The sequence below is a fragment of the Mesocricetus auratus genome, unplaced genomic scaffold, assembly GCF_017639785.1.
Source record: "Mesocricetus auratus isolate SY011 unplaced genomic scaffold, BCM_Maur_2.0 Super-Scaffold_100004, whole genome shotgun sequence".
NCBI classification, from domain to species: Eukaryota; Metazoa; Chordata; class Mammalia; order Rodentia; family Cricetidae; genus Mesocricetus; species Mesocricetus auratus.
Genome location: NW_024429189.1, coordinates 98,455,618 through 98,526,962, shown reverse-complemented (window position 1 = coordinate 98,526,962; position 71,345 = coordinate 98,455,618). Strand labels below are relative to the sequence as shown.

The 71,345-nt window shown below is 45.1% G+C and overlaps 2 protein-coding genes and 1 long non-coding RNA gene across 7 annotated transcripts in view; 1 reads left to right on the top strand and 2 right to left on the bottom strand.

The window, feature by feature from the left end:
• The window catches only part of Prnd (prion like protein doppel), a 3,939-nt gene extending 111 nt beyond the window's left edge, over positions 1 to 3,828 (bottom strand). The window contains exons 1-2 of the mRNA XM_021226365.2: positions 3,764 to 3,828; positions 1 to 1,559 (exon numbers count right to left, since the gene is read on the bottom strand). The exon at positions 1 to 1,559 is cut by the window's left edge and continues 111 nt beyond it. Of these exons, the coding sequence (XP_021082024.1) occupies positions 1,012 to 1,548 (537 nt within the window). The 5' untranslated portion in view covers positions 1,549 to 1,559; positions 3,764 to 3,828 and the 3' untranslated portion in view covers positions 1 to 1,011. The remainder of the gene's footprint in view (positions 1,560 to 3,763) is intronic.
• A 19,182-nt stretch (positions 3,829 to 23,010) lies between these two features.
• On the bottom strand, positions 23,011 to 35,089 carry LOC101829062 (prion protein). 2 transcript variants are annotated; one of them, XM_005068660.4, is made up of 3 exons: positions 34,948 to 35,056; positions 32,616 to 32,714; positions 23,011 to 25,008 (listed from the first exon to the last, which is right to left on the bottom strand). In XM_005068660.4, exon 3 carries the CDS (start codon positions 24,996 to 24,998, stop codon positions 24,234 to 24,236), a length of 765 nt encoding a protein of 254 aa, XP_005068717.1. In that variant the 5' UTR covers positions 24,999 to 25,008; positions 32,616 to 32,714; positions 34,948 to 35,056; the 3' UTR covers positions 23,011 to 24,233. The 2 variants fall into 2 exon arrangements, with proteins under 2 accessions (XP_005068717.1, XP_012967855.1); XM_013112401.2 differs by lacking the exon at positions 32,616 to 32,714 and having other exon boundaries at positions 34,948 to 35,089.
• A 74-nt stretch (positions 35,090 to 35,163) lies between these two features.
• Positions 35,164 to 65,974, top strand: LOC110340636. Of its 4 annotated transcripts, none has more exons than XR_005877423.1 (5): positions 35,164 to 35,269; positions 56,652 to 56,945; positions 58,677 to 58,745; positions 59,646 to 59,720; positions 65,668 to 65,974. It is a non-coding gene; the product is annotated as an uncharacterized LOC110340636 (long non-coding RNA). The 4 variants fall into 4 exon arrangements; XR_005877424.1 differs by lacking the exon at positions 35,164 to 35,269 and adding an exon at positions 55,431 to 55,448; XR_002382435.2 differs by lacking the exon at positions 56,652 to 56,945 and having other exon boundaries at positions 35,167 to 35,269.
• Positions 65,975 to 71,345: the final 5,371 nt, after the last annotated feature.

Genomic DNA, 71,345 nt, shown 5'->3' with positions numbered 1-71,345 from the left:
CCTTGCCAAAGTGGGTTCGAAAAGCAGTAGTGATTGCGGAGAGCACTGTACAAAGGGAACATATTTAAAGATGCTTACAGGATACACAAGACCACGTGTACAGGTCCGGGGAACATCTGGGCTTGGTGGCATGCCTGCAATCCCAGCATTCAGGAGGCTAAAAGAATGTGAGTTTGAGGCCAACCTGGGCTATATAGATTCCCATCTAGAAAAACAAAACAGATAAATGAAAAACAAAGATGCAAACATGTCATTTACAAGGGGTTTCTTAACTTTGCAGATCGTTGCAGGGACCAGCACAGCAAACACCAGTCCTTGTGGAAGAGAATCTAGACACCACAAACACATCCTGTCCTGATGTTGCTCTCTGGGAAGCAAGTGGCAAATTTCCCTACAATGTCATTTCTGAACCTCTGTCTGGTGGAGTGTCTGCTTGAGTTGAACGTCTTTGTAATGTTTTAGCCTCACTGGAAGGTGTCAAGATGCATAGTCCTTGCTCAGGGATGCCCACTTCCTTCAGGGGGGGACTTCCACTCCACACACAGGCCTGGGCTTGCACCTGGGAATCCTGCCGTGATCATGAGCAGTTCTGGGCTACATGGAACAGGAAACCTGAGGGGAGACAGAACAGGGGAATCCCAGCTCTGCTGCTTCCTGTCTGTACCTGAGGGCGACTTCAGCGATGCGAACCTCAGTTTCCTGGCCACCTCCATTAGCTGGGGGAATCAGGTGCTGTGTACAGCAGTTTGCGAGTTCTTTGGTTGGTCTATCACCTAGAATAGCTGTAAAAGTGGGAACAAGACGGTTCCGCCAGGGAGAGGTATGGGGGCACTGAAACACCTTATTAAACTCATGCTGGGAAGGAGAGTACTTGGAAGGGACTTTTGAAGTGCCATGAATCACTACACCTTGGTACCTTCAGGACACTGGGGGTTAGAGAGGGAGAGCTGGGGTACCTCTGTCCACCTTTGCCGGCTGGCTCACCTCTGTGGCTGCCAACCTTGTTGTTGTTTATTTTACAATGAACCAAATGAAACCCAGCAGGCAGACCATTGCTGGCTGGTCCACAGTGACCCGCAGTGCACCTCCCCTTTCCAACCAGTATTCGCAATGCTTGGTGGAGCAGATCTCTTTGATCAGCCGCCAGAGGACTCGCTGGTGGAGCTTGTTATCCGGCTTCTCCCGGGAGAACTCAGCCTGGTTGGCCGCCTGGGTGGTGTTGATGCAGCTGGCCACCAGCACCTCCTTGGTCACATTGGCGTCAGAGCAGCCTTCGTAGTAGATCCCATCCGGGAACTGCCAGTAGTTGGTGGCGTAGTACCTGTTGCCCTCTGCTCCAAAATCGATGTCCAGCTTCCGGCCTTGCTTGATGAAAGCTCCTGGGCGGTTCTCAGCCATGCGGGCTTCGGTCATCTGGTCGCTGCTGGACATGGCTTTCCGGTTCCACTTGAACCTGTGCTTTATGCCCCTCGCCTTGACCATGGAGAGGTGGCTGGCAAGCAGCATGCAGAGGATGACCAGTCCCCATGTGCCCAGACGGTTCTTCATGGTGTGAGAATCTGCAAGGGAAACACTGGGTCGTCACAGACCTTGGGCTCCCACCCTCCAAGAGTGGACAGATTTTAAAGGAAGCCTCAGTTCATAAGGATGCCTCTCTCGTGCACAGTCCTAGGGCAGCTTCACTACCAGCTTTGTTTTCCCCGGGACTACTCCACTTGGTCTGCTCTCCACTGTGTGGGGTCCGATGGGAAGCTGCAAGCTGTCATTAGAAAGTTGTTGGCCATGATCGGAAACAGACGCACAACGAAGGCAGCTTTCCCTTGCGTTGCCCGCGTCCTTCAGGTGAACACGCCCTGGGAGGTAAGAGTTGGAGCCAAAGGGCCTGATCTAGGCTGTGTTTTTGGTCTTTCTTATTTCCTATTGCCCCGAGTCCGCACTGCCCCAGACACAGTCCGCTGTCCACTCTAAGACACTGACTGCTGAGAGGAGGAGGCCATGCTGGAGGGGAGGGGGAATGGCCACGCAGCCAGGGGTCCCCGTCTCCTGGATCACCATCACAATGTGCTTGTGTTGTTGGTAGCTTTGCCAATGTCACCTAGGGGCCAATGTGTACCCTCTGCTCATCCTAATAGCCTTTAGTCACACACGTATTACATGGCAGCTACTACCTCAAACCCTTCTGTGACACGATCTAATTCGCACAAGGAAAAAGAACTTTTATTGGATTTTTATTAAAAGTTGTTCTGGGGCTGGGTGGTGGCGGCCCATGCCTTTAATCCCAGCACTCGGGAGGCAGAGGCAGGTGGATCTCTGTGAGTTCAAGACCAGCTTGGTCTACAAGAGCTAGCTCAAGGACAGCCTCCAAAGTCACAGAGAAACCCTGTCTTGAAACCCCCCCTCCAAAAAAAGAAGCTGTTCTGGGATTCAGAGATATCAAGTAATTTGCTCTGAGCTGCACTGTAGTAGGTGGACAACTCGAATTCAACATTGATTCTGAGAGCACATACCATTAACGGTCCCACTGCCTATGAGGAGGTCAGGGGTCGGTGCTGCTAATGTTTTGTGTTGCTGGGGCATGACAGGTCCTAAGCTAACAGAAATCAGGGCCCTTGAAGGATTTCATGAGACATTAGAGTAGTGGTTCTCAACCCTCTGGGGTCACATGTCGTATATACTGCATATCATTTATTTACATTACATTTCATAACTGGCAACATTACAGTTATGAAGTCACAACAAAATCATTTGATTGTTGAGGGTCACCACGGCACGAGCAACCGTATTGAAGGGTCACAGCATTAGAAAGTTTGAGAACCACTGCATTAGAGGAAAGGGATGTTAGCAAGCCTTGGGAGACAGCCAAGATTGTCCCAGGGTCCCAAGAGCTGCTGATCTCAGGGAATTTCCCGGCCCTCATCATCACCAGTTGTATCGGCTCTGACATCTTGCTCCTGAAGCTAGCCACTGTGGAAATCCACCCTGAAGGCCAACACCAGAGTGCCCCAGCACCAGGTCCTTTATCTGTGTTGACCAGGGACATAGATTCCTAAAGCACAGTGGGTCAGTGCAGCCACCTAGATGAAGATTTACTGTGGGTCCCTCATAGCAGCATGCCTCCACTGTTCTCCGCAGCATTGCCAGACAGACTCGATGCTCCTGTTACAGTGTGTAACTCTGGGGTAGCACTGGTGCCTATTTTACAAACAAAAACCAAAACAAGACCCAAGTCTATCCCAGCCTAAGAGCACACCCTGTCAATTCTGGGGGATGCAGGGGGACCTCACTGTCCCATCCTCGTGGGCACTGCCTGTCTTTGCCCCTGGGTGGGTAAAGTACCCAGTCCCTGGCACCTCCCACATCAATCACAATGAACTCGAACCAACTTTTCCGCAAAGAGGTCCAAGTATGAAGTAAGTATGCATTGGTCTCTCAAATAGGGGCCATGTCCCCATGTTATCAGGCCGTATCATGGTAGGAGAAATCTTAAATAAGAGTAATATCATGGAAGATGTCCAAGAGTGAGGATTTTTTTTAAATGAAAGCACAGATTTCTTGAGAAAGGACTCAGTATTCACGGATAAGGGCTTAAGATCAGAAACGAAATTCCCGCCAGTTAGTCCTGAACTAGCATTTCCCAGTAGCATCGGAGCATAGGAATGCAGGGGTACCTAGGCAGAGGCAAGCATAGCTTCCCTGCCTGGGACCGGCGGCAGGGAGGGAAGTCACAAGCCACTGCTTGGTCTGGGAAACCCCTGCCACATACCTCGGTTCTCTGCTACTGTGACCTCTGGAGCCTGGAGCCTGCCCTTCTCCGGAACACTTTCCCCAGGCCACCACTCAGCTATATAGGCACTGCGGGGGGGCGGGGGAGGGGCGGGGGAGGGGCGGGGGGGGCACTACCGCCCTCCAAACAGGGCAGCTCGTCCCTCCGTGGCAGGACCAATCAAGGGCTCCCGGGTCACTCCTCCATCCTGGAAGCTTCTCGCTATTCTTCACTGATGAAACCACGTGAAGATCTTGAGGTTAAAAAAGATTTGAGAACAGTATTCAGAACTACAGCTTGGGTGGCTTCCATTGCCCGCAGGCATGGGGGCTTAAGGAAGCCTTGCTGGACACCTCTGTTGCCCTGCCCTTTAGACAAGCCTCCAGCGGCAAGGCTGCCTCTAAGGGAAGGGAGAATTAAGAAGGACTGGCATTTGCCTGTCCCCAACACCCTTTTTCTGGAACCCATAAAGGTGGAAGAGTTGCTAGGCTTCTCCTGGTTAGGTGGGAAAGCAGGACTGAGTGAGTGTGGAGACAAACTTGAGGACTTCCCAGAACTTTGGGCCATTTGGGGTCCCTGGAGATACTTGAGGGCCAAGGTTAGCCCCAAGGCCAATAGGTTACAGACTTGTGAGAACCGGGGAGGTAGAGTTAGATGAAGCAGAAACCAACCATGCACAGATGATTTCCCTGAAAATGCATTCCTTCGAGGTCCTTAACAGAACGTCAGGTAGTGAGGAGGAGGAGGGGCTAGAATCATGCCTGCACCCCATGGGCGGAGGCTCTCAGGTACGGGTGGCTGTCCCAAGGCCTTAAACACTGGGACTTTCCGGCGTGTTCCTGTTATGATCACTACGGAAAAGCAAAATTAAAAGTGAGTTCTGTAGGTGAAGACAGGCAAGATTGCCTGTAAAACAATGCAGTCCCACTGCTGTCCTTACATCTCCAGTTCTCCAACCCGCGGCAAACTAAATTAAGCTGCCTTTCCTGTAATAGCCAGCGGATGGCGCCAGAAGAATGTACAAAGATTTTCAGCTTGGAGTCGAACTCATGCTGCTCCTCACAATTACTGTAGTTGGATTGATGATTTCCAGCTGCATTCCCCCTACCCCTTGCCTTTGTTTGTTTGTTTGACTTTTAAAAATTGTTTTATTTCTTCTTTTAAAAATGTTTTCATTTCTTTGTAGACTTACAAACTTTCTGTGCACGTGAACACACACAACACAACACCCCCATTGTAATTCTTGCATAGATTATTTGTGAAATGCAGAGAAACAGAAACAAACAAACAAAAGACCACTTCTAATATTTTACTATCCAAAGGCAATTATCACTGAGATTTTGTTCATTATATGCATGCGTACGGGCATAATTAGAGTTTGCTGCAGAAGGACCCGGAATCTTCCAGTCTGCCAACTCTGTCTATAACCTCAGATGGGCCCAGAGCCACTAGCCTGGTGACAATGCAGTCTGGTCCTGTGTACTGCCCCGCATCTGCCCACCTCCCTCGGCTCTCTATTCCTTTTCTGAGTAGGGCTTTGGCCGAATATGGTAGGAGGCAACTTCCAAACTGAAGAGACTGCAGATTCCTCTTGATGTGAACAAAGGGCTGTTCTCCCAGGCACAAGACGTGCGGAGGACAGAACATGCTGGAGAAGGAGGAGGAACTCTGGGAGCAGCCAAGGAGACCAGTGTGAGCCAGGCGTGGAGCCTGCAGAGCCAGCCCTGCCTACAGATGGCCTTCCAGCCCTAAAGGATGAGCAAGAGGGAGGATCCCTTACAGGGCAGAGAGACCAGAGCCAAGAGCGTTGTCTCCCCACCGTGATGCGAAGGCCACCAGGGTGTAATGGACCACCCCCATGTCGATGGCACGTATCTTGTGAATGTACAAATATCAGAAATTTAAGTGTGTTGAGAATGTAAGGAGGAAAGGGGGGACTGTAGTATTCATAAATGGGTCTTTATTTGATAAATTCTTCAATTTGATTAAATCTTGAATGAGTTAAGAAGACTTAAAAGTAAATATAGTGACCATCACGACACAACTTTCAATAAACTACTTCAAAAGGCTTCTGTTCCAGAAGATCATTCCTTGCATTCGCACCAAGGAAGAGAATAGAATGGGTTAGTGGAGCCAGGAAGAATGGGAGGGAGGGAGGGAGGGAGGGAGGGAGGCAGAGAGAGAGAGAGAGAGAGAGAGAGAGAGAGAGAGAGAGAGAGCCTCCAAGATGAGATGGGCCTTTAAGAGACCATGAAGGAAGACTCCCTATGAGTGAATTAGTGCCCTTGTAGAGAGGCTGAGAAACCCCTCATTGTTTCTACCATGGGGAACAAGCGAAACATGGCCATCTATGAAGCACGGGGCAGGCGTTTACCTGCTGACACCTCACCTAGAACTTTCTTGTTGTGGTTAACTTTCATTGTCAAATTGATGGGATTGATTAAGCCACCTCTGGGGTGTTTGTGAGAGTATTTCCAGTGCTGATCAGATCCCTAGGGCTCTTACCTCCTGACAGAATTCAGCCTTTGGCAGACTCACAGAAGGTGGAATGATACAAGGCAGACTTAGTTGGAAGAAAAATCCTGGACAGCATCGTCTTGTGTTGGCCACTTCCTGCTTGGCCCTCTTCTCTCTTCCTGTCTACGGTGAGGTGAGGACTCTAGCACCAGAGAATGGAGCTGTGGTATAGCAGCTTCCTCAAACTGAAGCGTCCCCTCCCAGGAATTAGTACTTGGGTACTAAATTGGGTGTGGTGGTGCCTGTCCTTGGGAGGCAGAGGCAAGTGGATCTCTGTGAGTTCGAGGCCATCCTGGTCTACAAAGCGAGTTCCAGGATAGCTAGAGCTGTTACAGAGAAACCCTGTCTTGAAAACCAAAACAAATAAAAAGGCTCAGGAACTAAGCAAAACTTACAAGTCTCAGAAAGCTGAAACCTAAAGGATCCACAAGCTTCTCCCCTCCCACCCTTCTACCCCCAAGGATACACGACTGGCGGGGGACAAGTTACCAGAGGAGCCACCAGCTTTAATCGTGCAGAAACTCCAGGGATGCAGCTACCTGACTGTCACCTTGTCACTGATGCCTCTGGACAGGCTTTGTGGTGACGCAGCTTCCTTGCAGTCAGTCCTGTGTGCTCCTTACTCACATTCCCAGAAGTACCCTCAGTAAACTCTCTGGTGCACTGAGCTAGACTTGAGTGGAGTTGTTTCTTAAGTCTGTCATTCGGGACCTCTGTGTTATGGTAGACACTGGTTTGTGCCACCTCAGGAAAAGTCACACAGCACAATTGGCACATGACCAGGGACTGACAAAACCGCAGATGAGTGGAGAAGTGACTTCGTGACGCTAAGAAGAGGTCGAAGCATGCCTAAAACTCACATTTTCTCATCCTGAGTGTGCCAGGAGTTTGACTGCTCCCTGGCCTTACCCCAGGCAGACCCCAGCAAATAGACTTCCCCAAGTGCAGATGTGCCCGGAGACACATAGCAACTGATAAGCTCATATATCTCCAAGGCTACAGGGACTGCCCGATCAGATAAGAAGTCCTTATAAGGACTGGGCTTACAAGGGCTGGACTTCCTATATGACCTTATAAATTCCTTCTCCTGGCTCCTATTGCCCCTGAGTATGCAAATGAAGCACCAGCCAATCACAGACACCACTTGAACCCAACCAACCATTCTTCCTAGGGTATAAATGTCCCTTGCTCCCTCCAAATAAATGAGCTGTCCTCTGACACAGACTCCCAGGTGTTCTTTCTGGTCCTACTGGAAGTCGTTTGGCATCTACCTTTGGCCCCGCCCATGTTAAGTTTCCCCAGTCTGGCCATGGTAGCCAGAAGAAGCAGGGCTCGAGCCGGGCGGCCCTGTATTGGGAAGGAACAGCTGCATGGTCCTTGCACTGGGAACGAGTGCTTGCATGGTCCTGCTTTGTATGCAGCCAAAGCCAATCTGTATGAGATGGAGCCTCCTTGAAGAGCGACCGTGGGAATGTGGGGATGCTCCTTGAGTGTCTGGTGACCTAGAGAACATGCTGTAATCCCGGTAGTATCACATCTGGGATTGAAAGCAGGTGGTAGCACCGGCTGCATGGCTTGTGTTGTGGGTCATGTAAATAAGTCTTTTTTTTCCAGAAGCACTTGCCTGTGTAAGTGGGGAGGGTTTGCAATGGGGAAAAGATGTGTGGATGTACCTACACATTCTTCTCCAATTTGTCAAGGGAAGTAGAAGAAGGGAGGAAATGGAGATGCTGGCACTGTTTCTTATAACTAGCAGGTGCAGTGGCAAGAGAATGCACAGTAGGTCTATGCTAAGGAGCCCTTCCTGGGATCTAAAAACTTGGAGCCTGTGAGAAGGGTTAGATAACAAGAAGGAAAAGAATGAGGTGAAGACGATAAAAGATACCCGTTGGGACTGACCTTTCGTACAAAGGAAGGGGAATATTAACGTCCAGCCTGTGGGTGGAACCTTAATGATGACCCTGTACCAAGACTATGTAATCAGGGATGCTCAGCATCTGAACTGCTTGGGCTGGAAGGACTTTTAAACAAGCTCTGAAAGCATCACACCTTGTTCTGTGAGCCCGAGGGATGTGGGGGTGAATGGGACCCACTGAGTGTCCTGGAAACAAGAAAAGGGGCTATCATGATGATCCAGCCCTCCGTGAGAGAAAGGCTTCATAGCCTGGATCAAAACCAGGGAAACCAGGATCCAATGGACTGGCTATGAGCAACTGGGGACACTTATTATTGCCTAATGAGGTTCCCATGTGTCAGGGGCTGACAGACAAATTCCAGGGGCTGACAGACCATACAAACAGGACAGGCATTGGGGAACTGAGTATGAGAGGGTAGTGGTTCACTAAGCTGGTTATGCTGGATTCACAGGAGAGTTAAGAGAGACAGGGATTCAGAAGGGACCTGGGGAATGGTATGGGTTCTCAAGTGACTTTGCTGAGATCCATGGTGGATTGTGATCATTCCAAGGGATGAGAAGCTTGGTGAACCCGAATAATTTAGCTCACAAATAGATTCGTTAACTGAACTCAGGAGGGGATGAGAGAAGGACAAAACAGACGGGGTCTGTCAGGGTCACTCAGGGGCAAATGCGAGAATTGAGCCAAGCTGGAGTTTTCAGGAAGGAAATTAAGAGTCCAGTGCTGTGCTGGAAGCATCTGGAAGGCCCTAAAGCCCAAGAAGCAGTTCACAGAATGCACAAACAATAAAGCAATGCCGATGGAAAGGCTTGGGCTGGGTGAGTGTTCTTTCCCCGATCATGCAGTGTGTTTCTCCCTGTTTGCCCAGTTCAGTTGCCCAGTTGCCCAGTTGCCTGTGGGGCCAAAAGAAAAGAAAAGACTTTAGTGCTGGCCGGCAGCATGTCAGAACCAAGGATTCCACTCCAGAGACAGGCATGGTAGCCAGAGTGAAAACTTGGACCAGAGGTGGGCTGAGCTCTGCAGAGACCTCCAACAGTGAGGAGACAGACAGCAGCAGGACCACAGGATGAGGGGTCAAGAGTCATGGAAGGCGGCTGATATGGAGAGCTAGAAAAGGCATTGGCTTTCATCCATGTTGCCATACCCAAGCCTGTCCTTTAGACAAAGCAACGGACAGACACGACCATGTTGTTTTGGACCTTGCTAGCATTTCTTTCTTAGCATCCCCTAGCTAAGGATGGATGAATGGTGGCCTTTAGAGATCTTGCCCATCCCCAATAAGAAGATTTCACTGCAAAATGAGAAATGTTTTATGTCTTACAGGTTTTTTCTTTAAAAATTTTGTTTGTTTGTTTTTTGAGATAAGGTCACACCATATAGCTTTGGCTGGCCTGGAGCTCAGGTTGGCTTGCCTCCTGAGTGCTGGGATTAAAGGCATGCCAGCATGACTGGAAATCCTATAGATTTTTAGTTTTTGTTTTTTTTTTTCCCGAGACAAAGTTTTTCTGTGGCTTTGGAGGCTGTCCTGGAACTAGCTCTTGTAGACCAGGCTGGTCTCGAACTCACAGAGATCTGCCTTCTGCCTCTCGAGTGCTGGGACTAAAGGCATGTACTACTAGTGCCTGGAAAAATCCTATAGGAAAAGAAGTTAAAGAGTTTAAATGAAGGCACTGTGAGTGGGAAAGGACATTCCTATGAGTTGCTGGCCAGGGAGACCCTCAAGGTCTCATAAATTATAAAAACTATTTCCACTGCTGTTGGTTGTGTGCCAGAACTATGGTAAGTACCTAGTGCTAAAGACAATGCACATTTTGGATTTGGGATATGGGAAAATCAAGACGGGGATGAATTGGAAGTTCCCTCCAAGCTGGATGGCTTTGATAATGCCAGAAAGTACCATGTGGGCTGCTGGGGGAACATTGTCACCAAGCAGGCTTGGCTATATAGCCTGTAGGTGTGAAATTATCACATATATGCCAGGCAAGATATGCCCACTGGTACAACAGTGACAACTGTTAGGGTATAACCAACCGCTTTTCAATTGAATTTTAAGGCCCAATCCGCAATATGGGTCATGCGGCTGCTTAGTCACCCACACTCCTGTAGGTAACCCATTACTCACACTCCTCTAACAACCTCAGTAAATTCACTGGTTCACTGAGTTAGACCTTAGCGGACTGCTTTCTTTAGTCTGTCAGTGTGGCCTTTTGGGTGGTGAATAACTATTTGTTCAGATCTCCTTAGGAAAAGTCACACAACAGGAGCCAATAAATAAATCATGGATGGCATCCTCTCAAACTATGAGCAAAATAAATCCTCTTCCCTTATCTGTGCCAGGTATTTGATCATCGTGATAATAAAGTGACTAATACATTCCCACCTACATCCTGTGAGAGATTATAAGCATAAAGACCCTGGCACTTTGTCTTAGAAGCATTGAGATATGCCGCAAGAAGTACTCAAGGCTGCTATGCATCTCATGCAGGAAGGAGTAGGTGATTGTGAGGTAGACTTTGGTCATTGAGAAAACAGTGGCGACTTAGGAAGCAGGACCAGAGTGGTATTATGTTTTGAGGTGACCTCTGGGCTGTCTAGAAATGAGTGGACCAGGAAAGGGTGGAAGATCAGAGGAGGGACAAACAATGCTGTGCTCCCCCATCAGGTTAACATTCTCATTGTCTCTGATAATTTTGAAAGCATGAGTAATCGAGACTGGCCTTGAACTTGAGCTTCTCTTGATCCAGACCTCTTGAGCGATGGGCTGACAACTTGATCTGAAGTTTATGTTGATTAAATTGAGGACATGACTGCTCCTAGGTGTGGTTGAAGAGAAACTTTTTATTGTAGATATGAGGGAGAGCACAGCCAGAGGCATTTGGAAGACTGAATGTGGCCAGCAGAATAGACCTGGCCATGGTGAGTGGGGAGAGGGAGCCAGAGAGGAAGAAAAGAGAGAGGGAGCCAAGCAAGTGGACCAGGAAAGGGAGAAGAACTAAGAGAACAAGAACAAAGTGGCCAAAATGGCTGGATTATATAGGACAGTGAGGCAGGGGGAGTGAAGCCTGGGGAGGTTTAAGGCAGGGGCAGGGTGAGCTGAGCAGAGCCAGAACTCTGTGATTGGTGCTTGTGATGTTGAGAGAGTCTGGTGGCCACGGTCATCATCTTTACTCCCAGGGAGGTCCTCAGGTGCTTGCCATGAGATCTGCATAAAGCCACTCCAGTTACCATACTAGAGGAGAGTATCTGCCTCTGCTCCCTCAAGGGACATTGCTGTGCTGTCCTGTGCCTTCTGGGCATTTCTGGGGGGAGGCCACAGTTAATAATGACAGTTGGTTCCCACATCCATGCAGGAAATGCCACAGGTTCTATCCTCATGGCTGCTATGATGAAAGCTTATCAAATGCTATTGGGCATATAAATTTGGTAGGGCAGAGTTCCATGCACACCTTCCCCTGAAATAGTATAAAACACTCTTAGTTTGCAATGGTTTCTTTGACTGCACAGGCATGTGTTAACTTGTTAATTGTTGACCTATCAGAAGCACTAATGAAGTATTTAGGACTGTAAAGGCAATTGGCAGAGAATAGGGAGTTTGGTGCCAGAGATTGGATCTGTGATAACCCTTGGTCTCAAATCAAAGCTCTCTATGCAGGTTAGCTTTGGTGGAGAAAGCAATTACTAAGTTGCAAGGCCAGACAGGAAATGCCAAGGAGGTCATTTCTTGGGACTAGATCTAGCAAGAAATAGGAATCAGGGACTCAGTATTTCAAGTGCTCCTATTAAAGTATGACATACAGAAAAGTGCACACACACAAATATAAAATTCAGTGATTTTTAACAAACACTATACCTATACCTATATATGCAATAGATTATTCCTAGCACTCAGGTCTTGATGTCTTGACTTCTAATATCAAGCTAACGCCCCTGTCTTTTGTATGGAATATAGATGAAGCCACATGGTAGTCTCTTTTTTATGGCTGGCTTCTTTTGATCTCATGTGTGTGAGATCCACCAGCATTGTTATCTGAGGGACATGATCTTCGTATTCTCATGGCTGGTATTTGGTTATATAAACAGAATACTTGCCTGCTCCATCTTTTGTGAATGAATTTATTGCTATGAAAATCCTTTTGTAAGTCTCTTGGTGAACATAGTTTCAATTTCTGTTGTGCAAATACTCAGGGATGAAATTCCGGCCACTGGTAAGGCATCCTGTATAAAGGATTGACTAAATCCTCATTTTACTCTAACCATCCCAAGAAAAAAATGTCAGATTTTGCATCTGGATACGAACCAACAGTCAGTGGAAGTAACAGGCAGGTGTGAGGGAACACAGGAGAGGAGCAACAGGCATAAGAGAAAGTCAGTGCAGGAAAGGCCAAACCATCCCAGACTCAAGTCAGACCGGAGGACACATTCTTTTTAATATTTAAATTAGAAGCAAGCTTGTTTTACATGTCAACCCCAGTTCCTCTCTCCCCTCCTTCCTTGCCCCCCACTGATCCTCTATCCCATCCCCTTTCTGCTCCCTAGGGTGGGTGAGGCCTTCCGTGGGGGAATCTTCAAAGTCTGTCATATCATTTGGAGCAGGGCCTAAACTCTCCCCCCTGTGTCTAGGCTGAGAGAGTATCCCTCTATGTGGAGTGGGCTCCCAAAGTCCATTCATGTACTAGGGATAAATACTGATCCACTACCAGTGGATCCACTACTAGATTGCCCAGACCTCCAAACTGACATTCACATTCAGGGGGTCTAGGACAGTCCTATGCTGGTTTCCCTGCTGTCAGTCTGGGGTCCATGAGGTCCCCCTTGTTCAGGCCAGCTGTTTCTGTGGGTCTCTCCAGCCTGGTCTTGACCTCTTTACTCATCACTCATCACTCCTCCCTCTTTGCAACTGGATTCCAGGAGTTCAGCTCAGTGTTTAGCTGTGGGTATCTGCTTCTGCTTCCATCAGCTACTGGATGAAGGCTCTAGGATAGCATATAAAGTACTCATCAATCTCATTATCAGAGAAGGGCATTTAAGGTAGCCTCTCCACTATTGCTTAGATGGTTAGTTGGGGTCATTCTTGTAGATCTCTGGACATTTCCCTAGTGCCAGATTTCTCTTTAAACCTATAATGGCTCCCTCTATTATGGTATCTCTTTTCTTTCTCTCCTCTATTCTTCCTCTGACTCAATCTTCCTGCTCCCTCACGTCCTCCTCTCCCCTCCTCTTCTCCCCTTCTCTTTCTGTTAACTACCTCCCCTGCCCCTGCCCCAGTGCTCCCAATTTGCTTGTCCCTTCCCCCTTCTCTGGGGAACCATGTATGTCTCTCTTACGGTCCTCCTTGTTTCCTAGCTTTTCTGGTGGTGTGGACTATAGGCTGGTAATCCTTTTCTCTATGTCTAAAATCCATATATGAGTGAGTACACACCATATTTGTCTTTTTGTTTCCGGGGTAACTCACTCAGGATGGTTTCTTCTAGTGCCATCCATTTGCCTGCAGATTTCAAGATTCCATTGTTTTTGACTGCTGAGTAGTACTCCATTGTGTAAATGTACATTTTCTTTATCCATTCTTCGGTTGAGGGGCATCTAGGATGCTTACAGGTTCTGGCTATTACAAATAATGCTGCTCTGAACATATAAGAAGGCATATTCTTAAGGGATCCAGCAAGGCCAGAGGAGAGGGCGCAGGTGAAGATGAGTGAGGAGGAATACAGTGTGGGCTTCTGAGAAGCTGAGCCCCACGTGGAGCCTCCTCCTGCAACACCTGGCAGTCACACAGCCCAGGCTTGCAAAACATCTTAGCATGTGACAAGGGCACGCCCTCACCACCTGCAGAATTTCCTTGTGGAGGTAGAGAAGCAACATCTGGACAGAGTGAGAAACCAGGAGGGAAAACACCAAGTTCCCACCAGGCGGAAGAGAGGTGTGGGAATAGTCTCTATGGGGGTCACTTGGAATGAGTAGAGAGGGTAGTGTTGGACTTGTCTGGGGCCTGAAGCAACCCCCACAGTCCCAGAGCATGCAGCATCCATTCCTTCATGGCCCAGAGCTCGCCCCCAGAAAGACTTAGCTTGACTCTGAATGAACTTTCGTTCCATGCACATTCAAGAACCTTGCACTATTTCTACTTTCTTCATGACCTCCGTCTTCAGTTATGAACCCTTAAAGGGGTCATTATTCAGTTTAGGAAGCTGGTGTGTGAGAAAGGGTCTTCAGATTGGATTGTGAGAATAGACCAGTGTTCCTGGTCTTCCCTTTCATTGAGTTCTCTGATCCACGAGTCCACAATGGGCCAGGGCAGATGACACACAGCAGAGAGGGCCTGGAGACTTAGGCATCTTCCAAGTGGTTTTCCTTCTACATTAAAGCTGGGGCCTTGGAAAGGTGAGCTTCGTTATGAGGCTGAATGGATGGCTCGAGCATGTAAAGACTAATCCCTTGCCTGAGTCGTGTTGGCGAAGGTATGGTGAACGTGTTGGTGAAGTGTGTGCCCCCAGGGTGGGCTTTGCATCATAAAGACAGAGGAGACAGTTTTCCACACTCCCACTGAATTACAGCCACATTCACTGCTCAGTGTTCACTCATAATTAGTCCAGCTTCACGCCAGAACTGTTGGCCACATTATCTGTGTGGGAGGAACACTATCTGGCTTAGAGCTTTGGCATCTTCACAGGCATGAGCCAAACTGAACACATTTGATTGAACATGAAACTTTTCACTTGATGGCAGACACCGTGGTGCAGTTATATACAGAATGGAAACATTTCTGTTTGTTCTTCGGTGGGCACACGCAGGTGGCACCCTTGGTGACATCCATCTGTGCAAGGGCAAAGTATACCAGATAGCAGTCTCTTCAGTAAGACCTTGGGGAGAGCCCATTTTGAAGATGTCTTAGGACTTTGTACAGAATGACAGGCACGCTACTAGAATGCTTACAAAGATATGGTGTGAACCGAATTGTGTCCTCACAGAATGGATAGGTTGAGATTCTAACCTAGTGCCTCAGAATGCAGAATGGGACTGTATTTGGAGAGCAGATTAGTAAAGGGGAGGTAATGCGGTTACGATGAGGTCATATATGTGAGCCATAATCCAAACACAGCCCAAGTCCTTATAAGGAGAGGTGACTGCAACACGGACATGCACAGAGGGAAGCCTTTTGTAGGGACAAGGTGACCTCTGTGCCAGATTCCTGAGCACTAATGACAAAAGGTTTCCATAGAGTACTTCTGGGACAACTAATGGTGTGCCTTTGGGCAAGTGTCCTTGGATGTCAGCTCTTTAAGTTGGAGACCATTGTGAGGACCTGTTGAGGCCATATGTGACAAGGGACAAGACAGAGACTAGACAGGACCCATGAAAGCAGTGGGCCAGGATGGTGTGTGCTCTGAGGGGATTAGAAGTAATAATCACTAGTCTTTTCTCTATAGGAGCAATGTTTATTCACTGTAAAAAAAAAAAGCAAAACAAACAGACAAACAACAAAACCCCAGAACTCCGGTGAGAAACAGAGCCCCAAAGTAATATATATGTGTGTGTGTGTGTGTGTGTGTGTGTGTGTGTGTGTGTGTGTGTGTGTATGTATGTATGTATGTATGTATGTATGTCTTTGATGAGGTTCATTATAAGGAACTGGCTCATATAATGACAGAGGCTAAGAAGTCCCACGATGTGCTCTCTTCTAGGTGAAGAGCCAGGAAAGCCTGGGTGTGTTTCTGGTCCAAAGGCCCAGGATCAGCAGCACAGTTGTAAACCCAGGCACAGTGCAGGGGAGGTGAGCACCCCAGCCGATGCAGGCCTGTAGGAAGTAAAATGGGCAAATTTCTCCTCCTTCCCACCCTTTCCTTTTAGTCAGGTCCCCAGGGATTGAGTACTGCCCATACACAGTGGCAAGGACACTCTCCTTAACATAGCCTACTGATCTAAATGCTAATTTCACCTGAAAACACCCCCACAGACACTCTCAGATTAATGCTTAATCTGGGAACCTCTTGATGTATAAAATTAGCCATTGTACTATATTTTTTTGAAATATGAAAAAAATTAAAATCACCATCCAGCAGTAACTGAAAGATCAGTATCAGGTCAGGACCCCCAAGACCAAGTTCTCGGCACAAAGATTTATTTGTTCCAGAGGGTCAGAGGGCAGGGAATAAGAGACAAAAACAGGTGGTAGAGGATGAGGGAAAAGGGGAAGGGAACAAGAGAGAGGTGGCAGGGATATTTGTCCTGGAGGACAAAGGACCGCCCCTGGATAGAGAGGAGACAGACATGGCTCATAGGAAAATGGCAGTTTGTAAAGGCAAAGGTGAGAACACCCTGTTAGGGTGAGGTGTTTAATTTTGATTGGGCATGTTAATTAGGTGAATCAAAAGGAGCTTTTGATTGCTGGACTTCAATACTTTGATAGCTAGATCATTGGTAATCAGTCTCATGAGGAGGAATTGACCAAATAAGGGACTAGACCTTGGTGTCAGCTTTAGGAATGTAATCTAACAGCTTTTAGCAAGGCAGAGGGAATGGGAGAGAAGGGCAGGGCCTGACAGAGCCATGCCTACCACACTGGCCAGAGTCCCTTCAGTAACCACCACTGATAATATCATTTCTAGTACTTTCCATGTGCATTTCATTTCTTTGTCGCCTAAAAAAACATATATACCTGCATATGTATATCTACAGATTTGTACTTTGATTTTTATAACATAATATGCAAACATAAAGAGTTAAAAATAGATTTAAAAGTATAAAAACTATATTTTGTATATTTTATTATGTATAGTTCCTTTTTTGCAGAAAACAAATGGGACATTTATTTTTTTTTAACTCAAAAGCAATACTAAGAAGATAGGGTAAGAATTGAATATAAACACAAGTTCTACCCTAGCCCTATTTATTGAAGGCAGCATAACCAGATGGACGTGTGGAGAGACCTCCTGGGCAACAGAGATCTATCAACGACATCTCTAGTCTGGACTCCTGTTTCATCTTTGGCTACCTCTTCTCTTGCCCTTTGGTGAACACAGAACAAACACCAGTCAACACTGGCTGGCTCTTCGATCAAATCTTGACCGTTGAGTCCCGTATGTCTCATACTTGGCTAGAGTGTATCCAAGCATCCTGTACACCTGTCTAAGTTAGGGCGGATGGGTTTCGTTTCCCATATCTGGTGAGTTTGTCATAGATCTCTTCTTCAGTGGCTTCTTTGTGGACTCCAGCGACAAAGAGAACCCAACCTCCAACAGAGCGTTGGGGTCCAGGTTCACTGCCATCCTACTTCGCACTGTCAGACCCTCACATGTCTATGCTGGGAACCAAAAGCTTCGATCCTGCTGCTGCTTCACCTTTTCCTTTAGTTTGTGGAGTTCACTAAGTAACGAGTGGTTTTTGAAGCACAGTTTTTTAGTTACTGTGAAACATTCTATTGCACGAGTATACTGCATATGCATTTTAAAACAAATCGTGTTCACTGTAATGTTAAAATCAAATTGGCTCTGAGGGTCAGAGTTCAGAACCAAGTGCTATCAAATTCTCCAGAGGTATGTATGCTCTGATCAATGGGCTCCTAACAATCTGAGACATGTTGTCACGGTTTATATTATACAAAAGACTCACGTGTTGGAGGCTTGGTCCCTATCCGGTGGATGCAGTCATTGAGAGGTGGCTGAGTTGTGTCAACACCAACCTTATCAATGGGTTCAGCCTTTAATAAGTTCACACTGAATGGACTATCAGGAGGTAGGACTTCCTTGGAGAAGGTGGGTCCCTGGGATGTCTTTGGAGGGGCTATCTTATTCCTGGCCCCTTTCTGTCTGTGCCTCTCTCTACTTTCTAACCATGAGGTGAGCAGCCTGCCACACTACATCCTTCCCATCACAATCTTTGCCATAGGACACCCACAACAATGGTGCCAAGCGACCATGAACTGAAACTTCAGAAACTGTGAGTCAAAGCAAACTTTTCCTCCATTAAGCTATCATGAGGTATTGATGACACTGGAGGAAAGCATAACCAACTAACATGGATGCTGTAAGAAATTTCTGTAGCACTGGCCACCTTCTAGAGGGTCACCAAGAAAGTTCCTGGAGGAGTGACTGTCAATTGTAGTTGAATTGGCTGGAAGTTACCAATGTGAAAATCTACTAATTTCTAGGTCTGAGAGGTTTCTGTGAACATAGCACAACTAGTTCATCCTAAGGGAAAACTTAACATTATTTTCATGATTGGAGGCACTTGTCAGAGTAATGTAAAAATCCTTCACTTTCTTTCCCATGATGCTTTGGGACAAGGTTGCCTGTGGTATTAGCAGGGCTGAGAGAAAGAATTCAAAGGGAGGCCCCCCCCGCCTGTGCCCACCCCTCCTCTCTCTACCTTATGCACCTTGTGTAAGGGTCTGGAATTCACAGACGTAGACACTCAACACTCATGTACCCAAGCTTTCTCTGAATCTCCTTGTCCCTTACAGCCACACTTCAGCTATCTACAGGTCACAGAGTCAAATATTCACATGGTCACCCACCCAGGAGAGAACAAACAGATAAGAGGCTGATGTAAGAGGTGAATATAAGAGGCCTGGTCTTTGAGAAGAGAGTTCCAACATCCTTGGTACCTGGACACGGTTTTGGAAAAAGACAATGGGATCAGAGGAGAGGCCTGCAGGGGACTCTTGCAGCACTCCAACTTGGATCTGAGGAATTTTTGGAGAAGCCAGTGTCTCAGAAGTGTGACCTGGGGCCATGTGGGACAATAATGGACCTCTGAGGCCTAATTCCCTGCCCTGTTGGGTTGTCAAAGTATTATGAAATGTTGGATCCAGAAGCAGCATCTTGAAGAATCAGTCCTGGGCTCTTGGGATGAAGGGCAGAGGTCTCCTTTGGCTGGATGCTGGCTTTGAGGCAGCTACCCCTGGATGTCCTTGTCATATTTCTGAAGAAAATTACTATTTATTTTACATATGCCTCTTGAATCCCCAAGGTCTATCTATATCCATTTTAGAGAAACTACATGGCACCAAATGCCACTTTCCTTGTTCCCTTGCAGGATCTGTGGGCAACTTACACAGAGCAAGTGAAGCTGCAGAAGTCTAAGGAGACTGGGTGGTCTTGGGGTTAAGTTGTAATGCAGAAGAGAGCCTGAGTCTCAGGAGAACTCTCCAGGGAAGTCAGCTGATGGTGTCAGATCTTAAATAAACTACAAGTTTCACTGCCAGAAGGGCACTCATTTTGTTGACCAGGAGAGACTTCTTAGAAATAAGAGAAGGTTTCTGGGCATGCTGAGGTAGGCAGATTTCCAGAGTTAGAGGCCAGCCAGGTTTATATGAGAGCCTATCATAAGCCAACCCCACAAACCAAACAAAGAAACAAAATAACACAAGAAACACTAGGAGGCAATGATGCCTCTGCCATGTTCTGAGACCTCAATGGTTCCACCAAATGCCTGTCTAGCCGCTAGAGGTGTATGAATGACCCCAACTTCCACTCTTTGTTTCTCACGTCTAGTCTTCAGATCAGCAGTTGAAGATCATCTGGGACCTTGCAGACCCCACAGACTGTGGAATTACAGAGCCTGCGGTGGCCTGCAGTCTCAGGGCCTGCATTTAACTAACCTTGAGTGACTAAGACACATGTGTGAGCAGCCTTCTGGGGATGGCTCCCACCCTGATTCAGCTAAACATCTCACTAATAGCAGACCTCAGGACTGGGGCTGAACCTCACGGCGTTCACACAGCGGGACTTACCAATCCCTTTTCACATCCCATTTGTCATTTGCCCAGTTTTCTCCAAAGAGTATTTCCAGGCAGATATCTGGTCTCTGGTGTTGTATGTCAGAGCTGGGTAGCCTTCCATTTCTTGATCTTCCAGAGGGCAGTAGATTTCTTGGCACAATGTCTGCGTCAGCAACATCTTATCACCTGGGAATTTGTTAGAAATGTGAATTTCCAAGCTCCACCCCATTCACAGGAATCAGCAACCCTATAGGTGGGACCCATCACTGTGTGTTACAAGTCTTCCGAAGGTTGCAGATTCAGTTGCCAGTGTGGGAACTTACAAGGCCTTGTGCTGGAGTGGTCTATGGGTCTAGCAGAGCATCATCTAGGAACTTTTTCTAAGACCCAGGAGTTGGGACTGGCAGATTCCTATGTATATTCAACTTCAAGAAGCCCTATTCCAGGTCAAGAGGCATCCAACAAAACATGTGGACCAGGTTGTAGTTTCCCTGGCAAATGTGGTTGAGACTCATAGGTGAAGCAAAGGATAGAAATAGGTTAGTGTATCCAAATCCCAATTGTCAGGTAGAGTTCTGTGGGGCCAGAGAGGTCACCTGGCGTAAGTGGAAATGAATCAGAACATTTGGGTCAGCTGGCCAGGTCAGGCCAGAGGTCTGGAAAAGCTGGGGTTCTGGATTAAGGCTCCTTATGGAGTAGATAGTAGTACACACCTATTTCCCTCCAGAGGCAGAGGACACTTTGAAGTCCTTAAAGGATTAAGGTGGGGGGAGATAAAGGCAGCATCCAGCAGTTCTGTAGAACTGTCTAGTGGACAGACAGGGGTAGACTTAAGGCATTTTTTATTTTTTTAACTCTCTTGTCTCTGTCTATGAGGGTGTGTTTGCATGTTTGAGTGCATGTGGAGGCTGGAGGTCAATCTTGAGTGTCATTCTTTATAAGTCATCCACTTTGTGTGATATGTTCTCTCATTGACCCGGAACTGCCGAGTTGGCTAGCTGGCTAGCCATGGAGCCCACCTCCCCAATGCTGCAATACAAGTGAACGCCATCACCCCTGGCTTTTTAATGTGGGTTCTGGGCATTGAACTCAGTCCCTCATGTTTGCACAGGAAACAGAGCTGTCTCCCCAGCATTAGTTGCTTTCTAGGTAAAATTTCTTCATGCAGAGCTTGTGAAAGACTCACTCTGGACTGGTCTTATCGCTTAGTGGGCCAGTTGAGAAATTACCATTGATAATGAAGTTTATTTCTAAGTAGGAAACTGCCCAAAAGGTAGGGTGAAAATGGTTTGTAAGAACTTCTGTTAAGGATTGGCTCTGAGATGCATTTTCAGTTAAATGCTTTTGAGAGTTTGCGTTGCTTTTATTTTTGTGAATGATGATGTCTCAAGGTGTTATCCTTTCATCTTAGGTACAACATTGACTCTCTGATTACTGCAGGAGATGGGTGTCAGCATCGGGGTTCCTTGATGTCTCAGCATCTTCTACAAATAGACACGTACCCTGCTCAAGACAATGTGTGCACTGTGTGAAGAGAACTGTTCTGGCCAAAGGTGCTGCCTGATGCTGTTGATTATCTATTATCAATGAAACTCATCCACAAGTCCTCCACCACCCCCTGCCTTCTGTGGACTCCTCCCTGAACTCAAGTTACAGGTACTTGATGAGGTCTTTGTCTCTGGGCTTCTCTTCTGCATGGTGGAGTCACTACTGAAGAACTCTCCTATATGGCCTGTGAATGTCATGGTTGCCTTAATCCCACAGGCCTCTTGGAGTAGGATTCCCCGCCCTACTCCAGCAGGTTGGGTGATCCTGAAAGGCCTGCAGTGGCACTATCACAGCAGAAGCATCCTCAGGAAGGAACACTGTGGTTTCCATCAAGGCTTCTTAGGATTTCTTGCCTTTATACATGACAGCTGCGCAGGAAAATTTCTACCAGGTGAGCAAGCACATGGCTGCGCTGATGCCTGCTGTTACAACGAACACCTTTACAGAATGAATTGCCAAGAGTGGCCTTTTGGGCCAACAGGTTGAAGCTGAAATTGCAGGGCATGAGTTATGGGGGTTTAAAATAGGCACTTTGGAACTTAAGTTTCATTTTAATCATGAAAATCTATTTCTAAACTATGCATGATGATGTATACTTTTAATCCCAGCACCTGGGAGGCAGAAGCCGGAGGACCTCTGTGAGTTCAAGGCCAGCCTGTTCTATATTATAGTGAGTTCCAGGGCAGCCAGGGCTATGTAGAAACACCTTGTCTCAGAAGAAAAAGAAAACCAGGCATGGGAACCCACCACTGTAATCTCAACACTTGGGAGAGACTAGGGCAGTGGGACCGATACAAGTCTAAAGCCAGTCAGGATTACCTAGTGAGTTCTAGAGCAGCCTCGGCTGTACAGTGAGAAAAATTAACACGATTTCACCCCCAGGTCCCCCACCCCCAAACTTTTAGGGATGGAGGCATAGATCAGTATGTTAGAGACCTGGGCTCAAACACCATAGTATGGTCCAAACAAACGGGGAGGGAGGGAGAGAAGGGAGAAGAGAAATGAGAGAAACTGAATCTGAATTCAGGAAGACATTTCCACTGGGGCTGGTGCAGTGAATCACTGGTTAAGACCACTAGCTCTTCTTGCAGAGGACCTGGGTTTGAGTTCCAGACTCCACATAATGGCTCACAAACATTTGTAACTTCAATTTCAGGGGATCTGAGCCCCTCTTTTGACTCGAGGGCAAAGCATGTGGTACACAGACAAGTACATGCAGGCAAACTCCTGATACACATTAAAGAAGGGAGGGAGGGAGGAAGGGGGAGGGGGGAGGGAGGGGGTGGGGGAAAACCTCTTTCAGAACATGAGCCCTACCTACATACAACCTCCCCCCAGGGATGCCTTTGTGGTTCAGCAGGGCTGAGTACATATAAGGGAAAAATGAAAAGGCAGTAGAAAAAAAGTAATCTATGACCAGAGGTAAGAACTGAGGCCCATCAGGGGAAGGCATGTGAAATTAGCCATTACCTACCTTGTGTGAGCCCAAGTTACCCTGGCAACAAACACAAGGGCCAGAAGCAGAGAACAGAGAACAAACCCTGCAGGGGTGCTCATCATAGCTCCTATTTAATGTCAGTCAGATAGCAAACATTTATAAACTTTTTATATGACAAAACAAGGACATGCAAAGTTACAAATATAGAAAATGTGAAGTACATGCAGATTTCAGAGACCAGTTAGGGGGTCCACTTTGGATTCATATATGGAACCGAATGCATGTTGAAGGAAAGCTAGGGGCCACACAGAAAACATCTGATACCGGGTGAAATGGTCAGTGCATTACGTACTTCGGATGCATCAGAACAGAAGGTCTAAGCTTGTAGTTACACTTTATATATTCTACAGCAGGGCAATGCTGTTGCAGAGTGGTTATGTCTGCTCAGGGAAACACGGAGCAACTTAAGGAACAAAGTTTGCCTTACATAAGCAACGCTAACAAACTGTCTTTTCACCTTGAATGGAGCCTATTTCATCTACAACCTAGGAGAATTTTTAGATTGTCTCTTGTCGTCCGATTCAAATACAAGTATATTAACTAAGGGCATGACCTAATTGTGACTTTTGACAATTATGAGACAGAAATGAAGAAACGCCAAGCGCCGTGACTTTGTGTCCTAACCATCTCTCCCTTTGCAGGAGGACCACATTTTTACAGTGTTGGCTCTTCAGAGCCAAAATCTCCTGGTTCAATCCAAGCAAGGCTAAAACATCATTCTAGTTCCTAGGAAATGAACACAGGTTTGCTTTCCATGTTAGTAGGGTAATTTTGTTTTTTTCCCGTTGCCTTACTCAGCTAGAGTTTGTTAGTGAAGGAGGAATGCCTCATATGGATGCTTTAAATATCCCAAATGGGAGGCTGTTTCTTAGGGACCATGCCAAACAGTGACTTCTTTGGCTGTAGAACCCTTCGCCTATTTTAACAGTTAGGTGTGTCTGTCACTGCGTACTCTGTGTGGAAGTCAGAGGGTCACATCAGTATTTACTCACTAGACCAAAACAAAGCCCTGACTAGCCAGCCATTACTTGCTGTTATATTCAGATAGGCCTGGTGTTAGTGCTGGCCCGTGATGGACTCAATTCAAAGGCTCTGGATCGAATAGCATCTGGTCTACTGTACATTCCCAGGGCCCACTAGTGCCAAGGGCATTAGCCTATGGGGGACAAAGAGAAGCAGGAATGAGACACCACCTCAATTAAAAGAGCTACGGTGGATAACCCCTCCCCCAGCCTAGACCACAAGAACGAGGAAGTACAAGCAGGGAGGCTTCCTTCATCCCACCATCAGGAAGATGAGAAAGGAAATGAGGAGGATCACAGGAGGGGAGGAGAACAGCACCGCGCTGGACCTTCTTCCATCGTAGTAGGCCTGGGACTCCTTCTGATACTGGGTGGTACACATCTGCTCCACCACGCGCTCCATTATCTTGATGTCGGTCTCCGTGAAGTTCTCCCCCTTGGTGGTGGTGGTGACTGTGTGCTGCTTGATGGTGATGTTGACACAATCGTGCACAAAGTTGTTCTGGTTGTTGTACTGGTCCACTGGCCGGTAATACACTTGGTTAGGGTAGCGGTTCATGTTTTCACGGTAGTAGCGGTCCTCCCAGTCATTGCCAAAATGCATCATGGGCCTGCTCATGGCACTCCCCAGCATGTAGCCACCAAGGCCCCCCACCACGGCCCCTGCCGCAGCAGCGCCGGCCATGTGCTTCATGTTGGTTTTTGGCTTACTGGGCTTGTTCCACTGATTGTGGGTGCCACCTCCTTGACCCCAGCCACCACCATGGGGCTGACCCCAGCCACCACCATGGGGCTGTCCCCAGCCACCACCATGGGGCTGTCCCCAGCCACCACCATGGGGTTGCCCCCATGTGCCGCCACCCTGAGGTGGGTAACGGTTGCCTCCAGGGCTGCCCTGCCCAGGGTATCGGCTTCCGCCAGTGTTCCACCCTCCAGGCTTTGGCCGCTTCTTGCAGAGGCCAACATCAGTCCACATAGCCACAAAGAGTGCCAGCAGCCAGTAGCTAAGGTTCGCCATGATGGCTGATCTGCAAAATGAAGAACAAGGCATCATTGTACTCCAGCAACACGTCATTGTCCAGCACGCAGGCTGAAGCTACTTGACATCTGTTGCAGAACAAATGTGTGACGGTCATGGCATCAGCCACCCCTCCCTCCCAGGCCTATTCCTTGACAGCATTTAGGAGAAAAGTAACTGTAAAGCAAAGATACACAACTCATTCTCATTCTCGTAGGGCAAAATTGACAAATGTCTCTCTCTCTATTCTCTGGAAACAAGAATTGCGCCCAGTCTTGTCTGGGAGAAAAGCAGTGCATGATGGGTGTGCCCTGGCTTTGGGCTTCTGGAGATCAGTGGAATTTGGAACTGGGTATGATCTTGTGGGGATCCTGGCAGCTGTACTCAGAAGGCTGCTATCAAGGACTCTGGGTCCTGTGGGTGTGTGTCTCTATACTAAGGAGAACTGTTATCCACATATGTAGACCACATTCCCCAGAATTCAAAAGGAACCTGCGAGTACACTGATCCCGAGTAACCCCAGAAGGCCTGAGTCAGGGTCCGGTCAGGAAGACTGAGTGGCTGCAGCAGGAGCAAAGACACTGGAGACAGCAGACTCAGTGTTTCCTTGGCATCTCAAAAGCCAGGTAGGGTGTGGGCAGCGGGGATGCGGGGTGGGGGTGGGGGTTGGGTGGGGGCAGTGTGAGCCTATGATCACAGCACTTGGGAGGAAGAGATTGAAATAGGAGGACTGTGAGCTCTAGACAAGTCTGGGCTTTATAACTCATGCCTCAAAAACCAAACCAAGAGTGTCTCGTCTGTTGCTGTTTTCTCTGGGCTATGGCGGCGGCGCCTGGCACAGAGCAGGAGACAATAGACAGCTGCTGAGTGAAGGAATTAACATCCCCTGAGCATATTAAAGCCAAGAATCTCTTTGAAGGAATTCTCAACCCAAGTTTATCAGAGACAGCAAACATCTAGGATTTAGCAGGCTCTCCCTCTTTTTTTCTCTTTTTTTCTTTTTTTTCTTTTTTTTTTTTTTTTACGAGACAGGGGTTCTCTGTTTTGGAGGCTGTCCGTCCAGCCTGGCCTCGAACTCACAGAGATCCGCCTGCCTCTGCCTCCCGAGTGCTGGGATTAAAGGCATGTGCCACCAACGCCCGGCTCTAGTAGGCTTTCTTAAGAATTCCTCATTCTTAGCTGGGCAGTGGTGACACACACCTTTAATCTCAGCACTTGAGAGGCAGAGGCAGGCAGATCTCTGTGAGTTCGAGACCAGCCTGGTCTATAAGAGCTAGTTCCAGGACAGCCTCCAAAGCCACAGAGAAACCCTTGTCTCAAAAAACCAACCAACCAACCAAATAAACAAAAACAAACAAACAAAAAAAGAATTCCTCATTCTCTCCATAGACAAGAGAAACAGACGGGCTGGGCTGCTGAGAGTGGGAAAAAACATCTGTCCGCATTTACAAGTGCAGCAGTCTCATACCAGATGAGTAAGTTTGAGTTCAGTATGAATGCCTTTTTTTTTTTTTTTTTTGAGATAGGGTTTCATTCTGACGCCTCTGGGTTTGCCTTAAGCTCATGACAATCCTCCTGCCTCAGCCTCTTCAGAACTGGGATCACAGACAGCTACCATTACACCTAGCTTTAGTCTTAATATTTACGAGTAGTTTGTTTTCTCCTGGTTTTGGTATAGAAGGGCTAGTACAGTTCAGAGAACAACAAACGCGACAAATAGCCCTGATTCCAACTTAGCGACCCTCCACAGACTGTACCTTCATCAAACATAATCTTTCAGATTCATGCTCTCATCACACTGGGTGCCGAGATGAGACCCAAGAATGGGCTGACGACACAAGAGATCACCAAACTGTATTGCCAAATCTTAGGCCAAACGGCACATCCTGAAACGCCAGTAAGACATAAAGCCTTAAAGGCCCAGTGTCACTCTGGTGAGTCATGCTTCCAAGCTGACATTCTCATCACACTGAAAATATTAGAAAATTAGTTTTCAATTAAACTGATTTCTGTAAGTTTCTTCTTATGAGGTCAGCCGGTAGGACACACTCCCACATTCCAGGTCTGCTCCCTGCCTACCCATTTTCTCACGGCCCAGTCCTTGGCCTACACGCTGCTTACGCTTCAGTGAGTCTAACTCAGGACTGCCCCTCGTTTTCTGACTCAGTCTATGCTGGGTTTGGTGGTAAACCTTATAATTCCAGCAAGTGGGAGGCTGAGACAGGACGATTTACAGTGTGGGGTGAGAGAGAACTTGTTTAGCATGTGCGAGGCCTGGCTTCAAGCCCCAGAACCTCGATCAATGGATCCATCAGTCTCTCAGCCTAAAGTAAACCACTTCTTCCTTCATGCTGCTGAGCCAAGCCTAGCCAGAAGTTCTTGAATTTTCTTTGTCACAGAACACATGAAACTCTATTAGTAGCTCTTTTTTGTTCTATCTTTACCACGAATCCTAAGCCCTTTGGCTTTTTACATCTTTCAACACTATCTTAGTTGATGCCTCCATCCCTGCTCATCTGAGTCCTTCCATAGCTGTCCATCCAGCCTTCTTGTCCGTCCCTGCCCCTGCCCCAGCTCCCGTCTTATGTTTTCCTTTTAAGAAGCAGTCACATTGTTCTGGTTCCCTCAAGAGTCATTCTTCTATATCCAGGTTAAAATACCAAGTCCTGGCCACACTGGCTGGGAATGGCAGACTTGGCCTTACTCCCTTCTCCCCCCAGCCTACATAAACCCGTTAGAAACAAAGACTACTCTTGGTTACACAAAGAAACATATGCACAAAGTAAAAGCAGCGTGGCCAGGCAACTTCTTTTTGAAAAAAAGGTGTGCCAGAACCGAAATGGAGCCACAGCAAGCACATGGCACAAGAAGTTGGCTTGGTTTTTATTCTACCGCAGGTGGTGATTGTATTTTTCCTCACTGGCCGGGGTCCTATCTCACAGCCTTTTTGGGCAAGCCAGTTTTTTTTTTATGTGCATTGGTGTTTTGCTTGCATGTATATCTGTGTGAGGGTGTCAGATCCCCTGGAACTGGAGTTACAGACAGTTGTGAGCTGCCAGCTCCATGGATGTTCATGTCTTTTGTCAATCGTGGAAATTTCCAGCTGCTAGCTCTTCAGATCGTATCTGCCTGAGGTACTCAGGGAGAGACTTGGCCCTCATGTGGTCTCAAGTTCTCCTTGCGGTTTTCAATCTCATTCCTCAGACTGAATTTCCCATTGTGTTCCAGTGGAAGAGCACCCAGTGCTCTCAACTGCTGAGCCATCTCTCCAGGCCCCAGACAGGCTAGTTTTAAATGAGTCAGCACAAAGTTAATGAAGTGAAGGGAGAAAGGTTGGCTGTCAGAGGCCATTAAGGTTTGGGAATGTGGCCTTGGTTCTTAGGAGGCTGGGGCTTTGTGTAAATAACGGCTTTACCAGGTGGGGGAAATTAAAAGATCTGTAAAAACGTTTTACAAGGTGTGCGGGGTGATTTACAGAATCTTGGCTGGCTGCCTTTGACAGGACGCAAACATCCCCCTTGCTGCTTCCTTGGTCTAGATAACTCTTCCCCAGCTGCTCACGTGGCTCTCAAATGGTAGAGGCTCTTCATACCTAGAATGGCGCCCCTTCCCCTGTCTACTCCTCCTGCCTCATTTCTTTCCAGAGTAAGTAATATACTTGACATGTTAGTTACTGTGGACATAGTGTCCATTTTCTCCACCACGGGGCAGGTTCCTCCAGGGCAGAGTCGTGGGTCTGTGTACAGCACCCAGACACAGTGCCTAATGAGTAAACATGCACAGTAATGCTGAAGGGATGACTACAAAGACCTCATTACTGAAATGTCACTAACAAGCAACTAGGACATCGAAGGAGAACTGCATTTCCAAACATTCTTTCCTACAAACAGCTAGCTAACAATTTCACTGAACTAGGCAAACATTTATTTTGTGCACCAGCCACGGTGGGAGACTCAGGTTGGCTGAAGACAGTGTTACACGATACAGATAGGGTGGGAGCCAGAGAAGGCTGCCGGGAATCATGCTGAGTTGGGCTTTGCCTGTGCTTCTTTAAGGTGGCACGGGCGCCAGCTAGGGGTGTGGCTCAGTGGAAGGGCATTTGCCTGGACACGCCCTAGTATCCATCTACTGCAGTGAAAAGAAAAAAAAGGTACAGGCCTGTGATCTGGAGAGACAGGAGTGGGAAATGTCAGCACACAGCAACAAGGACACAGAGGAGAGGAAGTGGCGTGGAAAGAGGTGTAGGAGGGAGAGACAGCAGCCAGGGTGGAGGTGGGCGGGGTAAAGGGGGCACTGGCAGAGCTCAGGACACCTGAGCCTGGGGCAGTAGCATACAGTGGAAAGGCAGGCAGGGGTCAGGTGACAGAGCCATCCATGCACAATGAGCAGGCAGATACACCTGCCATTCTTGGCCTAACATTACGACGTCTCTTTTAGTCTCAAGACTGCCTGTTTTAAAAAGACAACAAAAGGCAGTGTCTTTGCAACCTGCTCCTCCCATTTGGAGGCTGGTTCTAGGGCAGCCCTAATGATCAGGCCTGTGAAGGGCCTGGCCTGGGTCTGGAGGCGCCATGAGCCACCGAAGAGTTTGGGCACGTTTTCAGAAAGAACATTAGTGAAGCAGGGACTGTGTGCGCATGTCTGGGCTTGTACATGTAAACAGAGCATCGAGGCTAGGCCTTAGGCCGCTGCACTAAGGGGGATGAGGTGGAGAGAGAGCCTTGTGATTCAGTGGCAGCCTCTGTGGGGAGCACAGAGTGGATATAAACGGTAAGTGACTGAAAGAATCTATGTGGACTGCAGCTTCGGGGCTAGGCAGTCACACGGCCAGAACATGGAAGGAGGTGGATGAGGGCTTGCTTCTGGTTACACTGTTGTTAAGCAACATGTGGATCAAGAGTTTCGAGTGTCTGGGGGTGAGGAACAACCACCAGCTGGAGACATCAGCCCTGGAACAGTCCCCATACGCACAACGGGACATCATAGCCATGGGCATATGGCTTGGTACCAAAACTGATATTGGATAATGCTGGAGAATTATAAAATACATCAAGATAGGGTCATTCAAAATTAGCTGAGAACAAGAAAAGCAACATTTAATCATGAAATTCCTTTACAGAGTCATTTCTAACGAGGGACTGAAACCTTACACAAGACCTAGGCAAGCTTGGATATTGAATTCAAAGCCTTCACTCTACAAACAGGCCCCCAAGTGAGTACTTCCGGGGTCGTGGATGCAGCAAGCAGCAGAGCATTTGCCTAAGTTCCAGCTCCAGCACTACAAAAGATTGCTCATTAGGTAGCTGGAACCCGAGATTAGGTTTCTGAGTTCATGGCTAGCTGTGATGTCACTTAAGAATTTTAGTAAGGTAATTATCTATTTTTTTTTTTACTAAGAACAACACTCCTAGAACAATAGCAACAGGAGTTTCCTTAACTTGACAAACATTACAATAAAACCAGGAAACATAATGAATTATCTTTGAATACTTTTTTTTTTTTTTTTGGATTTTTATGAGACAGGGTTTCTTTGTATTGTTTTGGAGGCTGTCGGTCCAGCCCGGCCTCAAACTCACAGAAGATTCTTCTGCCTCTGCCTCCTGAGGGCTGGGATTAAAGGCGTGTGCCACCACCGCCCGGCTGAATACTTTAAGATCAGAAGCAGATAAAAAAGAAAACCCCAAAACAAACTTCCATTGTTTAAAGTCTGCCAATGTGTAAAGAAGAAGAAATAGTAGGTGCAGGAACCATGAAGAAAGAGGTCAAACTGACGTCATTGCCATTAACAGGATCACAAATGAAAACACAGCAGAGGTAGATAAGGTTAGGGTAAGATAAGGGTGTTGCAAGTCTTTAGTTATAGCACTCAGGAGACAGAGGCAGGCAGATCTCTGAGTTTGAAGCCAGCCTGGTCTATCGACTGAGTTCCAGGACAGCCAGGGCTATACTGAGAAACAAAAAGTAAACCAAACCAAACCAACCAACCAACCAACCAAAAACCCAATACCAGAATTTAGCAAGATTGCAGGATATAGGATGCAAGTCTTACTTTTCTATTGCTGTGATAAAACACTATGGCCAAGGTGGCTTATAAAAAGGAGGGTTCATTTGGTGTTAACACTTCCAGAGGGGTAGGCGGCTATCACTATAATGGAGGGGGGTGGGGTGGGGAGCAAGGCAGCAGGTGGGAGGGAAGGAGGGAGGGAGGGGGTGGAGAGGGAGAGGGAGGGAGGGAAAGGAGGGAAGGAGGGAGGGAGGGGGTGGAGAGGGAGAGGGAGGGAGGGGGTGGAGAGGGAGAGGGAGGGAGGGAAAGGAGGGAAGGAGGGAGGGAGAGGGTGGAGAGGGAGGGAGGGGTGGAGAGGGAGAGAGGGAAAGAGAAGGAGGGAGGGAGGGAGCGAGAGAGCACACTAATTTGAAATGGCAGGAGTCTTTTGAAGCCACACAGTCCATCCTGCAGTGACATACTTCTCCAGCAAGGCCACACCTCCTAATCCTTCCCAAATAGTCACCAACTTGGGACCAAATAGTCAAATGCCTGAGACTTACAGAAACATCTCATCAAACCACCACAATGACTACACAGAAACCAACATCATTTCTATACCGGCCATAATTAACTAGAAAAAAAAGATATCCACAAACAAGTAAACTATAAAACATCTGGAAATGGCAAAACTAAATAAAAAAGAGGTTTATATGGCAGAAATTCAAAACTTTAATTCCACGTCCATTTTTTTTGGAAAGCTTAATAAACTCACATGGAAAAAAGACATGTCTATTAATCACAAAGCCAACCTTAAAGGAAGATTGAGGGGAGAATGAGGCACACCAGACATAAATCATATAAAGTCACTAAAAATACCATAAAGTCATTGAGATTCAGAAACAGACCAGCAGGCTAAAGTCCAAATATGGAAGCATGCATACATTCTGTAACAAGGGCCCGGCACATCAGTGGGTACCACAAACCACGAGGAAGGGAAGTTTGATGCTTCTGGGAAACTGAAGATTTGGCATAGAAATTTTATCTGTTATTATTACTTTTAAAATACTTGCACGGGGCAAGAGAGATGGCTAGGTGGTTAAGAGCACCAGCTGCTCTTCCAGAGGACCCACATGGCACACTTGCACAGACATGCAGGCAAAAATGTCAATGCACATAAACATAAATAAATTGCCGGGAGATGGTGGTACACGCCTTTATCCCAGCACTCAGGAGGCAGAGGCAGGCGGATCTCTGTGAGTTCAGCCTCTCTACAGAGTGAGTTCCAGGACAGCCTCCAAAGCCACAGAGACACCCTGTCTCGAAAAACCTAATAAATAAATAAAGAGAGAGAGAGAGAGAGAGAGAGAGAGAGAGAGAGAGAGAGAGAGAGAGAGAGAGAGAGAGAGAGAGAAATGCTTGCAGTTCCCTAAACCGGCACAGTCCTAGAGAAAGCTCTGGCCTTTGTCCCCTGGACAAAGCTGACTTTACAGGACATTAGTGCACAGCAAGGCTTATGTCCCACGTTACTAGGAGCCTCTGGAGCAAGTGTGGAGCTTAGTCTTTTCTGGTCCCCATCTCCCCAGACAGTTGGAGATTTTCAAGCCCTCTACCAAGATTGACAGGGCACTTACGATCTGCTGTGACTCTCCTAAACTGAACTGGTACCTCTAGAAAAACAGAGTACTTCAGCTCAGTTGAAATTGTTCAGTTTTGGAATATATTCAGGAGTCCTTCAAAACATGAAAAAGAAAAATTAGAATTGATGAATAAATCTAAGTACTGAAATACCATCTAATATACAAATTACCAAACCACTAATAAATACAGGCACATAAAAATGGGGCAGTATTTGAAAACGGAAATAAGAACAGCTCAGATAGATTCCCAAAAGCAAACATGGCACGTTCTATGTCATTTTAGAAACTAAACACTATCTCTGGGTTCAATTGCCAGTATTTTAAGAAGCCTGGGGACTGTTGTGTTTTTTTCCAGACAAGTTAGTGGGAAATAGTACATTCACAAGCATGAAGTTAAGATCAGAGGTGTTTTCTGAGCCCTTTCATTTCTGCTTTTCTTCTGGGTTTTCACATGCATAGGGTACTGAGTCCAGGAGAGGCGACATCTCCCAACCCATACTCTGACTCTCAGTCTTCCCCAGTCGTACATGGAGACCAAAATGAAGAGTGTTCAGGATCCCTAAGGTTCCTTTCACAAACCTGTCATAGTTTTCTTAGCTGCTCAGCTGTTAAACATTTAGACTGATTCTCAGTTGGCTCTAAATTTAAGTCACCACTTGGCATATGGCTCCCATAGCCCTTTGTTCTATCGCAGGTAAATTGCCAGAAGTAGCGTTTCTGGGTCACAGTTCACAACTAATAATACCTCACCAGATTGTTCCACTGTGGAGCACAGTGGCTCGTGCCTGTAACCCGGCATTCTGGGGAGTACCAGGGAGGGCTGCCACAAATTTGAGGCCTGCCTGATCTACACAGCAAATTCCAGGTCAGCCAGAGCTACATATTGAGAGCCTGTTATGAACTCACAAAGATGCAAACACTCCAAACTAACCAATGAACCAAACAAAAGAGCCCCCAACTGACTGACAATATCCTCAGTCAAATGTGAATGAAAAATAGAACAGTAGACATTCAGCGTCAACTTTTACACAGACCGTCTTTGCAATAGATGCCAGACATAGGTAGCATTTTCTCCTTTCTAAGAATGAATGAAAGGGGCTGGAGAGCTGGCTCAGCAGTTAAGAGCACTGGTTGCTCTTCCAGAGGACATGGATTTGGTTCCTAATTCCCACGTGGTACTAGCTCATGACCATCCATAACTCCAGTTTCAGGGCCTCCAGCACCGTCTTCAGACCTCCTCGGAACCAGGCACATACATGCATATGAGGATGCAAAACACCCATACACATAAAATACATACTTAAGTCTTAAAAAAAGAGAAAGAACAAAAGGAACCTCAGGAAATGTGACGTCATAAAGTTGGATGTAACGCCATCGTTTTAGCCCTTAAGTAGGGCCACCTGCCCCCAAACCTGAATATGGTGGTTTGGGCAACCTCTCAGTTTAGGTTGCTGTTGCCATTGTTTTTGTCCATTTATTAGATGTAAAAACAACAAACAAACTTGCTTTAATTTGCATTTTATTCAGAAAAATGACTCATCATTTAGTCCCTGTTTAAAATAATATGGAAAGCTTGTGTCAGATAAAAATAAAACACAAATCACCTCTTAGTTTTCTACGTCCTTGCCCTCTTTAAGGCTCTCAGATGTGTGTGTAGGTAAAGTAGTTCCTTTTCTTCATTGAATAATTTTTCCAGGTGTCTGATATTTAAATTAGAAAATTTGGCTTCTGTTTATTATATAATTAGATTTGCACAAGTCTTTAACCCCATCCTGCCAGGAGTTTCTCTTAATGAAATGGGGAATTCAGCACATGGGCAACTGTTATTACAAGCCACGATAATCAAAGCACAAGAAAATAAGACAGCCGTGAAAACGCCAAGGTAGGGCAGTGAAATCCCCAGGCAGGGCAGTGAAACCGCAGGGCCTTGGGTATGTACTGGACTGAGAGATGCCGAGGACGGACGAGACCACGGTGGAACCCTGGGTAAAATTATGTTCGCTGTAGCTATTACAAAGAGAGAAGAAAACAGCAAACGACAGTCAAAAGATGCCACCCCATCCCCCATCCCCCATCCCCGAGCGACTCTGGGGGTGAGCCGGGCTCGGGAGGAAGGGATGGCTCCTGGCCTCTCCTGGGGTTCGGTCCCTCAAGGAGACGCGCGGCTGCGGGTGCGCGGTCACCTCCCAGCCAGACTCAACCTCAGCCCCGCGGCCTCAGCGCCCCGAGAGCCGGAGTAAGCCGGGCTTGGCTCTGGGAAGGCCGAAGGCTTACCGAGGCCTGGCTCCAGCACCCTTCCCGGGGCCAGGCTTCAGAAGCCGCTTACCTGCCACCGACGCGACGAGTGGACTCGATGTGCCTTCTCGGTCTGCTGCTCGGACGCCGCGGGGGAGCGGGCGGGGCAGTGAGTCAGGAGGGGTAGCAGGGCGGGGCCGGGCTGGGTGGGGCGGGGCTTGCGTCGTGCTCACCAATGGCCGCGCCACTTCTCCCTGGGGAAATGAGTCACCGCTCCAGACTGGTTTAAGGGATTGTACGGTTTAAACCGCCCCCAGGTGTCATCACTCCCTGACGGCGCTCACCGACTATAAAAATCATCTTTAATGGAAGACTGGTCCAGAACCCATTGCTCCCGTTACATAATGGGGAAGGTGAGAAAATGAAAGGTTGCCTAATGGAGCGAGAAAGCAATTGCTGAAACTCTAGGAGCAAGAAATTGCTAAAGAGGGAGATTTTCGAGCTCAATATTTAGACATTTCCCCATAAACTATAACAGGGGTCTAGAAAGTGCATTGGTCATTGCCTGTTGGTTTATTCTCTCTTCTTCTTTCCTTTCTTCTTTTTCTTTTCTCTCCCGCCTTCTTTTTATGTCTTTGGAGACAGTCTATGTAGCCCAAGTTGACTCGGACTGCCCACTAATTAGTTCAAGCTGACCTCAAACTCAAAGCAGCGTTCCCCACCCCCCAGCCTCCCGAGTGCAAGGATTATAGACATACACCACTCTGCCCAGCTCATCTGGTCACTTTTGTCCAAAGAGAAACATTTAGCAGCTCTTTCTGCTCTTGTCCTGAAGCAGCATAGAGGAAACAATACTTTTGTTTAAGATGCCTGCTGAGTTGGACAGATGAAGCCTGTAACCCCAGATATTCAGGAAATCGAATCAGAAGACTCTCAAGTTCAAGGCTGAGCTGGCAACTTAATGAGATCTTAATAAGAAGGCACAGGGGGTAGGAAGCTGGGGAGGACCCAAGTTTGGAACCCAAGAACTCCTGGAGAGTCATTGGGGAAGACCTCTGACATTGACCTCTGACCTCCACACACAGGATCACTCGCACCCTCCTGTACATGGGCACACAGCCCCATTTATATGTTACACACTCCCGCAGCATGCACACAAATTGCTGCTAATACTGGGAGAGAAGGAGCCACAAACCCCAGGGAAAACTGGATTTCCCGTCTGCTTGCTGAGGAAGAGATGTGGAACACCATTGATAAACACAAAACTGGACTGGGATTAAATATTTGTGTCCAGTATCAGGATCCAGGGAGTCATGGTGGTAAAGAAGTGTTGGAGCCGGGAGAGTTACAGTTGGTATAAAGTAGTTGTGTCAGTCCACATGTGTGCGTGTGTGCGTGTGTGTGTGCGCGCGCGCACGTGCGTGGGTGGGCTCTTAACAGCTGAGGAAATGAGAGGGCTAGCAAACACAGCCTTTGGCTGAGATGATTCAATTACAGTGAAACTAGATCTGAGCCAGTTAGAAGCAAGCAGTGCCTGTGGCTGCTTGACATTTAGTCTGTCTTAATGAATACCATCTCTCAGGGCCTTCTTGCCTCACAGACCACTTACTGTGAAGACACCCGCTTGCCTGCTCTGGATCAGGGTGAACACTTCTTTGAACTTCTCAAAGGCCTTCCACTTGCGTCAGGAGGGCAAGGGAGGAGTGGGAGAGGGTGACCAGATTAGGTTAGGTAAGGGACCAGCACCCTCCCACCCCCCAAAGGATTCCAAAAGGCTTGGCTAGAAGACATCAAACCTCAGATTTTTTATTAAATCAATCAAATATCTATTGGCTGACTGTTCTCTACCCATCAGGAAGTGGTCTAAAAGGCTTTCTGGACGGGGGATTAGAAATGAAAGGGGATTGGCTGCTAGGCAGTCTGCCTGGTTATTATTGCTGGGCATGGTGGTGTAAGCCTGTCAACCTAGCGTTTGAGAAGTCACTGTTGGAAGAAGGGACATTTTTTTAAAACCAGCATGTGGCTGGTGAGTTTATCGCAAAGCTGACAGGAGTCGGGCATCTTTCTGCTGTTTGGTGGCTGTCCTGGGTTACAGTACAGGGAGGGAGTGTCATGGGTTTGTTGTTGTTTGCTTGTTGTTGTTATAATTGGCAGAATGAAAATGGGAACATGAAAATGGTTTGGGGTATCGCCAAAGCTAATTTGTAATGGTGGTTTATTTTTCTTTCATAAAATAAAATGAGACAAACTAGGCTTAACAAATATGGTCATTTGAGGCAATCACAAGACTTCCTGGGAAAACTCCAGCTTCCTCTTGTCAGTGCTTTTTGCTTCTAGTTTTTCTGCTGAGGGGAGGCACCTTGAGAGGGAAAGGTAAAGAGTGAGCACCTGGTGGAGGGATACCTCAAGTTTGCCCTAAGGTAGAAGCCCACACCAGTGCTAAACACATTCCAGGCACCCGGCCTGTTGGGATGGAATTTTGGGGAAAGTGGGTTGTCACACCTGTGACTCAAACCATGCATTTGAAACCTTCTGCCTTCATAGAAATGACAAGATGAGACTATTTGTCCTAATGAACAGATGACATAAGATGGTGTTACAGTTTGAATGTGTCCCTTTCAAATGTCACCAGTGGGATAGGAGTCTCCTTCCCCTCACAAATCCCCATCTTCCCCTTGTAGCTTTATGGTTTGGATGTAAAATGTCCCACAGGCTCTTGTGTACAGGTACCTGTATACAGGGGGTAGTGCTGTTCTAGGGGTTATAGAGCCTTTGGTATATGACCCCTTACTGGTGGATGTAGGTCACTTGGGTAGACCTTGAAGACTTCTCCTCTGGTGCTGGTCTGAGTTCTCTGCCTCCTGATCGATTGCACATCCTTGCTGTTATGAGCACAATCATGCCTTCTTTGCTGTGGTGATGACCTGAGAACTCCCTGTAACCTGAGTTTCCTCTTTTAAGTGTTTCTTGCTGTGGAACAATCCTTTTCTATGATATGAATATGCATTACTCTCATTGGTTGATAAAGAGCTGATAGGCAGGCAGCTGGGCAGGAAGTTAAGAAATTCAAGTTAGTAGTCTCCTATTATAATCAAACTTGTAGTCATGTTAGGTATGTTTTCAAGGTCAAGGAGAGATATATTTTAGATGGACAGGTGGTCTACACTTCAGAGATCTACAGAATATGGCATTTAAGATGTTTTAATAACATAAGATTTTTAAAATCACAGTGAGACATGTCTACTCCTGGCAGCACCAATCTACTTCAGAGAAAATGATGAACACCAAAGAAACTCCATGTGGAGTTTGTCTCCTTTATGGCAAAGAAACTGCCCTTGCCTTAATTACTGACAGTTACTGTCCAAACTGGACCAGCAGGACACAAGAAAGGTGACTGCTAAACTTTGCCAAGACAGGGTAGGACAATCCTTCAAACTTTTCTGCTTCTGAAAAAATCTATAGGTGGATGCCCCAGTGTTGCAGAGGAACAGGCAGCCAGCTGTTTCTGTCATTTCTCACATTTTTGGAAGTCCCTTGCTTGTACTTCCTCCTTACCAGGGTCTTTGATGGAGTTGAAGACTAAATAGTTATAATTATAGTTTTCCTTAGTTATAATAGAAAGTAAGTTAGATATAAAACTTCAGACACTATATAGCTAATTAAGCATTTTCTCTAATTTTGTCAAGTACAAATGGATTGGATATTGTTACTACAATTCTTACTTAATAACTCTTGTATATAGTTTTACTATATTAAGGTGAAAACCTCATTTTTAATTAAATTAAAAAGCGGAAATGCTGTGGAACAATTATTTTGTACACTATGACTATGTATTGCTTTCATTGGTTGATAAAAAGCTCACAGGCTTTTTATCAACCAATGGGCATCAAAGTAGGTGGGAAAGTCAAACTGAGAATGATGGGAAGAAGGATGGTGGAGTCAGAGGAGATGTCAGCCAGCCACCCAGGAAGGAAGACGTGCTAAAGGACAGGTAAAGCCATGAGCCACATGGCAATGCATAGGTGAATAGAAATGGGTTAATTTAAGTTGTAAGAGCTAGTTAGTAATAAGCCTGAGCTATTGGCCAAGCATTTATAATTCATATTCAGCCTCTGAGTTGGTTATTTGGAACTGGGCAGTCGGTACAGGAAACATCCGTTTATAGTTTCTGGCAGGAACCACATTGGAACAAGGGGTAACACACGTGGCTTGTTCCATTTTTTGCCTTGGTATGATACCCAGTTTTATTGCTGCCCCCCAGAGGATACAGCAGTAAATCACCACCTTGAAAGGAGATAGCAGGTGTTACCAAACAAGAACCCTGCTGGTGTCTTGACCTTGGACCCTCTACCCTCCTTAACTGTCAACATAAATGCCTGGTCTTTATAGATTATCAAGCCTATGATGCTCTGCAATAGAATTAGAAGTGGACTAAGACAGAGGGTTTCCACAACTCCTGATACTTAGAATTTGGTGTTATTTCCACAAAGTCTGAAAGCTTTGGATGGGGGAGGTAGAGATGTAATCCAATATGTGGTTTAATTCTTTGGTTAGGATGTTCAGACTGAATTTGGGGTTAGAACATTGCCTGGCACAAAAGAAAACACAACTTATTATGAAGCACTAGATGACAATTGATGCCCAGGGACAGCCAAGCCTTCCCAGGTGACATTTGAATAGCTGCCACTCTTGCCTCTTTTCTTCAGTCATTTGGTATGTATAACAAAAGTTATGCATGTCTGATAAGGACATTAGAAAATATAGACAGGAGTAAAGAAAAACATTCACCGACTTCTCTTCCAGACATCGTGGGGTCGATTTCCAGCATCCATGTGGCAGCTCACAAACCTCTGAAACTCCAATTCTAGGGGATCCAATGCTCTCTTTTGGCCTCTGCAGGAACCAGGCATGCATATGGCACACACACACACTTTTGGGCAAGCACCCATACTCATGAAATCAATAAAAATATTTTTATTTAAAAATATTTCTGGTTTTATTTCTCTCATCTTTTCTGCACTTAACCAGGTATACTTCTGAGTTTTGAACTTGTCTCTCCCTGGATGACAGTATCTTCTGTTCCAGTAGGTGCCTGGAACACATATCCCTGCAGCTAGACACATTGTCAGGAGTCAACAGCATGGGAAGGCTGGACAGGTTTCTTGGCTTTGAGATCAAGGAGCCAACATGGTCAAATCAGTATGTTTCTACAAAATGGCTCTTGGAATCTCCTGATGCAGGCTTACAGCTGTTTTCTAATCACTGTCAATTCGATACTTGAAGATGGTGTTTGTGCAAAGATGCTTGAAGGTCTTTCACTTGGTATAAGATTAATTGTGAAACCCTTGCACTTTCAAGAACTTCAAGAGGCAGAGTGCTGAGGAGGCATTCTGACTTCAAGAGGCAGGGTGTGGAGATTGTTTATCAATCTTCCGGTCACTCGGTCTTGGTTTCCTGTTTCTTTTTTCCTACTCAGATACTCATCCAAGATACTATCAGGGTTGAGTTTACACCATGTGTTTCATTGGTGTTGCAATATCTACAACAAATAAGCTGGAGGTTGTGTAATTCTCCCCCTCTTCCTGGTGTGTGTGTGTGTGTGTGTGTGTGTGTGTGTGTGTGTACATGCATGCATATGTGGAGGCCACAGGTTGACATTGGGGATGTCTTTCTCAATCACTTCTCACCTTATTTTTTGAGACAGGGTCTCTCGTTGAACAGGAGCCCACTGTTGCAGCTAGGCTTGCTGGCCAGTGGGTCTTCAGGACTCACCTGTCTCTACCCACAGTGCTAGTGTGCACAGATCAGGACACCTGGCTTTCATATGGGTGCTGGGGACCTGAACTCAGGTCCTCATGCTTGCTCAGCAAGGACTCTACCCACTGAGAAGCCCAGCTCCAATATGTGGAATTTTGATAGGAAAGCAGAAAAAGTGGAAATTTTGTCTTTGAGTAAACTGCTATGAGAAATTATAGTTCCTCCTCCTTATCATACCATCCCCCAATTTTCCCAATTCTGAGGCTGTGTTTTCTCTCTCCATGCTTTTTTTCTGTGGAAACTGTGTTAATTGCAGCAATCCTGGTGGACAGTTTTTAAAATGCCTTGCCTCTTTTTTTTTTAAAGAGTGCTACTTGGTACTCCAAGCCGTCAAAATTCTGGTATAGGTTGGCCTTGATGGTGAACAGTTTTCCTGTTTCAGCCTCAGGAGTGCTGAAATAAGAGGTGTGACTCACCAGGCCTGGCCTCCTCCCCAAGAACAGTTAGAAATTTGAGAGGGAACAGCTGTTTATCGTATTGATGTTTGTTAACTTGATTGTGAGTCAAAAGTGAGTGAGAACCCTGGGAGCACGGGGCCAGGCTGTCCTGAGTAACATGTCCTGTAAAGGCAGAAGTTACAGGAGTGTTTGCTTGTCCTTGCCCTCTCGCTCGGTAGAGCAAGAGATGGAATCCTGCGAGGCAAGTGCCGTACCCTCAGTCTTCTCCTTACTTTCCATTTGGGACACAGTCTCCCTGAGTTGCTGAGGAAGCCCTTGTGATCCTAAGCAGCAGAGACCACAGACTTAGGGCGTGGCCAGCAGCACACTTAGGCCCAATATGAATTCTTATAGAAAAAATCCTGAATGGACAAGTTTGATTACTGCTAGGTGGGCTGTCTTAGGGTTTCTTTTGCTGTGAAGAGACACCATGACCACAACAACTCTTACAAAGGAAAACATTTAATTCAGGCTAACTTACAGTATTAGAGGTTTAGCCCATTATCTTCATGTTGGCATGTAGGCAGACATGGTGCTGGAGAAGGAACTGAGAGTTCCACATCTTGGTCCACAGGCAGCAGAAGCAACTGAGTGCCATACTGAGCGCAGCTTGAGCATAGGAGACTTCAAAGGCCACAATGATACACTTCTCCAACAAAGCCCCACCTGACAGTGCTACTCCCTTTGGGGGCCATTTTCTTTCAAACCACCACATGGGGGAATCTGTGGGGTTTCTATGCATCCTTGTCATGGTCTTAGCTTTAGGGTTCAAAGAAGTTAGGTGAATAACGTACTCACATAACACATACACACACACACATACCCTTCTGAACTCTCCACCATAATCCATAAAGATAGATTGTAATTTTATGTAGCTCTTGTATTTAAGTTGGCATGGTCTGAAAATGCTACCCATGACTGTGCCACGCAGGAGGTTATGATTTAGTTCCTCTCCTACCTAACTTTTTGTTTCTCTGAAGTTAATAGTTACTGAGTTCTTGTTTTCTGTTTAAAAATATTTTCATACTTAATTAATTTCATTTTTATTTATGTGTATATACCATGTGTGTGCAGGAACCCCTGAAGACCAAAAGATGTGTGCTGGATCTTTTGGAGCTACAGGTGGTTGTGCACCCCCCTGCCCCTGCAGAGGTCCATATTCTAAAATCTGACAGTGCTAAATCATACATTCTCTTCTGAAGCATAAACCCCAAGGAGAGATGGCTCCTTACCCCCAGTGTCTGGGAGACAGAAGCCTGGCTTTGATGGACAATGTTCTCTAAGGAGCAGGACTGCCTCCTGTCCTGAGCCTAGGTAAGCTTGTCTTCATTTTGGACAAAGCTAACCAGGAAGTATGTGGCAGCCCCATTTGCCAGATGAGTTTAGGTTTAACTATGTGATACCCTTCTTCATTTGTAGGACATTGACGGCTCTGAACCTTGTGTGAGGTTCCATTTAAGTTAGCATGAGAGTCAGTAGCAATGCTGCCTGGACCCCTCTTGTGGAACACAGGAAGGTTGGAAGATCTTCTAGGTTGGGAGAAGGCTCTGTAGTTTTAATTGAATCTCCCAACAACATCCACTAGCTGCTTCCTGAGATAAAGTTTTAAATTACATTTTGCACATCTTTTTGGGGGGAGGGGCAGCACTACCTAAGGCCTATAGCATGCTAGGCAAGCACTCAAGCACTAAGCCACATCCTTAGACCACCATCCCCCTCCCCCTTTAGATAGAAAATGTAAACCAGGCTGGCCTTGAACTCACAACAGTCCTGCTGACTAAGCCTTCCACACATTAGGATTAAGGTACATGTCACCACACCCTGGTGAATAGAACCTTGATGTAATTAAAGGTTCTGGGCTGAGGCACAGAGGATAAAGACTGTGAAGGAGAGAACATGTCTTTTTGTGTAGCAGCAACTTTCCCCTTCTATAGCAAATGTGTTTTCTCTTTCAATATACAAGGCTTTGCTGCCTGGGTACCTGTGAAACACCAGGGAAAGGGACCCAGAAAGGGCAGAGGAAGTGGATTAAATGCCACGTAATTTCCTCTGACGTGTAAGCGGTCAGGAAAGTACTGGCAAAGAAACTTTTTGAGAACAGTCTGTTCTCCACCCTCTCGGAGTTGTGACTCAGTCTGTAGTCAAGGCACATGGACCTGCCCGGGAGACACTTGCTGGGCCTCACCTCGGGAACTGTCCGCAGCCTGAGTGGAGGGGAATCCTAGGGCTCCTGGCTTCCATTCCTATGAGGCAACCTCCCGTGGTAACAGTGTCCAGAAATAGCAGCAACCCTCTTGAGCCTTGTATCCTTCTGCATCCTGGCAGTCTTCCGCCCCACCCTCCTCTGTTCCCTCGGCTGTGAATCTGGGGAGGACATGAGGGATTTGTCTCTTCGTCTGAGGGTCTCCCTGGATTCTCTTTCCTTTTTCCCTAGGCCCCTTGATAAAAGTCTCTCACTTACAGGACTTCTTCCTGATCCTAAGCATTCTGGGAGGGAAGCCATCTGCCATGAAGGAAGCAAGAGAGGACTCGTTTACATTCCTGACATTCATATCCACTAGTGCCTACACGAAAGCCTTGGAATTGTTTGTACATTTGTCAGGGAAATCCTACAGGGTCCAGATGTATTCAAATGACCAAAGGGTGAGAGGGGGTTGGGAGAAGAAGAGGGGAAGCAGGGAGACAGCATGGCCTGGGAACGTAGGAATAATCTTTGAGTAGCATTACAGATCTAGCTTCATCTAGATTCCTAGATGAAAAAAGAAGTGTTTGCCAAACGTGAATTGCAGTCCAGGACATATGCCACCAAGACATCAAGTTTTTCTGCTTTGGGCTGAGATTAGGGGAACCACTCCGAACTTACACCTCAGGATGCAGGTTGGTTGTGTAACGGTGATTGGGTGGGAGGATGTACAAGGTCAGTGCAAAGAGAATGCACTGGAGTGACTGAATCAAGAGAGTGATGCAAGTTCGATGGAGGAGCCATGTCTGCAAATAACCAGACCAATGGCAGCATACATTGCAGGAAATGGCAAAGGCTGGACTAGTCCACAAAGATAAATGGACTGCTTCGGTTCACAGTTCTGAAGGTAAATGGTATGCACTGGCTTCCTCTCATTCCTGAGGAAGATGTCTTGGTGGTAGGAATTTATGCAAAAGGAGAGATCCACAGTAAGACAAGAAGCCAGAAAAGGTACATTGAGGGTTGCAAAAGGAGAGATCCACAGTAAGACAAGAAGCCAGAAAAGGTACATTGGGGGTTAACCTCCCTCTTGTTCCTGCGAGAACTCTGAGACTCACAGGTCTGGGAGAAAGACCTCAAACCCTCCTGAGGACAGGGCTCCTCCTAATGACCTAGTTATCAGGACTCTCTTCTTAAAGGTCCATGCCACTTGCTAAGATTGTCTCCTTATGGAGTAAGTTCCCAATGCATGAGCCAATGCATGTGGGCGGGGAGGCAAAACACATATAAACTACGGAAAGTTGAAAAATGGAGTTCATTATGGCCTTGCTCCTCAATAGGACTTGCAGCATCAGCACCTGTAGTTGCTGGTAGCAAATGCAGAATTCACATGGAATCAGCATTTTCACATAATTCTCAGGGTGCCAGTTTAAGTGCGAGACATTGTCCAGTGTTCCAGATGAAGGGCTCTTGAGAGTGAGTGTCAGATGCTTACACACACTTCTGGACGTTCTACCCAAGGCTCCAGTGTTTGCTACAACGCAGTAACTGACTGTGGAGGCCCAAGGGCGTTAGGGATGCTTCACTGAGAATCCCTGTATGTGGACTAAATACCCGTTTCCTCCCCAGATCAAAAGTTGGCATTTATATGGAATAGTCCTCCTTGGTCATCTGTATTTTCTTCTTGTATGAATAGTAGTCAGCAGATTAGTTTCTACAAGTGAGTACAAAAGATTTTGATATTGTGACATTTCCTAGCAAAAAGTACACCCATTTGCATTTCTGCTGACAGTCTTGAGAACACATGTTTTCATGCCTTTGCCATTGCTTCTTAGTTTTAAAAACTTTGGCATTTGAGTGCACACAAAAATTATATGTATTAATTCAAATTTACGTTATTGAAAGATTGTTCTGGGCATGGTGGCTTATACCTTTAATTATAGCACCTAGGAGACATCAGCCTAATGAAGATTGGTGTGAATTGGAGACTATCTTGAGTTTGTAGGGATTTTCTACTATTAAAAAATTGACCCTGTTTCAAAAAAATTACAAGAAAGAAAGTTGGATTTTTCATTTTAGCTCCATTTGTTATTTTTTCCTATAATTTAATCACACACTTTACTTTTTCAACAAGATGGTTGGGTTTTTATTGCTGATAAAATACCACGAGCAAAAGCAACTCAGAGAGGAAAGGATTTTTTTTTTAGAGTTTTTTTTTTAATTTTATTTTCCAGTTTAAATTTAGATAAGAATCAAGGTTGCTTCACAAGTCAGTTCCAGGTCCCTCTCCCATTCCCTCCCTTCCTCCCGTGCCCTTCCCCCCTCCCCGTTATCCCCTCATTTCTCCAGGGAGGGTGAGGCCCTCCATGGGGGTGTCCATAGTGTGTCATTTCATATAGGGCAGGGCCTAGACCCTTTCCCAAGAGTTCAGGGTGAGAGTGCACCTCACATTGTTCTATGGGAGTCCGAAGTCCGTGTGTATACTTGGGATGGGTACTGATCTGCTGCCCAAGGCTCAATAGAATCCCTAGGCCTCTTCACTGACACCCAGATTCAGGGGGTCTTGATCAGTCCCATGCTGGCTTCCCAGGCTAATGCCTGGGATTCAAGAGTTAACCTTTGTCTGGTCAGCTGTTTCTGGGGGTTAGACCAGCCCAGTCTTAATCCCCAGTAACAGAGAGGGAGAGGAAAGGATTTATTTTAGTTTCTAGCATATAGGAAGTCCATCATCCGGGGAAGTCAGGCCAGGAACCTGGAGGCAGGAATGGAAGTAGAGACCACGGAAGAAGGCTGCTTACTGGCTTGCCACCCATGGTTTGCTCAACTTGCTTTCTTATACCGCCAAGCACCACTTGTCCAGGAGTGACCCTGTCCACAGTCAATCACTAATCAAGAAAACTCACCACAGGATTTCCCACAGACATTTTCCTAAGTAAGATTCTTCCCAGATGATCCTATCTTGTGTCAACTTGACATAAAAACTAGCCAGCACAATCAAACTCTTGTCAATTTGACACATACACACTTCACTTACTAAGCCATAACCTTTCCTTTTTTTTCTTGTCCCCAAGATCCACGTTAATATTAATATAAAAATGTCAACTTTTAAGAGTCCCACAGTCTTTAAAAATCCAGGCTTTTAAAAAATTACCCAAAGTCTTGAAAGTATTCGAAATCTCTCTAAAACTCTAAAGTCTCTCCAAAACTCTGAAATCTCTTTAAAATTTCAGTCTCTCAAATGTGGGAAAATAAGTTACATACATACTTTCTTATTCCAAGAGGGAAGAACCAGAGTGTAGGCAAAACCAAAGTCCACCAGTGTCAAATTTCTGGAACTCACGATCTTCTGGGCTCCGAAGGGCTTGGCAGCAGCACTTCGCTGGCTCTGCCTGCTGCAGCACACACAGCTGTCTTCTAGGCTAAGGCAGGCTCCACTCCATGGCTGCTTCTGTTCTTGGTGGCCGTCCCAAGGTACTGGCATCTCCAGAATGCTGGAGTCTTGGTTACAACTGAACTACACCTGAGACAAAAAGTCACATGGTACCAACTCTCGGTTTCTCTCCACAACCCCTTCAATCCTGGGTTTTTCAGGGTTGCTGAGGCTGTACCTTCACCAATGCCCTCTTCTGGTCTCTCAAAGCGTTGAGTCTCAGCTGCTCTCCACGAAAACTCTTACACATTACTAAGTTTCACTGTCAGAATAATGCATAATCCTTCCCCAGGGGAGCCTATCTTGCAGCAACTTACATCCTCCTGTGATGATGGCATCAAAACCCTCATCAGAAGGCTGCCCTGGTGTCCTGATCACCTCTAAAAGGTTAACAGCTTGCCACTGTCACACATGAGCAGTGAGGCACATTTGAGGCAGAGGAGGCCATCACACAGATTTATCAGACCCCTTGCAGCTTCCAGGCTCCAGGTTCTCCTATTTGTTTAAAAGATTCACTGTGAAAGCAGTCTCTTAATTTACATTAAAAAATTAAATCTGTGTTTCAAGAAGGCCAAATTTGATTAAAAGAAGAAGCCACACTACTTGTTTCCCCCCAAGTGGTTGACAGATCGTCCCCACAGATGGCCCCATCTGACACAGATTTTCCTCCACTGCTTTGAAATGTCATCTTTAAAATAATATATGGAATTTTCATATGTACTTGGGTTTATTATGTATTTTAATTTCTTTTGTCTGTCTGCCAATTTTCAAGTTTCTTTTAAATAATTATTATTGTAGTTTCACCATTTGTTTCAATGTTTCTTAGTCTTAACTTACCTACTCTGTTTTTCTCTTTTCTTCAAGAAGTTTCTTTGGCTGTTTGGAATATTCTTTTAGGAAATAAAAATAGCCCTAACACTCATGTCTGTGCTCTGTGCCAGGTGCTGTCAGAAACACTTTCATGTGTTAATTAATTCAGTCTTTTATTACAAGAGCTTTTATTAATTCTGCTACACATCTGAGGAAATTGGTAGTGATGTTTGTAAGGTTATTGAAAAAGAAGGGCTGGAGAAATGGCTCAGCAGTTAGGAGGACCTGGGTTTGAACCCCAGCACCCACAGCCAACTAACTCCAGTTCCAAGGGGCCCAATTCTTATGGTCTTTGGGGACACTGAGTACACATATACTGATACTGCACAGATAAACATGCAGGCAAAATACCCATGTACCTAAAATACAATTAAACAAAACAGAAAGTAAAATGAAATAAAGACAGACAGACAAGGGTGTCAGCAACCAGCAGCTTTATTGTGGAAGAGGTCTGCAAAGGGGCACCATAGTGCCCACCGTCTATTTCCAAGTGGACAGAGAGGGGGAAGGGGACTGGAAAACCAGGGAAGTAAGATGAGTAGTCAATTTATGAGTATGTCAGGTACTCATAAAAACTCATTACCGGGAGGGAAGATTCCAGAAAAGCAAGTTACTGTAGTTGTGGGAGCCAGATTACTTTAGTGTGAGGAACTGTCATTGTATGAGGGAAATGGAGCTCTCCACAGCGTGTGACCGTGGTTCCCCAGGGCAAAGCAGCCACCTACGTGTGCCCAGCAGAACTCACTGACTTTCTTGGTTTGTTTTTTCTTTTTGTTCTCCATCAGCAGTACTGGAGACTGAGGCTATGACCTTATGCATGTGAAGTGAGGGCTGTGTCACTAAACTATGGCTTTATCCCTCTTTCTATTTCGAGTAGGACTGTACCATGTGGGTGCTGGGTCCTCCTTCTGCAAGAGCAGCATCTGCTCTAAGTCACCAAACCACCTCTCTTGCTGCCATTCAAATCTTTGTATCTCCTATAGTTTTGTTTTGGTTTGTTTTACATTATTATGAGAGATCTTGCCATTGTCCTCTAGGCTTCTTAGTGGGTCATGTACACTTCTTGTCATGAACCACAATATTGCTATTGTGAGTGAAATATTTTCTTTCATCATCATTATTTTTTAACTGTAGTTTCCATTTAATTAGAGAAAAACCTCTTTTATGCTAATTTCATAATTAGCCAACTCACTAAAGTCTCAAATTGTTTCTAAGGACATTTGTAGTCTGTCTTTCCAATAGCAGGGCATGCTCACAGTAGCCACAAACTCTGATGACAAGGCCTCCTTTGTGTTGGATTTGCCATTCTGTCCTCCTTGTTGCTTGGGCTAGGGAAGGCATTTACAACTGTGGCAGATTACTTTAGTGTGAGTAGTAATGGCTGCCCTTGCTTGCTCCTTCCTGTAAAGGCAGCCCCATTCAGCATGGTACTGTGGGTGATAATGAGGCAATATCTTTGTTTACCCTCTTACTACACACTAAGTAAACCAAGGAATGGATTTTGCCAAATATCATTTCCTTGTTTATCCCTTCAAATATATGAGTTACAACACATTTCTTAATATTGAACCATTTAGTTAAATAACATGATTTTAATGAAGGTAGGTCTATTCTAATATTTAACTTAGAAGTGCATTTTTATATTCTCAAGAGTGGCTGGGTTGCAGAATATTTTCCCCTCTGCCCTATTAGCAGTTTCAGAACAGAGATTTTTGCCAAGAGACTCATTAGTATGAGCCAGTGAATGGTTTGCTCTGGCAGCGGACAGAGCCAGCCTTTGACAGTGTTCAGGGCTTCTTCAAGGGGCCAAGCTCCAGGACAGCAAAAAGATCAACAGGTTGGAAAGTACAAGATGGGAGAAAGTATTCAAAAAGTATATGCCTGACAACTCAATGGAAGAAGCAACACAAACCAGCTGCATTTAAATGGACTTGTCTTTAGCTCTGACCAAATCCTTGATACAAACAACTAAAAGAAAGAAAGGTTTAGTGAGCTCCTGGTGCCAGAGTCATCGAGGCAGCTCAGTGTGCTTCGTGCTGGCTCAGGAATCAGAACAAGGCAGATGCTGGCTCTCAGCTCTTCCCATTTTCCTCTCTTATTCTGCCTGGACCCTGTAGTCAGTCTTCCTATTTCCTGCCAGCTAACTCCCAAATCACAACACAGAGACATATTATTAATAATGAAAGCTTGACCGACAGTTTGGGATTGTTCCTAACTAGCTCTTATAACTTAAATTAATCCATATCTTTTAACCTACATTCTTTTACATGGCTCGGTTATCTTTGCTTTGTAATGCTTGCTCTGGGTCCCTGATGTCTCCACACTTTCTTCTTCCCAGCATCCTCTGTGCCTGGAAATCCTGCCTAGCCACTGGCTGTTCAGCTTTTTACTAAACCAATCATAGTGACATATCTTTACACAATGCAATCAAATATCCTGCAACAGGACCCTGAGCCAATAGGATAATGCTGCCCACACTTGCACATACTCAGAATGTGTCTTCCCCTACTCCTCAGTTAATCCTATCTGAAAACACCCTCACAGACACACCAAGAGTAAGCCTCACCAATGTCCTAGGTGATTTAAAATCTAGTCAAGTTATCCATAAAGACCAACTGTTTAACAAAACTTAATTAACATTTCCCAAAAGAAGACACACAGTGGCCAACAGGGCATATGAAACAGTGCCAACATCACTATCCATCCAGGAAATGGAAATCAAAACCATAGTGAGGCTGAATGCATATTATAAGAAATTCCCTAAAGATAAATATTGATGAGGATATCAAGAAAAGGAAACTTGAAAACTTTGTTGATAGAAACATAAATTAGTATAGCTGTTGTGGAAAAGTGTGAAAGTTCCACAAAAAGGCAAAGTTAGACCAGACCTCTGATCAGCAACCACCCCCGGCCACTACGTATACATCCTAAGGTGAACATAGCAGTCCAAGATATCTCTGAATTCCTGTGCAATATCATTCACAATGGCCAAGCCACAGCACACTTGAGTGTCTTTCAGTGAACAGGGGGGAAAACGAGTATGGTATGCATCTATAGCAGGATACTATTCAGCCAAAAAATGAAGCCCTGCTGTTTGTTGTGACATGGGTGAACCCAGAAGATACTATATCAACTAAAATAAGGCAGACACAGAAATAAAATATAATACATGCTGTCACTCACAGAGTCTCATTAAAACTTGAACTGTAGAAGCAAAGCAGGAAATGGAGGTTACTAGAGGGTGAGATATTGGGGTAGAGAAGAAAGATGAGATGTTGGCTGAAGACACACATGGGTGGGAGGAAAAAACTTCAAGGACAGACTGTTCTGCAGGACAGCCAGAGTTAATGACACCATACTTCAAAAGGGTAGACTACTTCAGGGCCACCATAGTTAATGATACCATGTTGAAGTCTTGAAAAAATGTAAAGAGAGTAGATAATATTTGTTTTACAAAAAAATCTACACAGTACAATGTATTTGTTAATTAGCAATATTACCATCCCACAATGAACTTCAAAATACCATGTTTCATATGATAAAATCACATGGTTATCCATACATTCCCCAGAGTGTTACTCTGTAGACTGTTATATAACATTTAAGTTGCCATTGTTGAGCTGGGAATGGTGGAACACACCTTAATCCCAGTACTTGACGGGCAGAGACAGGAAGATCTCTGTGAATTGAAGGCCAGCCTGGTCTACACAGTGAATTCCATGAGAACCAGGATGAGAAAGAAGTCTTTTTTATTTTTTAAATCGGGGCACTATATAATTGAAACTCACCACTACAAGACACACTTACACAGTTCATTTGTGTAGCTTATTGAGCTTTGATAACTGTGTCTATGAAAACCAGGACTGAGAACAGTTCCCACTATGTACTCAGCTCCAGGCCACCACTGTCTTCTTCCCATCACTAAATAATTGATGTGTGCAGGTTGTAAAACTTTCTTACTTTCCCAGCCATGTTTCTGAGATTTATCCATATTATGATGTTATTTCATATCTTTGCTAAATTGCACAGGAAACTAAGACATTTGGCAATCCAACAAGGTTGGAGAGTAAGAAGAGAGATCTAATAGGAAGTTCATGAGGTTAGTAGCTCCCATTTCCCCAGAAAATCTTGTTTCTCATCTGTGACTCTGTGCTCCTCAGAGAATGCCTGATTTTTCTGGGATTCAAGAAAACAATGAGTCTTGCTAGGGAGTGGGTGTGAGGTGGTGCAGATTCAGCGCCCACGGGCAGCAGTCTGGCTCCTTTCTGTGGGTTCCGCATCCTCTCCAGGGTCCGTGCTTTCTTTGTTTTCTTCTTTGTCTCACCCTCCTTTGTGAGTCTGGTTTACAGAAGTCTGATTTTGGCTTTGCTGATGAGGGTGTGTATGTTTTAAAATAATATCTTAAGTCTCTTTCAGTTTCCCAGGCTTAGAGACGAAAATATATAGAGACACCCTGAATAACAAATAATGACATGAACAATTGCTGTATCCCTTCACAAGCCTCTTCTACCTTACAGCTCTTGCTGCTGAACCGTTAGAATTTAGCCATAGACTGTGGCTTTGTAGAGATTGGAGAATGGTCTACAACAGCCATACTTTTCAGTTCTGAATGAGAGAGCATATGGCAAACCAAAGTAAAAGAATAAATAACAACAAGCAGGTGATAACTAAATTAATGGGTGCTCAAAACATCCAGTAGCAATTCACTGGAGAAGATGAGGCAGGCACCCTCGACAGAGGTTTGCAAGTAAACATCATCAAATTGGGTGCGCACAACATCCCCCAGACACCACCCGAGGAAGCTGAGGCTCACACCAGACCTTCCACTGAGTCTTTCTCCATGCTGAGCTCTCCATGGCCGAACTCACAGCTTCTGTCTTCCACTACAGACACGGTCATCTATTTTTTTTTCTCTTGAACTGTTTTGCATTTCTCTTCCTTCCCCACCACAGAGCTGGAATGGTAACCCTTCCCCAGGCAAGAGGATTTGGAGGACACCCTGAGACATGCATGCTTGGGTCTGAAGTGGGAGGGAGAGCGCAGGCCAGCTTCCACAGCCAGCTTCTCAGGGAACTCCAAAGCACATGGTCATTTAATCACATAATGTATAACTATTATCAATGACTTGTTGTTTGACATTTAAAACAAAAGTGTGACAGTTGCACTGTTTTCAGAGAAAACCAAGAGACTTTTAAAGACTTTATTGTTTAATGGCCAAGCTTCCTCCTCTCCTGAACTATTCAATCCACCATCTTGTCTTTGGGGGGCCATTTCCATGGGTCTGAGGCATTGGCATCTTGATGTGGTCATGCTCATGTCAACAACACGCATTCACTCAGGATTTCAGGGGTCCCCACAGTCTGTTTATTCTTTGCATAACATATATATAACATCGTCAGCTGTGGGGATGGAACCTGTGGTCTTGAGCTCAGCAGGCCAGCACTGCCACTGAGCTATACCTCGTACTCATTTTACTTTTGATTTTGAAACAACCAGGCCTTGATCTTACTCTGAAGTCCACATAGGGCTTAAACTTGAGGTCCTCTGTCTCACTCACCAGAATGTAGTCCAGGCTTAACTGGTGTGTGTGTGTGTGTGTGTGTGTGTGTGTGTGTGTGTGTGTGTGTGTGTGCGCGCGCGCGCGCGCGAGCGTGGGTGCACGCGTGCGCACACGCACATGCACATACATGCAATATGTTATATGGAGTCAAGGAATGATTTTCAGAAGGAAGTTATTTCTCATTTTCCACCTTGTCGAGGGAGGGTCTCTCTTACTGTGTGTGCTGCTGTGTTGAGTATTCTAGGCTAGCTGGCCTCCAGTGTCTGGGCCAGTCTCCTGTCTCTGCCTTCCATCTTGCATAGATGTTGCTGGGATCACAGATGGGTACCCCCCGCTCCCCGGGCTCAGTTGTCTGTGAGTTCCAGCATCACAGCCAGGTTACTGGGTTTGTATGGCTGGCCCCTCTCCCTGCTGCGAATCTCTCCAGCCCTCAATTTTCTTTTGAATAAAGTAGAATTCTTCCAGGATATCTGAGGCATGGACCTCCTTTTTCCCAGTGATGTTTTTAGAGTGAGACATAGCGACTTTTTATTGTTCTTTTTGAGGACGAATTTTTCTATGTTGTCCCAGTAGGCCTTGGTCTCCTAAGTGCCAGGATTACAGGTATGCACCGCACCCATCCATACCCAGCTGTAACTTTTAAAAATACAACATTGAAACATACAGTTAATGGCTCATTTTTGGCACAGATTTGCTCTGTTATGTCTTTGATCATAGGGTCTAGCCTGGCTATCTTTCTAGGGAAGAGCCTTGCTCTCTGGTGCTCTCAGGTCCCAGATTTTTATCTCTTGGGTCTCCTCTCTCTCATGTTTTCATCTCTATTGTCTTCTCTGCATTTGAGAATCAAGATGTGAATTCGGCCCAGTGTCAGGGTGTGAGATAAGTGAGGGCCTTCATGACACCCAGATCCTGATGGGTGTCTGGAACCACAAGTTTGACTTGTCAGGGTGGCATACCGGGCAGGTCCAAACAAGTGCCCGTCCTTGTGCAAGGCCCTGGAGCTTCCCGGAGCAGTCCACCTACCTCCTTTTCCACAGGAAGAAGGCCTCAGAGGCCAGGTTTGCTGGGCCAGTGAAGACGCACGCACGCACGCACATGTGCTTCATCCCAAACTCCAGCTTCGCTGCCGCTTCCCCCTTCTCGGGAGCTGCCTCACCTGCCTTTCTGTTCTCCTGGCTGTTGGGAATCCCACTGTCCTTTTGTCATATCCCCTTCAGAATGGGGTTCCATGAGGCCAAAATGGCACTTGTTGGATTTGCTCAGCCAGCTTTCTGGGACTGCATGAGGCTATCTGTCTTAGGGTTACTGTGAAAAGACACCATGACTACGACAACTCTCACAAAGAAAACATTTAATTGGGGTGGCTGGCTTACAGTTTCAGAGGGTCAGTCCATTCTCATCATGACTGGGAGTGTGGTGGCTTGCAGGCAGACGTGGTACTGGAGCTGAAAGTGATTCATCTTGCAGGAAGTGGACTGACAGTCACACTGGGGGAATCTTGAACAAAAGATACCTCAAAGCTGGTGTCCCCACAGTGACACACTTCCTACGACAAGGCCACACCTAGTAGTGTCACTCCCTTTGGGGGCCATTTTCTTTCAAACCACCGCACTAAGCTTAGGAACTGTGACTGCGTGAGATTTCCCCAGGGTGTGTGCTGCCCCTTGGGGCTGGAGTTGCTGTGAGGCTCACACAGCCACGGACACTCAAACAGGCCTGTCTGCTTAGTCTACTCCTGCCAGGCACGCCTGGTGAGCAATCACTGAGACTCCTGTGGCTCCTCCGCCAAGCCTAGGCCCCAGTGGGGATCTCGGCACTCTCTCTAGGTGGGGGAATCTACAAGTTCACCACACACTGCAGTGTGGCCACGGAAATGTCTGTTTTGCAGGCAGTTTTGCTCTTCAGAAGGGGTTGTTTTACTGACTACTTTTATGCATTATAAGTTTGATTAATTTGCTTTATTACTCCCCTCAAAGACTCTGGCAACCTGTGTTCCCACCAAGAATGTGTGGGTTGTGTCTTTGACATTATATCTAAAAATCATCATCAGACCCAGGGGTATATAGATTTGTTTGTTTGCTTGTTTCTGTTTTCCTCAAAAAGATTAAAGATTTTGGGGGATTTAAAATTTTAATTATTTGAATAAATGTATATCTGTTTACATGCAGGTTCCCTTGGAGGCCAGAAGAGGGTGTCACATATCCTAGGGCTGGAGTTCCAGGCAGTTGTGGGTGCTGGGAGCGGAACTCAGGGCCTCTGAAGGGCAACGGATGCTCTTAACCAGGAAGTCATCTTGGTAGTTAGAATTTTGACTTTCTATTTAGGTCTACAGTCCATTTGGGTTAACTTCTGTGTACTGTGGACATCTGGGCTACATTCTTTTCTGATGTGGCAAAGGTTAGCAGTTCTGCTGACGGCCTCTCCACCTTTCTCAAATGTCAGTTCACTGTGGTGGTCTGTCCGCAATACCCTGTTTCTCAGTGTGTCAGTTCTTCCTCTGGCATTGGTTATACATGCCAGGCTCACTAGACCACCAGCTCCAGAGAGTTTCCTCTGAACCTCCTATCTGAGTGTAGGGGCACTGGGATTATATAATCATGGGCTGCCCTATCTGTCATCCCATGGGTTCTGGGGATTTGAACTCAGGCCCTCATGCTTGCCTGGCAAGTGCTTTACCCCTGATTTCTAGGCTTTCATAACAGAGGAGTTGAAAATCGTTGAATGCTTTCTGCCTTTATGGGAATGATCTTATGGATTTCCCTATCCAGTTGGTAATATGATAAATAGCATGATTTGCATATATTGAATTAATTTTATATTATTAGAAAAGACCTCCTTTGACTATGAAGTATTTTGTTAGATTTATTTTTATTATCTTAAGTGTGTGTGTGTGTGTGTGTGTGTGTGTGTGTGTGTGTGTGTATGTGTGTGTGTATACACATGAATGAATGAAAGTGCCTAGAGGTTGGAGGTATCAGATCTGCCTGGAGCTGGAGTTACAGACAGTTGTAAGCTGCCTAATGTGGGTGTTAGGAACTGAACTCAGGTCCTCTGGAAGATCAGTGTGCGCTTTTAACCACTGAGCCATCTTCTCCTCAATCACCAACTTACAGTATTTCTAGTTCCAGCTTACATCCATGTTTTGATCTTTATCTGTATTTATGTTCATTTTTAATACTTTTTGAAACAGGCCTTACTTTGTAGTAAGGCTGCCTAGAACATACTAAGTAGCTGAGGCTAACATTGGTCCTGTCCTGTCATACTTGACCACACCCAGTTTATTTTTAATGTTTTAAGTATTTACTTATTTGGTGTGAGGGGGTTTGGAGAACGACTTGGGGGTGTTGATGGGGTCTGTGGTGTGAAGCCACACAAGCTCTCCACCTGCCTTCATAGCTGTGGCCCTTCCAGGCAGAGTGAGGCGTGTCACTCCCACCCTAGTTTGTACGCAAACTTCCTCAGCTCACCAAAACAGTAATGGAAGTGCTCTTGCCCACAGATCCATCCTAATGGCTTGCATTCTGGTTAAGAAAACCCTGAGAGCTCCATCTCCGAGGTCCTGGTGTCTTTGCAAAAGAGATCAGGAAACCACTCATCCCGTGACCCCAGCTGTCTGGTGGCTCTGAGAAGTCAGTTGTCTTCCATCTGGACAGCTTTTTCCCTCAAGTACCTTCCTTCATTAAGAGCTCCCGGTATTTAGAGTTCGTAAGAAGCTGCTGGAATGGATGAAAAACTGTTCACCATCAGATCAGAGAACTGTGTATACATGCTTTTTGGCTGAACCCCAGTGATGGTGAGGAGCTAGCACCTTCTTTAGCCACTAAGCAATGAGCTCTGTGTTCTACCACTTTTCTTAAAATCATTAAGATATTAACAAGTGAGTGTTAGTTAAGTAAGCACCCGGGTTTTGCTTGGTGAATGAGGGCAGGGTTGAGGACACATGAATGGCAGTAATTATGACGGTGAATAAACAAAACAGGACAAGACACCCAAGCTCAGTAAGCCAGGGTCTGAGGTGGTGGCAGGAGGTAAACAGGTAAAAGGTAAACCAGATGTGGCATGACCTGTAATCCCAGTATGATTGCTGTGGGCTGTGAGTTTGAGGTTATCCTTGGCTAAATAGTGAGTGTCAAGCTAGGGCTCCAGGTGCCCTGCCCCCTTGTCCCACAAAGCAAAGAAAGAAAAAAAAAGCAAAAGAGATATGCTTGTGATGCTAGCTGCCCAGGAGGCTGAGGTAGCTGGGTCATGAGTTCAAGGCCTGCCTGGGCTACACACTGTCTCAAAATAAAAAGTAAAGGCCTTTGAGAATATAGCTCAGTGGTAGAGTGCTTGCCTGGCAAGGTCCCAGGTTCCACAAAACCCCAGACAGCAAACAAGCCAGCCTTCTGACGTCCATAGAACCACAGAATGCACACACGCTTGCACTCCTCCCTTTCTCCGCTCACGTACACACTCATACCCACACATTAACTTGGATTGTGCTGAACATTCAGACCTGTTTCTTGCCTGTATCTCCTTAACATCAGAGTATAGCAACTACTTTCATTGTATTAGGTATTAAATAATGATTTGAACTGATACACTTTGCCATTTACATAAGGGACTTGAGCACATGTGCTTGTGATGTCTGTGTGGGACCCAGAAATGAAGTTGCCCAGGAATGAGTGTACTGTCCTGCAAAAGCTTTGACAAAAATCCTCACTCTTCAGCTGATGTCCCCAAGTTTCCACAATGAGACTGATTTCCTGTTTTGTTGTTGTATTGTTTGTTTACTTTGTGTTTCGAAATGGGGTTTCTCCGTGTAGTCCTGGGGCTCCCAGAACTCAGTCCATAGGTCCCTGTTTTTGTTCTTACCTCTCCCTCTCCCCCAGGCAAACCCAGCGTGAATCCATCACCAACCCACAGCCTGCTTTCCCCTTTTCCCTCCTTGACATCTGTGTGTCTGGTGACCCTGGAATGCTCAACAGTGTGACCTCCTCTAACTAAAGCAACTACCCACCCTGAGGGCGGAGCTCCTGTGACAAATAATCAGTTTAGTGTTAAGGGTGAGGACTCCAAGTCCCTTTCTGGTATCTTTAATGGGAAGTTATTCCTCTCCTGTCAATAAGGCACATAGCAGCTACCACATAGAAATCATTGTGTCACCCATTCCAGCTGACAGTGGGACATTTCCTGTCTGCCTGTCTGCTTGTCTGCTGCAGTGTGTGTCTGCTTGTTTCACACAGCAGCTGGCAAAAGTCTATGAGGAATAAGATGAAATGGTTAAAACAAGCCACTGCCTTGGGTTTTCCGGTTGCCATAGACACCAAATTTTCTATTGTTAGTAACTCTGGTTTCTATGGTGAGCTGACACTTAGAGGGATAACCTTAGAAAGGCAAGAAAGATAATTGGATGTTGAGTGAAGGGGGGTAGGGAAGATTTGGGGAAGGCAGACAAATGGGAAATGGCTAAAAGAAAGACATTCCAATCTCCCCCTTCCCCCAGAAGACATTATATTTCACATTAGTTTGAATCTTGTTTTAGATCCGTTCCGTCTGTTCATGTCGAGGAGCAGATCATATGCAAGATCACAGTACCTTTACAAACGACCAGGTGAGTGTTAAGGTGAGGGGGGCGTCTCAGTAAGAAGTGTGTGAGAGCCTGCACTGGATGGCGATGTACCTTGAGTCCTGTCTAGGTGAGTGGGTGACACTCAGAATCAGTTGATGAAGGATAAGATAGGGTTGTTGGCGGCACGTGGGGAACTTGCTATGCCCTTTGTCGGGCATCCACAGGGCCGTCCTTTGCCAACACAAGGCTGCGGCCTTAGGAAAGGAGTGGTATATGGCTGGAACTTGGAATAGCCAAACCTGGGCTTAGCTGACTGTGATGTTTGAGGGCACAGTTTCCATACAAAAACCACATCTAATGCTTATTAAGTTTAGAGGATCAGTTTGGGTAAGCCATTAGAAGCCTCAGAGGACTCACTGGAAGCTATTGAATACATAGGGCAGGCGTGGCGGAGTTCCAAATGTGGAAGCTCTGTTGCTCTCTCCCAGGGAATCAGGGTCTGACACACTTCCAGCTCTAACATAAGACTGTTTGCAGAGTATTGCTAACCAAAGAAGCTCACAAGAGTGTCAGGGTCTAGATAGTCCTCACTGGGTTTTATTATGTCAGCTTGAACTCAGTCTCCAGGTCACTGACAATGCCACCAACAACACCCTTGCCTCCTCCCAACACCACATGGTTGGTCTTTCTGGTATGGCCACCCCAGAAGACTTAACCTTGAGCAGTTAGTCCATCTTAGACAAAAACAGACTACCACCATATTTGGCACAGATTGCCTCTCTGAAGCCCACCCAAAGGCCAGACCTCCTTTTGTGCAGGGCCAAACTCACTACATAGTCACACAGGAAGCTAGAAACAGAAAGTTAATTCACCTAGGGAAGAAGAAAGGTCCCTTGTCAGGAAGAACATGTGACTATGATTTCTCTCTCTCTTGCCTGACAGATCAGTCAAGTTTATGTCAACTGGCCCTCAAGCCTAGGAACTGAGACACAGAGATACATTGCCGAAAGTCTCACTGTAAGTCACCGTGTGGTTGCTGGGAATTGAACTCAGGACCTCTGAAAGACCAGCTAGTGTTCTTAACCACTGAACTATCTTTCCAGCCCTCCTCCCCATGAGAATCTCACTGTAAGGAAAGTTGTTCCTTACTGGTAATCCAAACAGCAGGGATAGCTGGATCCTTCTTTGTAAAAATTAATAAAACAAAAAGGATGAAGAAGCCAAATGTGATAACTAATAACTAATACCAGCTCTTAGAAGGGTGATGCAGGGAGATTGCTGTGAGTTTGAGGCCAGTTTTGGTAACATACTGTATTCTAGACCAGCCTAGACTACAGATTGAGACTGTGAATTGAAAAAAAATTGTAACACCCACTCTGAGTCTGGAAGCTAAGAAAGTATTTGATAACTAAGAGATGGGAAATTGAGATATACAGAAGGAAAGTCTTTTTGTTGGGGAAAAACAGGTAAAGAAGATGGAACAAGTTTCAAAAGTACCTACTAAGTATCCTCAGTATAACTAGGTACAGTCTTGAAGAATGCATGGTGGATGCTGTCCTAGTTGGCTCCTCTATTTCTGAGATAAACAGTCCAACCAAAAGCAACTTGAGGAGGAGGGGAAATCAGGACAGGAACACGAGCAGGAACTTGGGGGCAGGCATGGAGGCAGAGAGCACGGGGAGCACTGCTCTCATGCTTGCTCTCCATGGCTTGCTCAGCCTGCTTTCTTATACAACCCATGGTCACCAGCCCAAGGGGGTGCTTCCTGCAGTGGACTGAACCCTTCCACATCAATCATTTGTGAAAAAGTGCCCCACGACTAGTCTGCGAGCCAGCATGATGGATCCAATTCCTCAACCAGGTTACCTCTTCCCAAGTGATTCTTGTTTGTGTCTAGTTGACAAGAATTAACTGGCAAGGATTAAAATAAAGTAGGAATCATAAGGTAGATGGGGAATACATTCTCAAAACTAGAGGTGAAAGATAAATAAAGGTGTATTAGGGTTCTCCAGAGGAACAGAGCTTATAGAATGAATGAATATATAAAGGATATTTATTAGAATGGCTTACAGGCTGTGATCTAACTAGTTCAACAATGGCTATCTATTAATGGAAGGTCCAAGAATCCAGTGTTGTTCAGTCCTTGAGGTGTGGCTTCCACTCCACAAGCATGTCTAATATATCGGGCAAAAGCCTGGAGATTGAACTGAAAGACAAGATGTCTGGTCATTTGTGCTAAGAGAATGCACATGCACATCCTTATTGCAAGAGAATGCATGTGTGTGTCTTTATTACAAGTGCTGAGAGGTCTCTCTTTTATTGTAGAGAGGGAGCAGCCACATATACAGACTTACAGCACAATGGAAAAACCCCAGGTGGAAGAGATCATGTTTCGTGCTAGATGTTGATATTAGTGGGTAAAGGCCAGAGCAGTAAGCCAGGACTAGAAAACAGGATGCATTTGGACTGGAAGACAGGATGCACTTGTTGGCTGACAAGTGACTCACAGAGACCCTGTCGGGCCTGGGGCCCAACACTGAGGCTGGATGTCTTAGCTGGTCTTCAGTATACATCAGAATTCTGATGAAGTAGGTTCTAATGCTAGTGAATGGAATTTCCAGTGAGAGCAAGAACAAGCAGGCAAAGAGAAAGTTTCCTTCTTCCACATCTGTATATAGGCAGCCAGTGGAAGGTGTGGCCCAGGTTAAAGATGGATCTTCCCTGGGGCTGGAGAGATGGCTCAGCACTTAAAAGCACTGGTTGATCTTCCAGAGGACCTGGGTTCAATTCCCAGCACCCACATGGCAACTCACAGCTTTCTATAGCTCCAATTCCAGAGGATCTGACAACTTCACAGATATTCATGTAGGCAAAACACATAAATTTAAAATAAATAAATCTTTAAAAATATGACTCTTCCTACCTCAAAAGATCCAGATTAAAAGTGATTTTTTTCCCACTTCAAATGATTTAATCTATTTTGGTTGCTCTCTCTCCCCCCCCCTCTGTTTGGAGAACTCAAGCTTCCATGTTGCAAGTGACTTGCAGATAAGTCCATATGGGGAGGAGCTGACCAACTGCTGTATGAGAATCCAGAGTCACTAAAATTCTAATAATGGCACTCTAGTTAATGTCAAGAGAGCCTCTGACCAAGATCTATCCTGCTAAGCCACTCCTAGGTTCCTAGAGTGATGGGGAATATCCTTATATGTTTCTCTTACTGGCTGATGAATAAAGTTATTTTTGCCAATGGACAAGCAGGATGTATCCAGGCAGGAAGTATAGGCAGGGCTACCAGACTAGGAGAATTCTGGGAAGAGGAATGGAGAGCGAGTCACATGGGAGACACCATATAGATGTTGAGAGAGCAAGAGGTCCGGGCATTACTGGTAAGCTAAGACGATGTGGGGATACACAGATGAATAGAAATGGGTTAATAATTAAGAGAGAGCTAGATAATAAGAAGCCTGAGCCATTGGCCAAACATTTATAATTAACATAAGCCTCTGTGTGTTTATTTGGGACTAAATGACTGCGGGACCAGGCAGGACAGAAACTTCCATCCATACCAGAGAGATATTAAGTGTTCAGTTCTGTTTTAATTTGCTAAATTTGGAGATGATTTGTTATGGAGCAATAGATAACCAATACAGTGATGGGATGGAGGGTTGCAGAGGGAAGATTAGGAGAAAATTGGAGACTTTCAAGAGACTAGACCATGTGTCAGCACCCATGGAGGAATTCAACAGACAAAGAGGAAGGCTGCAGGTGCAGTATGGGGAAAGAACATGTAAGAGTGGGGTAGATCCTGGGAATGAGGGTGGAGGTGAAGTCCAGGGGCCAGGGGTGGGGCCTGACTTTTAGCAGGAGGAAGGGAGCTTTTTAAAGGTCTCAAGTTCTCATTTGTTTGATAGTGTATTTGAGTTTGAGATACCATGGAAGAGGCGATCTTAGTCAAAGAAACAAGTAATACAAGTACCAATGGGGTATTACAGGGTGTTACTGTGTTTTCTTGTCCCACCAGGTCCTGATGCCCTGGAACCCCAAGTAAACACACAGATGATACATTAATTATAAAACTGTTGACTGATGGCTAGGGCTTCTTATAGGCTATCTCTGTCTTAATTATGAACCCATTTCTATTAATCTATGTATTTCCACATGGTCTTGGCTTACTGGAGAAGGGTCCGGGCTTCCTACTCCTTTGTGGTTGACATCTCATCTCCTACCAGTGCCTCTCTGCCTACTTTTCCCAGAATCCTCCTAGTCTCCTAGTCCCACCTATCTTCCTGCCTCTATTGGCCACAGTGTTTTATCCATCAACCAATCAGAGACACATATATACAGAAGGACATTCCCCCATCAACAGGGAGGATAGATAAGATTAAAAGTGGTATGAGAATTAATATGGCTAACAAAAAGCAATTGTAGGAATATGATACAAAACTTTAAGCTTAAACACTGGAAAATTTAGTTAAATATGTTACCCAACATTTGGGAGGCGAGGGTCATCCTTACATAGTACATTCCAGGTTAGTCTGGGCTAACATGAGACTCTGGCTCAAAACAAACAAGCAAAATTGAGACTCCATATAAGAGTTTCTTTCTAAGATCAATTTTCCTCTAATGATCAATTTCTAGAACTTCTTTGTAGATAGAAAACTGAGAATAATAGTGGAAATAGGCATAGGGGTGGGATGTGTGTGTTTCATTAATTATTCCATTCAAACTCTAAAATTGCATTGTCTGTTCCAATAATAAACAATAGAATGATTAAGTGTGGCTATTTAAACCTAAATTGATTAAAGTAAGACTCAAAATTCAGAGCTGATTTCAAGTGCCTAGAAGTTGCATGTGACAAGTAGTTACCATGTTGGAGAGTATAGAATAGAATGTACAGAAGCATCCATGGCCTAGTGATATAGGATCAGAAGAGATCATTTTTATTCTGAGTCACATGTTTTCCAATGCATGACAAAGGCTGAGAATGCACCAGCTTGCTCTATTAAACTATGATCACTTTGATGCCAGAACACAGGGTTATGGTAGGTTTTAATGTCAACTTGCCACAAATAACATGAATAGGGAGCCTCATCTGAAGATGTGTCTTGATTACTTTGATTGATAGTGGGAAGGCCCACCCTGAATTGGGGGACCATACTATTGAGTCACTTAGCCTCAAGGACCAATGAACTTCTGGGTTCTCAGTTTCTCAGGTGTGAATTAGCTGTTGTTACTAGTTGAATGCTGACCAATAAATCCATAATCTCCCATTGGTTCTGTTCCTCAAGAGAATGATGATTAATGCATACAACGACATCGTGATAGTTCTAAGTCAGATTCTCTTATGAATAGATGTAGACATTCTGGAGCAACTCCAAGTGTTACAAATTCAGATGCTCATTCAGGAATGAGCCTAGAAGTCCAATGAAACTAACAACAGGATGCTAAACAGTAAAATGTATCATATCATCAGAGATGAGTAGAAAAATACGGCTGTCTTCATGCACAAGTAAATAAATTTGATAAAATTAGAGGCTAATATAAGTCAGTTGGTTTGCTAAATAAATAGGCTTATCAGAATGATGCTCCCAAATAGCCAAGTCATATTTAATGATGAATATTGCACACCTCCCAACTGAAATGTGGAATAAGGCAAGCCTAAGGCCTGAAGCCATTCCTATAATTTAATGCCACTCTAGAATGTCCAGCATCAGTAACCATTAAGAAGGACAAGGTAAGGAACAGAGTCAGAATATTAAGATTTGAGACTTGAGGGTGGGACAACAGTGGCCCATGCTTGGAACCCAAACATTCAGGATCAGAAGCAAGTCAAGAACCTCAAGTTTGAGGCTAGCCTTGGCAACATTACGCCAGATTTATGTGTCTCATTTCTCTGCTTTTTGTCATTGTCTCTGTTTGGCAGATTGAGGACCTGCTGCTGAGTGTAATTAGATTGGGGTACCTTTGATGCAAATAGCTGTAGTAATATTAAGGAGCACTATTGAAAGATTCCATTTCATCCAAACTTGTCTAGCTCTCAGTTCACAGCTGCCCTCAAATGGCATGAGCTGAGAAAGATACAGAGAAGGGCACCAGGAAACCTTACTCTTATGTCAAAGCATGTGATTTCTGCTTCTGGGACATCAAAGCATTACACAGTGTGCTGGCTTCTTGAAGCCAGGCTTTGGCAATAGCCATTGATAATAAAGTTCCCAGAAAGGAACCACATCATCAAATGGAACCTTCTACAAGTCTGATTGTGGCGATATATTATTTATTATTCATTAAAGCTTGCCTGAGGATCCAGAAAGTAAAGTCAGCCACAAGTCATAGGAACCAGCAGACACTGGATCAGTTGCTCTGTGCAGTGGAGAATGTCTTCCTCAGAGCAGACATGGGGACAGCTGCTTTTCTACTTTTTCTTCCTCTGAAGTCTAATGGGAAATGTCATTCTGTAAATATGCCTCTCTTATTGGTTGATGAATAAAGCACTGTTGGCCAATAGGGATGCAAAATAGGTGGGACTAGGAGTTGAGGATTCTGGGAAATGTAGTGAAGAGTAAAGGGTTGCCATGTGATCTCAGGATGAGAGGACACATGAGGCTGTGTCCTTGGTAAGATAAGTCCTTGTAAAAATATTATTAATTATGGGTTAATAATTAAATCAGAGCTAGCCAATGAGAAACCATAGCAAACGGCCAACAGCTTCATGATTAATATAGTGTCTCGTGTGTTATTTGGGGGCTGAGAAAGCGATCCTCCCCCCCGCAGCTGGTGGGGAGAATGCACGTTACAGAAGTCTTAAAAGCTCTTTGCTTCCTTCTTTCCTGCAAAACCCTGTTGCCTCCTCCCTTATGATGGGATTTTTGAGGTCTAAATAGATGAATTTAAACCATATATTCTTGCTTTGTGAAAAGCTGAAAACCAGATATTAAGTTTATCTTTGCTTTACACTTTGCAGTAGACAGAGCTCTTCTGATCCAAAGACCTCTGGGGATGGCCAGAGGGGAAAACAACCAGCTGAATCAACTGGTAGTGACAAGTTCCTGGTAAACAGCTGTATGGGACAAGCCAGCATTGCCTGATCTAGGGAGGAATCCCAGACTGACACCGGACCAACACAGGATGCCTGATCTAAGAATCTCTATTTATTTTATTTTTCATATCCTTGTAGACATAGAGCAAGCATATGACATATAATTTAGCTTCAATAAATTAAAAGAATAAAAGTTTTGGCTTAAAGTAACATTAAAAAAACATTTTCATTGGTAAAGACATCTTCTTTCTGCTAACTATATTCTTTTATTTTTGTTTTGTTTTGTTTTCTCAAGAAACAAGAGTTTCTCTGTGTAGTGTTGGCTGCCCTGGAAGTTGCTGTACAGTAGGCTGGCCTCACACTAAGAGATCTTTGGGTCTCAGGGATTAAAGTTATGCATCATTATACCTGCTGCTAATCATTTCTTAGCAGAAAGAAATCCCTAAGTCTGCATGACAAACCCCACTTTCTGATTCCTTGTGTTGCCTTTCTCACATCTTACAGAGATAGTGGCATAAATGCACAAAGTTCACGTAACTGCATCTTGTCTATGAAAATTGCATATTCTTTTTTTTTTTTTTTGGTTTTTACGAGACAGGGTTTCTCTGTATTGTTTTGGAGGCTATCGGTGAAAATTGCATATTCTGTGTGAAAATGCAGCCATTTTGCTTTTTCCAATAATTTTTATTGTATGCTAAATTATTTTTTCTAATTATTTTTGCATACCTAATTAAATACACATACGCATATTTATAAACCTGAGTATTTTGGTGATGTATTAAAGTCCTGATAAGCCGAGCAGTGGTGGAGCACGCCTTTAATCCCAGCACTCGGGAGGCAGAGTCAGGCGGATCTCTGTGAGTTTGAGGCGGGCTGGACCAAAAGCCTCCAAAACAATACAGAGAAACCCTGTCTCGTGAAAACCAATAAATAAATAAATAAATAAAGTCCTGATAAATGTTCACTGCCTTATAAACTTAAGTCCTCAGAACTTCTTAAAACCTAATAAATTGTTAGCCAGGTTGTGGTGGTGCACATCTTTAATCCCAGGACTCGGAAGCAGAGGCAGGTGGATCTCTGTGAGTCTGAAGACATCCTGGTCTATAGATTGAGTTCCAGAACAGCCAGAGCCACACAGAGGAACCCTGTCTTGAAAAACAAAGCAAAATAGTAAAGTGTTATCTTGGTTCTATTAGACATTTCTTAAAAACCTTAAAATGTTAATTATTTACATAATACAACATTCATTAGGGTAGTAAAGATAAAGATTTCACTTAGATGATAATTTGATGTTATAGTCATAGATTTTGATAAGGATTTCCTTCTAGAACAGGTTCTAAATTTAAAAATTAATTCAAATTGTATTTCATTTGCATAATAGTCATAAGTAATATAAAAATAATGTTTTCTTCTTCAAAATATGTCTAATGTAAAAAAGTTGTAAGGTTTTTACTAAGGCTGGGCTACATGTAAAATAATGGATACACATGTTTACTAAAGAAATTCATGTTGTCTCTTTTCACAGTGAGGACTATAGGAAATAGAATCCTAACCAACAACAACATTCAAAATGTTAGCTTTTAAAAATCTATTTTAGGTATGACTATATGTGTGTACACTGTAAGTGTTCATGTTTAAAATGTCATTTACTTGGTCCAAAATTGGCTTGTAAATAAGTGCTCATGTAAACTACAGCTTCCTTTTGGCTCCGAGTAAAACTAAACTTTTAAGGGAAAAGTCTCAGTTCCAGTGGCCCCACCATGCTGAGTGTAGCCTGATGTCCCTGTGCCAGTTAAAGGGCCAGTGGCTGAAGGTCCTAGACCTTTCTTTGCAGAAGGTAACACCTGTTTTTGGAATTGTCATTTAAGGGATATTTTGAAAAGACAGTGTGTACTGATTGAGCTGTTTTCTTCCTGATCCCTGTCTTGATTCTGGGTCTATAGCATGGTCCCAATGGCTTGAGGGGAGAAACTAATTTCAAGAGATGACTGCTTCTGCTCCAGGTGCAGTTTTTCCTATTGTTGATAATTGCCCTTCTCTAAGATGCTCAGCCCTTCATCCTGAGGATTAAAAGGGTCACGTGTCTCTGTGCTTTTAGATATGTTTTGTATATGTGTATATAATTATAAGCATATAACGATTTTAAAGTTTTTTTAAACAACTACTGCCTCTACTGTCAGCTCTCTCCTTTTGTCTTGTGGGTCCTGGAGCTTGAACTCAGGTCATAGGCTTGGTGGCAGTATCTTTACATTCTGATCCATCTTATCAGTTCTGTATTAGTCAGGGTTTTCTAGCATCATTGAAATTATGGAATGAGTCCTCTATCTATCTATCTATCTATCTATCTATCTATCTATCTATCTATCTATCTATGGAATTTATTAGAATAACCTATTTGCTCTAGTCCAGCAAATACAACAATGGCTAGCTGTGAATGAAAAGTCTAAGAATCGAGTAGTGGCTGAGTCCCACAAGATTGGATATCTCAACTTTGTCATCTGTATATGCTGGAGTCCTGAAGAAGTAGGCTCCAATGCCAGTGAAGGAATAGATGTGTTAGTAAAGCAAGAGCAAACAGGCAAAGTGAAAGAACTTCCTTCTTCTATGTCCTTATATAGACTTCAGCAGAAAGCATGGCTCATATTAAAGGTATGTCTTCCCGCCTCAGGATTTGGATTAAAGGCCTATGTCTTGCAGTCTTAGGATCTGGATTAAAGGTGTGTGTCTTCCTACCTCAAAGGTCCAGCCTAGGAGTGGATTCACACACTTCAAATCAATCAGAAAATCTCTCACAGGTCTGCCCTTCATTTCCGGCTTTTAGTTCATTCCAAATATAGCCAAGGTGACCACCAAGAATAGCCATAACAAGTCCCAAGTGCTGACATTTATTGATTAATATTTAAGGTGTTCTATACCTCAATTAGCTGATGAAAGAATTAATTAAACAGTATTTATATTTTGTTAATGAGAAAGAAAAGGGCAACACTACAGTGATTCCTAGAATCCATTTTCATTTATAACCATTGAAGTAAGAAGTAAGATTTGATTATGCTTATAGCCCCATAAAATTTTGATTTCTGACTGGTATAACCTTGTTTTAATCACTCTTAATAAGATTTGGTATATATAAAAGACAATCTTACTAAAAGAAAATTTAAAGGAATACTATATTGTTACCTATTTTTTTTTCTCTAATCTGGCTTTTCATTTACCTTTCTGTAGGGAGGGAAGGAAGCTGTGAGTGAGTAAGTCCTTTGACATGCGCATTGTCTATTGAGGACTCCAAGACAGATTGGCCCAAGCCAGGCTCAAGAGGTGTCATTGAGTATGAATGATTAGTATGTGTAAACACCAGCAACTATGGCTTCCTCCTTCCATGTTTGCAGTCTAAGACTGCTCATCTGTCTACAGAGACCTCCTACCAAGACTAGCCAACCCCTTCCCCTGTGCTGACGATCAGGTTACAGCAAATGGAGAACCCCATCTGATCTTAGCATCATTGTCTGTGTCTGTCCTTTCTTCATTCCTTTGCCATCCCTGGTTAGGGTTCTGGGACCCAAGCCTTGAGGGTTGTGGCTCCTTTCCAAACTAAAATCTGGTATAATACCAATATAATACAACTGATCAAGTCAGTGCCTGCAGATAAGAGGTATGCTAATTTAAATACTGAAGGACAATTATTCCTGGAATTAGTCAGCTACTGCACATGAGGTTATGACAATGGAATCAAACCAACAAGAAAAAATTAATAGATATTAGATTTATTTAAATATAACACATATAAAAATCATCCATAGAATACAAATCATTGTAAATATAGGGGGATCTAAGTTTTTTTAAATGTGTAAATTTTGTTTACAATGTCTGTTTCCTTTGTATCTCTATAAGCCAGAAGATGTCCTTGATTATTTTAATTTTAATAGATTACTCTTCATATATGTCACATGTTATGTCAAAGACAGCAAATTAAAGCATCAGATCTTGATCAGAGTGTCTAGTAGTGTTTAGTACTATGACCCAGGAGTGTGTGCCTTTATGGCTTTACTAATTATTCCTCTCTCCTGAAGACTACTGTCTGCCTACTACTTGGCCTTATCTACTTCATATCTTAGGGATGAGCCTTCCCAGGACAATAGACCTTACACTAATGTGTGGCTCCTACATGCACAGAATGTGACTCTTGGTCAACATGAGGAACTGTGGCACAGGTCTCAGAGAGAAGCTGAGTGTTCTGCTAGGCTGGTTGATTGCAGTTTGAGTGATGTGGAGAGGTTGGAATGCTGCAGGTCCAGACTCAATTATCTCGGGCTATCTTTAGTCCCTAAATAGCCACTCTTTACCTCTTCTCCATGGAACCTAACATCATGTGACTAACTGACAAAAACCTTTTGGGATGTATTAACAAAACCTACCAAAAGACTGAGTGTCACCTGAGGCCACAGCTGAGACTCTCCTCTACGCTATAACCAGCCACATAATGTTTCCACCATGTGCTTGAAAAGTGCCTTGATGTGTGACTTCCTTTGTTCTGGTACTATGAAAACTTCATGAGGCTACTTCTACATTGAAACATGGATTTGGGGGTAACCTAAATCTGTGCTCCATTTGACTCCAAGTAAACTCTCTTGTGGAATATTTTAAGATTTGTTACATTTGTTTATTCTGTGGAACATTTATTTTAATGATGCAAAGATGTGTTGTGTACAGTATAGTCTTCCTTGCCAGCTGCCTAGGCCCTGCCACAGTTTTAGTCCCCAAATAACACACAGGACACTATATTAATTATGAAGCTGTTGGCTGTTTGCTTGTTTATTACTGGCTAGCTCTGGCTTAAGTATTTAACCCATAATTATTAATCTAAGTATTTCTCTTACTGGAGAAAGGGCTTGGACCTCTTACTCCTCTGGCAGCTACATAGTGTCTCTCTTTCCCAGAGTCCTCCTCAACTCCTGGTCCCACCTATTTTGCTTCCCTATTGGCCAATAGTGCTTTATTGACATATACACAGGACTTCCCCATCAGTGTTGCATTATTTTACATTGCATTTTTTAAAAACTCTGTGAAACTGTGTCACTGTCGTTGTCTAAAGCACCTGATTGGTCTAATAAAGAGCTGAATGGTTGATAGCTTGGTAGATTAAAGTTAGGAGGGGCTAGCAGGCAGAGAGAATAAATAGAAGGAGAAGTCTGGGAGGAGAGGATCAAGGAAGGAGAAAAGGAGAAGAGGAGGACTCCAGCGGCCTGCCACCCAGCTAAACAGCCAGTCACGGAGTAAGAAGTAAAGAAAGGTATACAGAGTAGAGAAAGACAAAAGCCCAGGTGCAAAGATGGATGGGATAATTTAAGTTAAGAAAATTTGACTAGAAACAAGCCAAGCTAAGGCCAGGCATTTATTTGGGAGCTGGGTAACAGGCCCCCAAAAAGTGAAAGAGTGAAAAACAACCAGCTACACACTCTCTCTCTTATGCCTTTTGAAATGAGAGCAATGCTTGTACATCACCAACACAAACCTGGAACTACTGGAAGACAGGACCAAAAGTGTTCCTACCTTTCTGTGTTCTGGAAAACAAAGGGGAATTACTGCAAGGGCTCTTTCTTACTGTG

Coding starts and splice junctions, on each gene's coding strand:
- LOC101829062 (XM_013112401.2), bottom strand. CDS start 24,998: ATGGCGAACCTTAGCTACTGGCTGCTGGCACTCTTTGTGGCTATGTGG.